Raw genomic sequence first — 72,089 nt, forward strand, 5'->3', positions numbered from 1 at the left:
ATGCCTACTTAGTGTCCGACCCAATATACAAGGATTCATTACTCACAAGATAGCTTCAACGTCGGGTATCGTTACAATATAGAAGAAAGCCATCAAGGACAAGATAAGACAGTTTCTTCTAGTTTTTGAACGGCCTAATTACTATACTAAGTGTTAGCCGTCACATTTTATTCAAGTCTTTGAAACACAAGCCACCCCATTGGGGAAATAAGGAAAGACTAAGGTCCAAACATTCCTTATTAAGTAGCCACTTCAAGAAATTAAGGACAAATGTCCTGTAGTATAAGGCTTTGGCCCAATAAATGTATTAATACCTTCAGATAAGCCTCCCTTAATAGGGCAATGTACAGATCTTTTTATGGTCCGAGTGTACATTGAATGGCTCCTTAATCTGAACAAGTACAGAAAACTCTAGAAGGGGCTGAGCTGTTCATACAGCACCCTTCCAAGTCTGAGTAAGACTTACCATATAAAAGAGCAAAATGGCACAAATGCCGAGCTCCAATGCAATGCAAGGAGAAAGCCAAGATGTAAGATACATACGACAACTTTGCCAAGTATGACCTTGAAGTTATTGAGAATTAGCTCTCTCAAAGGTTAGTCCTAACAACTAAAAAATCGTTGGATGCCTAGAAAAGATAAAGGAAAAACCATCCCACCTGGCATAGAGACGAGACTAAGAATCTCGGCAAATGCTATATCTAATTCGGCACAGACACGAGGCAAAGCCCCTTGGCAAGTGTTAAATGTTTCTCGGCATTTCCTAGTCTAAGTTAATTGAAAGCTTCTAGAATCTATGCCGAATGAATGCAAAAGAGGCATCTAAGCCTAATTGGCCATTAAAGGAAAAAAAAAATATATCTAAGCCTAGGTCCAAAATAATCCTTAAAAAGGATAGACCAAATAGGGCAAACCTCATGAATAAGAGGAATTGAAAAAGCTTAATAGCTAATCAAACCTTGTAAGAAAGGTACTTTAAGTAACCCATTAGTCGCAAGACAATCAAAGTGGGGCTTAAAAGCATAATGATCGACATTTGTCTAGTTCAAGGGCAATCATTATTATGATTGATTAACTTAGAAAATATCATACCGGCCAAGGTATAAAAATTTTCCAAGTTAATCAAACCTTTTTTAATTGAACTAGACAAAATGTCGAATTCAAAGAAGTTATAAATTCATTTTCGAGAGGTATAATCCCTCTTGGGAAGAGAAATCACCCCTCTCGAGGGGCTATGTTTCGGGGTATTTTTACCCCTTTTTATAAACAAATGAGAGGCTAACAAATGGCCCAATAGTAAGCCGACACGTGGCATCATGCTCAGCTAAATAAAGGCCATTAAGAGCATGACACGTGGCCTTAAGAGAGACATCAGAAAAAGAGGGGCTCAAAGCCCATTAAGGAAACATGCCTAGCATGAAGGAAACCCTAATACACGTGTCAACCACGTATAGGGCAGCCAATCTTCCTAGGTTATGAAACCCTAGGAGCATGATCTCCCACTTCCCTATAAATACCCCATCATTTCATGATGGAAGGGGGACACACACAATTTAAAAAGGCACAATGCCCAAAATATGCTCTCACTTCTCTCTACTTTCTCTCTCTAAAATCCCGTTTTCCGGTCACTAACTTGATCGTCGGAGGCGGAACTCCGGTAAACCGGAGTTCCGTTGTTTTGCAGGTGTTCGGCCGTACGAGTGTTGCATCCCGGATCTGTCTCCCGCGGGAATCCATACCCCCCTTTCGGGTTATCACAAAAATCCCCGAAACATTAGTAATTGCACTTATCGAAGATATAATTCCTTCAATACCCACCATCTCCGGAAGCCCCCTTACCCCATCCCCACCATCTCTGGCAGACTACCCCCACCTCAGCATCCACCCTACCTCTAAACCACCCATTGCACCACCTTTGAACCCCCAACATTCCCTCCCGCTCTCGAAAAATCCCTTCTCCCCACCCGCCGGCAACCTAACCCCCTTCCCCTTGCCAGAGAACCGTATTAAGCCCTCCCTAAGCCTCCTTCACCCCCTTCCCCCCATAATCACTACCTTAAAGTTCCAAAATTAAAACCCTAAAGCCCTAAAATTGAAACCCTAGGGCGGTGATTAGGGGGAAAGGGATAAAGGCAGATTGGGGATGGCCGAGCAAGGTTTTTTGGCAAGGGGTAAAGGGTTAGGTCCGTCGCGGGTGGGGAGGGGGGTATCGTGAAAGGTAGGTGATTTTAGGGTCGACAGATGGTGGTTTTAGGGTGGGGACCGAAAAAGGGGTGTTGTCATGGTGGGGAGTTGGAGGAGGTAGGTTCAACAGTGGGTGGAGGGTGGTCGTAGGTGGTGCAATGGTGGTGTGGAGGTGGTTCTAGGGTTTAATTAATTATTTAAGGTTTAAAAGCAACTAATTATAGCTAATAGATTAAATCCACTACTTTATTTCCATAGCTAATAGATTAAATCACCTAATTAGGGGCTGATTAGGGAAAAGGGTAGCAATCACTAGAATTAATCAGTTTTAAGGGTAGTAATTAACAACTTTTTTTTTAGGGGTAGTAACTGTAATTCACAAAGACCCCTTTTTGAGGTAATAATTAACAAATTTTCCACATATTATTATTGTTTTTTCTAGCTTATTTGAAGAAGAATGGATGCGATAAAGTGTAAACGATACTACTTATATTATTACGACAATTAGGGTTTATTTATTTTATTTTATTTTATTTTTAATGTTAACTCAAATTTCTCAAAAACTTTTTTAAAAACAAAAAAAAAAATCACAAAAGCTATCTAGATTCGGGAATTAAGTGATTTATAATATTTTAATCTGATAATTTAGAGGCATAGAACCTCGCATGAACAAGAATATAACATTTGATCAAGGATTTATAAATTAATAACAAGAGAAAAGACAAGATTTTGAAAGTGAGGATCACTCGATTGTGGGAAGTATTAACCCAAAAGAGGAACATTGGTCAAGATAGGTCAAGCTAATAGTGTCAAAAGTCCAAATGTGACATTAAAATAATAGGGGCAGTAGTATTTAAATTAAAAGTAATAAAAGTTAAAAATAAATTTCTTCAAAAAAAAGAAGTTAATAATAATAATAATAATAATAATAATAATAATAATAATGGGTACCATAGAAATTTACGAATCATAAGTATAACAATAATTACACTCTTCAAAAAAGGGAAATCCGGGGCAACGCCCGTGGTATATACTAGTATACAAATAAAGTAAGCATTTTTCAAGAGCATTTGCCGCGCCACATAAGCAAATGTATATTTTTTGACCAATTAAAAATTAGATTTCTATTTTATTTTTGAATTAAAAAATTCACCTGCCACCTAAATAAAAGTGACGAATGAGATTTAAGAATAATTTTGCCACGTAAATAAAAACAATGAATAGTGATTTATTAGGATTTAATTTATTTAAAAAACTAAAAATTACTTCATCATTTAAAAAAAAAATTATCTTTAGATATAAGATTTATATATTTACCATTATAAGATAAATTTAAACAGGAGTAAACTACACACTCACTCCCTAAACTCAGCTAAATGTTGCACTTTACGCCCTAAACTTACAAAACTTGCTAGTTACTCACTCATCCGGTCATCGGAGGTAAAAAATCTGATGGTAACCGATTATCCCAGGTAAATTCCCTAAACTTTTGATTTTTTTTTTAATAAAAGTATCTAATCCCAAGATTCCTAACTGAAAATACATCACTGGAGAGAGAAAAAACCAACACCATTGTGGGTCTCTCATAAAAAAGTTTCTTCCTTCTTTCCTCTCAATCCAATAAACCGGTAGCTCTTCTTCGAATTACTCCCTCTTTTCTTCATTTCTCTGCCCTATTTTCTCACCTTCAATCCAACAAACCAGGTTTTTGGATTTCTTTGAGAAATTTTGTTGTAAATTTCATTAAATAAAGCTGTAATTTTTTTCTCCGGCGAACTTTGCCGGAGCTCGCCGCCGCCTCCCATTCCTCCTTTCCATCGAATCCCTTTTCTCTCTCTTCTCTTTTTTTATTTCATCATATCCATTGAAGCTCTTGAGGTTTTTATGGCCAAATTTGACCATGAAATTAAAACACTAGATCTAGAGTTTTCATGGTCAAATTTGGCCAAATAAAATCCTAATGGATGATGCGAAGGTATTAATTTGTCATGTTTATCTTTTTTGTTCATATTTTAAGGTTGTTGTTTGTTTTTTGTGGCGGATATGGGATGGGTATGGTTCACGGTGGTGTTTTTGGTGTAGATTGTTAGGTTTTTTTTTTTTTTTTTTTTTTTTTTTTTTTTTTTTTTTTTTGTGGAGGTAGTTTGGGGGTTTACGAGTTTTGGGTTTGGTGGAGGTTGTTTACGAGGTTGCGGGTTTTGGGTTTGGGAGAGGCTGTTGGTCAGTTTTGGGTTTGGTGGATGCTGATTGCAAGGTTGCTATTAGTCGGTTTTTGGGTGGTTGCGGGGCTGGTGGTTGCTGCATATTAGGGTGGGTGGGTGGGTTTTGGCGGTGGTGTTGATGCCTAATTATGACATTAATTATTAGCTCTCTTAATATTTTAGGGAGATCCGAATTTTATTTTATGTCAGAAAGTTTAAAGAGTTCTGATTTTTATGTCATAAAGTTTAGGGATTTCATGTAACTTACCTGTTATTGTAGGTTAAAACTGGTTATAGTGAGTGATTTGCAACTTTTAAAAGTTTAGTGAGTGATCTGCAACTTTTACCTAAGTTTAGGGAGTTGTTGTGTGCTTTACTCATTTTAACAGTGTTCATGATAAGAAATAAAATTATTACTTAATTATAATGAAATTAAAATTTGTGATATTTACCATTATAAATTAACGCATCATACGACAACATCAAAATTTCGTATCAACATAAAACCAAATCAAGCGAATTTTTTTTGTATCATTAATTTTGTGTCAGTATTATTAGGTCATCAATGGCTGGATAATTCTTAGCTTAATTTTTAAAATTCATGTTTAAATGTATAACTGTGATTATTGCTTACATTGTGTTTATTTGGGATACTTAATGATTATATGTTTTATATTTTGTTTACTGAATTTTGTTTTTACATGCAGATCTAATTTAATAAGAGGATTAAATTTGAGCAAAAGTGTTGGAAAATCAAAGTACGAGTTTCTCGCTTGATGATCCTATTGGATTAGGAGGTAAAGTTTACATTTATGAAATTTTTTTATAAACCTTTTTAGTTTTTATTAATTAATTTTATAGAAAAAACAAAATTTTTGTTATTAGATAGCTCAATCAAGTCATTAAATTAACTTAATTTTTATTTTTAATGACGGGCTAGGTGGTTACGTTCATGTCTCAATTAAATCCAACTTTGTTCAACAATTTCGCTCAAAAATAAATGAAGGAAAAGTTTACTCCATTAGATACTTTTCAATCGTTACAAATAAGAAGCAACATCACACGCATTGTCAGCGACAACAAAATAATTTTCGAGTGATTGGAAACGATGAAAAAAATCTCAATGCATAGATTTGATTTTGTACAATTACAATTTTTAGATCAATTTAACAACGAATATTCACTTCCTGGTAAATACGTTGATTTATTCTATAAGACTATAAAGATTAATTTTATATAAATTTTATTGTTGCTAACATATTCTATTTATCCACTTTTATTAAATGGAAGAATTATGGATGTGAACAAAGTTGGCGTATCTATCAAAATAGAAGATAACTAGTATACATGTTTTGTTGCATATGTTTATGTATAGTTTTTAACGTTCTTATAGGGGTACAAATTACATAAAATTAATACAAAATTATCCTTAACAAACAATAGCAAATTTATAAAAAATATTATGAGTATGATCTAATTACATTTTTTTTTGTTTGATTTTATGTATAAAAAACCGTGGGATATAAAAATTATTCATAAAAAAAATTTAAAACTTATAACGCAATTAAAAATACTTTACCTTGTAAAATTTATGTCTACAAGTTTGAATAGACAAATAATTTGTTAGTGATCAAGAGATTACAAGGAATATTATCTTTTCACATTAAAGATTTTATCCTAATATGTAATTAATGAGATATTATATTTACAATTTTTTTTTTTGAAAGATACCATATTATTTTTATTTAACTAACAACAACGAATAAAATAGAAAACAATAAGTCACATTATAAATTACATCAAAAAAAATTATACTTTTGGGCAATAACATTTTTATTAAATTATTGTGTATTTTTTTTACTGAATTATTAAATAATAAAATAAATCAACTATTTTATTTTTTAAAAAAAATAAACTTAAGTCTATAGGAAAATATCTTTTCTTGAGATTTAGGTATGAAAAACCGTGTATTGCACAGGCTTTCATCTAGTATATAATAATTGAATAATATAACTATTATTGTTTCATTTAACTACTTACACATTTAAATGAGTAATATCAATAAGTTTATTTATATTTGATTGAAAATTAATTTTTGATAATTTAAAATCACTTCTAAAAAAATTAGATTCGCCATTGGACAGGAAAACAAAAGATTTTTTTATGGTTATGTATGATGCTAATTTTAAAAAGATTTGTTTAGGATATCAACAATAAATTAAAGCAATTAGGATTTTAAATGAAATAAAACGTTCTAGAAAAGATATCAAAGACGCACTAAATACCTTGAATGTTATGATTGTAAAGCGTGCGCGATTTGATAATTTGTTGCAAGACTTGTGCTTTGCAATTAAAAGAAATCTAGAATTTCCTATGTCTGACAAGGTTAACTCGTGCACAAAACTATGTATGAGCACACTGCTGCACGTGCATCACCACCCAAAATTGCCAAAATGTTTTAAAAAATAAATGAAAGAGACCGGTTATATCTAATAACTAGTCTTTTAAGTTATCTCTTTTTTTTTTAATTTTTTTTTATATATATATATATATATATTTGTATATTTGTTTAGGTACACAATTTTTAAATTTTTCCCCAAAACCTTCTCAATTAAGTTAAAAAAATCATAAAGTTAATGTAATAGTTTTATAGTACCATTTGTTTGTAATAGGTTATTTGTAGTACTTTTGGTTTGTAAGATGAAATTTTTAATTTATATTTGGTTGTAGTATGGATTTGTGTGTCCTATTTTTGGATTGAAATTAATTTGGTTGCAATATAAGTTTTGATCAGACTAATAGATCTGTTAATTGATGGTGTCCCACTATCTCAAAAATCTTAAATTCGCCACTAGGTAAACCTACGTGTACATAGCTATGGGTGTATGTGCAAGGTTTTTACTTTGGTTTTTATTCATGATATTATTTGGGCTAATGTCAAATGTTATGCCGTGATATTCCCTAGACTAATGTCAAAAGTTATGTCAAAAAAATTAAAGATCTTGAGATTGAAGGACTGATTTGCAAAAAATTATATGTAGAGATATAGTGCAAAAGATGTTGATAAATACAAGGCTTTAAATTAAAAAAAAAAAATCGAAGGTAATCTAGAGAGGATCTCTAAGAGGGGAAGAAAAAGGAGAACGATTTGAAGGGAGAAGGAAAGACAATTTGGAGTTTGTTGGGAATTATGCTAAAAACTAGTTTTTGGCCCAGACAATGCTCCGGATTATAAATTTGTAAGTTTGATCAATATTAAATTTAGAAGTTAATGTTCAACAATATTTATTAGTGAATGAAAATATAGTGTATGGAATATTTCAATTCACCCAACTTTGAGCCCCATTGTGATCATGCACTTAAGTATGGTGGCGTCCAAAGGGAAGGAAACTAGAGCAAAAGAATCGCCAACAAGTTTTAGGAACTTGTAAACCGTTTATGAGGTAAAGGTTACACCCCCTTCACGATCACAGAGATCGCTAACTCCATAGTGGTCCTAAATCATGACTGGATATTCGAGGATGAAGGTACAAATTCAACCTAAAAGAGATTGAACCTGCCCTAAATAGGCATCTACTTTATTCTTCTCATATTCATGTACGCTTTCCGATCAACATACAATCAATATATTAATCCTAAACCTGTTTAATCTATGTTTGTTGATTATTAATGCACAAATAAATCTATTATTGGTGATCACTTGAATTAAAATCATATTAGCCTAATTCAAATTATTAATTATCTTATTAAGCGTGATTTCAAGTACAAATTCCCTTTAACCTGCAAGAAAGGTGTGATCAAGCAATAACAATAATATATATCAAGCAACATAATAATTGTATTGACACAACAATCATCATCATAACAATCTCAAATCAAAGCATAATATTAGCAAGATCCTATGTATGATACTAACATGATTAATAACAAATCCTAACATGTCACTAAACAATAAAAATCAAAGCTTTAATCCTAACATGATACTAGAAAGCCATAAAAGCATCCTAACATGATACTAGAAATTAAAATAATAATCTAAACACGATTTCTATATCAAAAGAATAATTAAGTAATTAAACTACTTACTTTGATGTCTCGTACCTTTTTCTATCAAAACAATACACACGTTAGTAACTTCAATGAACATATTAAATCAAACAATTAAAATAATAATTGAAATAGAGATTTGGGACCAAACCCTCAAAATTATCAAACTTTCACGTCGAGGTCTAAGACAACTTCGAGCTTGGTTATGTGTGTCTAAGTCTCGTGATGGACGTATGGTGTATTTTGAAAAGGCTAGGATTAGAAATCAAGAGAGAGAAAGAAAGAATAAGCTTTTAGCTTAGAGAGAGAAAGAGAGATTTGATGATTGAAAACGGGGGAAATCGATCCTATTTATAGAGAAAAATCGACCGTAAGCAATAAGAAAAGAGTCAAAATTTGACTCGGAATAAAACCAGCTCCATCGCGACGCGACAGGCCTATCGTGGCGCGATGGACCTTATCGCGGCGCAATAGAAGCTGCATGATAAAATTACGTACGGAGTTCTTCTTCTAATTGAATTAGGTTACTTAGAGTCCATACTTATCTTTTATTAAACCGGATTCAATCCTTTTAAAACACTTGTTTTATTCCAAATAGAATTCTTTATCTTTTCAATAATTACTAGTCCTAATCCCTTTAGAACTCAAAATAACCTTCTAGATAATTCTAGAATACTAAGATAAATCCTAACGACTTTAGGAATACAACTATAATTAATGGACCCTCCACATGATCATTGGGCCGCCCAAAAAACTCATTTAGGACCCTGTTTAGTATTTTGATCATAACTTCCTCGTTATAACTCGGAATTGGGCTTATAATATCGTTGGAAAGCTCTTTTCAAGCCCCATCCAACTACACAATTATTTGACCTATATTATGGACCAAACTAAATAGGATTGGATGTTTTTCATAAATAGGATACGAAATGAACGATTTTTGAAATAAGAAATGAACATTTTATTAAAACATTTTAGAAAACAGAAGTTCATGAGACTTCAACATTTCACCTCGTTCGATATTCAATGACGTGAAAAGTACTCATCACTGGGTTTGGTTTTTGGGGAGACACAATCAGGTGTCTACGTATAGTAATAATTATTTAATAAATATATAATAATTATTCAAATTTTGCATCGAATATAGAAGATGTACCAAATTAATTCAAAACTAAAGTAGAAAAGTGGTAGGTTTTATTCATTATACTTTACATAATTAAATAATATTAATTAATTTCTTATAAATTAGATGGTAGATTATTGTGTAATTTACTAAGGAGTTACATGATACTATTATAGAAGATAAATAAATAGGGATGTTACACATATGAAGAGTTTTTTATGTGGAATAAAATAAGGGAAAATTGGAAACTAATAATCCCACCTTTGTCTTTTCTGCTCAAAACAATTCCACCTTTTAAATTTCTAGAATAATCCCACCATTGACCCTCAATCATGTGAGTATTTGTTACAATCATCTCAATGTGTAATTTCCTAAATATCAACGTCTATAATTTATACTTATTGTAAAATAAAAATATGATTCGTTAAAATTCTGTATTGATAAATGTATATGAACCGATCAAATTAAAACATTTGAAAAAGTAGAGAGAGTATTATTATTATTATTATTATTATTATTATTATTATTATTATTATTATATATATAAACTTTTGAAAGTGAGGAAAAGTAGTGGGACATGATGACTATGATAAGGTGATTTAATAATGGTGGTTTCTAGAGTAACTACTATAGCCCACTACCGGTATGGGCTCATAGTTGTCCATACCAAAATATTTAAAATTATTTTTTTTTTCCTTTCTTCTTCATCTTCTTCCTCCCTAAAATCCTTTCCCCACCTCCATGGAAAGCTCCCATTGCCGGCCAAACCTCCGCCTACCACACCTCCACCTCCGACAGCAAGGAACCCACCCCACCAGCCACCACTTTGGTCGAAATCAGAAACACGCAACCACCTTCGTTAGAAATCACCGGAAACCACCCAAAAAACATAACCCAAAAATAGAAGAGTGAGCAATGCTATGGAATACTTCTGGCTGATTTTCATGGTCTTCAAACATGGACAAGTTCCTTGTTGGAGACACAAACTTATGGCTCTAGCCATTAAAAACGGTGAATTCTATGCTAGAAATTGTCTGAGATCGGTCGAAATTCACGACATTAATTGTTTGTCGGTGCTCAGTTATTATTGATTTGTATACTGTTATTATTGGTTTGTATACTATTATTCTTGATTTGTATACTGTTATTATAGTGTTGAATATTGTAATTAAGAGGAGATAGACTACTTTTTTACAACATGGTAAGTAATACGCGAATTTTTACATTTTTGCCCCCGGTATGCGCCCAATAAACCCATACCTGGTAGTGGTTTATCACTACTCGTGGTTTCTAATAGTGTGTATCAACTATTTTGAAATGATCAAAAGACAAGCAATGCTTTAATTATTCTGAAGCAGAAGTAACATTTGCTGATCAGAATAAATCAGATTATGCCTTATCTTTTTATTTGTGTTTATTAATCGTTAAATATAATTCATAAACTATAAAAATTTCATATTTGAAAAGTGTATAGTTGTGTACACTATTAACACGAATTTCATAACATCTCATTTAATTAACTTGTATACTACAAATTAAAGTACAAGTGTGAATAAAGATTTGAAATATTTGATTTGATATATAGTTCAGATCAAATAATCGAATTAGATCAGATGATTAAATATAGGCTGAACACCTGAACCTCCAAAAATTATATGTTAATTAATTGTAACACTTTAAAAAACAAAGTAAGAAAAAATACACGTCTATGGAATTAGTGATCAAGTCATGATAGGTCGGTTCAGGTTGTATCATATTATTAAGTCATTGGGATAAGGAATTAATAATCAAGTCGAGATACATCGGTTCAGGTTGTATCATATTATTAAGTCATTGGAATAAGAAATTAGTAATCAAGTCGAGATAGATCGGTTCAGGTTATATCATATTATTAAGTCATTGGGATAATCAATTGTGGCGACTCACTCCCTCCCTTCCCCAGACAAACCTAAGCAATTTGTATCAACTTTGTAATTTCTGATCTCCCCGATGTGCGATATAGTCGGTGCAATATATTAATTTATTTGCTTAAGCCAAACAAAGAAATTGTGTGTAAATACACGAACCAATCTCAAATAAAGCAAACATAAGATTGTGTTTATATTATTATAATAATAGACAAGATTACATGAACAAACCCTTTTCTTTAAAAAAGAAAGAGCTTTTACACATATTCATGGATAATTCCACAATTATAAAAAAAAAAAATAAAAAAAAATAAAAAAAAAAAAAAAGGAAATTTCCTACTAACAATGTTAAGAAACGGATAGCTAAAACGAGGTAACTCGTAAGTAATTTCTCCGTTTCTGTGTAAACAATGTAATTACGGCTTCTACTAGCTCCATTCATTTATTCTCTCTCATACTTCATACAATCTGCAAAACATTGAGATTATATTAGAATTAATACCATAGTTACGCTTTTAATTTTATGCTTGTCAATGTAAAAATTCATTCACTTGTTAATATATAGTCCGTAAAAAATACAATATTATTTGATATCTAAATTGCAAATTGAGAATAATATAACAAGATCTCAGTTAACTAACTAATTTTTTTCATAAATCACAAACAATCATCAAAATGAGAAATCCAAAGTTCAACCATTACATTGAAATGGGGGTAGTATCAAATGAGATCCGATAGCTCATGGAGTAGTGTCGACTTATAACAAAGTGCTTTAAATTATAAATGTCAACTAATCCGAATCTCTACTCCATATGTATTTAATTAGATCTATTGGGTGTGATAATGAGACGTGTTAATTATGAAATACCTTTAAAAAAATAGTTGAAATAATTCCATAGTTATTTTTTTTCCACAAACAAATCCATTACAGATTAAAAGTCAACTAATACGGACATAAAAATTACTTTAAAGTTCGATCTTCAGATTATAACACCTTGTTAAAAAAAAAACTACCTCAAACGAACGGATGATGATGGCGATGATCTAATCGCTGTCGCTGTCGCTGCCGCTGCTGCTGCTACCATCATGATCATGACCATGTTCCTTCTTCTTCTTATCCTTCTTTTTCTTCTTCTTCTCACCATGACCATCATCTTTCTTATGATCCTTACCATCATGTTTATCATGATCTTTATGATGATCACCATCATGTTTCTTATGATCATCACCATGACCAAGGATCTTAGACATCATTCCTCCTTCTTTATGTTCACCATCATTGCTATGATGACCATCATCTTTCTTATGATGCTCATCTTTCTTGTCACCTCCCATATGGAGTTTCTCTCCTATCTTTTCAATGAAACCTGCCATTTTTTCTTTGTGATTTGGATGATATTTGATGATGTATGTATTATATGGTTTATGAATGAATTATTACATCTTGGGGTGGTAAGTATTTATAGGCTCATAAAACGAATTCTCTTTCTTTTTTTAGTCGAAATAATCTCATAATAATAATATCTCTTTTCATTTATTATATTAAGAAATTTTTATAATCTTTTTATTCTTATGCAACTTGTAAACTTTGGATAGGATGATATAAAAATCATTTTAGTACGAGATGTACAAGTAGATAATGTTAGATAGATTATCCGCGTTGATTTCGTAATTTACTTCACATGGGATTCGTGTATGCCGCGTACTCTACGTTTTACCCTTAGGCAAATTACTCTCATTAGCATTATTTACCGAGTTAAGGCTCCTTTCACTTCATCTTATTTTTGATAAATTGAAATTATTTTTTACTAAAATAAAATTATATTTACTGAACTTAAATTATTTTTACTGAACTGAAATTAATTTTACTGAATTGAAATTATAATTCTTCTTTAAGAAAACTGAGTTTTACTGAACTGAACTTATTTTCACTAAATTAAAATTATTTTTACTGAACTGAAATTAATTTTACTGAACTTAACTTATTTTTGCTGAACTGAAATTATTTTTACTTAATATTATTTTTTTAAGGTGAAGTGAATAGGGCCTAAGCGTAGTCTAATGATAAGATTGTCACCTTCCAACCTTGAGGTTGGGGATTCAATCACCACTAGAGACATTTTGAAGGTGGGAATCCCTAGCCTTCCCCCTCACTCTCGAAGTGTCTGACCCACAAATACCAGACCAAAAAAAAAAAAAACCGTGAGGGTTGAGGTTCGGTCAGGGTCTTTCTCCTTACCTTAAAAAAAAAAAAAAAATTACTCTCATTAGCATCATTGGCACCAATTTTATGTTGTTTTTCAATTATTGACACCAAGTTGCTATAAAATTAACGTAAATGACATTGAATAACCAATTTTACCTTAAATTTCTTTCAATCATTCTTTTGTGTGCAAACAATTTTTACTAGGCGTGTTCAGCAAAATATAACCGTGAAGGTAGCTGTTAGCTATGGAAATAAATATAGATTAAAGTAGTGGATGGCTAACTGTTATACATAAAAGTCAACATTATTTTCTTAAAAATATAGATTAAATTCTAACAGCTACCTTAAAAGCTGTTTCTAAGTTCAAAAGTTAAAATTTCTAACTTTTTATAAAAGCTAAATCCACCACTAAAAGCTATTCTAACCACTACATTACCAATCATTAATATTTTTTGTTAAGTAGTAATTTAACTTGGTAAACCACTAAAAGTTACCTAAAAGGTGGACGACCGATGTGGAAACCCAAATATTTAAAGCATTTATGTCAATATTATTCTTTTTCTATTAACACGAAGTTGTATCACTCGTTGAATTGACATCACGCTGCTGAAAAAAAAATAAAAATAAAATAAAATAATTCGTCAACAACATTAAATTACTTTCTCCGATAACTATTATTTTCAAAATATACTATAAATTAATGCTAACATTGTGTACAACAAATTATTTTTCATATATAAAACTTTTTTTCAACAAATTGGCCAAAATACTCTTTACTTTTTTTTTTTTTTTTTTTTTTTGACAAAAGCTTAAACAAGAAACTAAAGGACAAAGTTAAAAAAGGATAAACTAGAGTTCGCAGTCGTAGCCAGAACGTGAGCCCTGTACACTACAACCCGATCAACCTTGAGAACGGCACACTACTCAAAACTGCTACTTAATTGGCGAATACGAGCAATATTCCAACGGATAGAGATATCCGAGTCTTGATCACCCCGGAGGCAATGAACAACTGTAGTAGAGTTTGTATAAATTATAACCGCACGAAGCGACCTTGTGACTGCCCATTGTAGCCCTTTCAAACAGGCATTCAACTCCGCATGTAGAGCAGACTGAGCTAGCCCAGAAGAAGCCCCTCCTAGCCAGCCCTGCTCCCCAAACTCCCCAACCTCTGGACACCAGCCCATCCCAGATCTGTGAGTATGTTTATTCCACGAGCCATCCACCAAGTTTACCGTCTAACGCAGCAACAATCCAGAATCTGAGTCCTGCAAAACAGCACGTAAAAACCCCGGAGGGTACTCACTTACCAATTCAGGAGGGTGTAAAGCGCGAAGACCCCCTAACTTCTTAGTAGGAAAAATATCCTGTTGGCGAAGACCTTCTGATATAATCGCTGGTGTCGACAAAGGATCAGCTCTCGCTGTATTGAAAACCCTATGATTACGCGAAATCCACAACCCCCAAAGAGTTACGATGAAAAAGGTCGTTTTGTGACCATCAAACCCATCCTGACTTAGAAACAGCCGGATATAGTACAGAATCCAATCATTAAAGGATTGGCCTGCATTAGCTTCTGAGTGGATACGTAAAATCCCACCCCTCCATGCATCGCGTGCAGAACTGTAAAACCTAAACAAGTGTTGCAAGTCTTCCACCTGAGTCCCACAGAGATCACAGTGTATACTTACAGCCAGTCCACGTCTTCCCAAATTGGTCTTTGTAGCGATTCCATTCCGAAGTAGCTTCCACATAAATAGTTTCCACTTGGGCATTACATTGAGGGACTAGAAAATCTTGTACAAACCTGAAATGTCTTCTGAGGAATCTGAGAGACTAGTTAGTTTGAGGAAAGCGTACCCTGTCTTAACGGTAAAACGACCCGACTTATGGTAACGCTAATACAAATAATCCTCCGAGTCGCCACCAGGTAACTCCATACTTGCAATGATTGAAGCATCAGAGTGAACAAAAGCTGAATTAAGTTGGCCAAGGTTCCACTCAGACCCAGAAGGGAAAATGAAGTGACTTGCCTTCCAGTCCTTAGCTTGGCGCAAAGTAATCGTAGAATTATATTCTGGCACTCTGCCAACCATCCATCTATTCTTCCCTGATACTATAGACTTTTCATTCCCCACCTTCCACCCACAACCTTTGGTGAGAGTATTCCCCGCCCTTATTAGGCCTCTCAAGCCCCAAGAGAAATTCTTGTTGCGATACCAAACCTCCACCCTTTTTTCCAATGGGATGTGAAACCGAGCCGCACACACCTTGGAGAGCAAGAGTTGTGGGTTGTGAAATAATCGCCAAGCCTGTTTCACAAGCAAAGCTGAGTTAAACGCAGCTAGACTTCGAATCCCTAAACCACCCATACCCTTAGGCATGCAAACCTTGTCTCTAATGCCCAGTGCATACCATTATTCTCCCTATTTGACCAAAAGAAGGCAGCAAGAAGAGAGTCCACCTTATTAGCAATACGACTCGGCAGCTCAAAGCAGCTGAGAACATGAGAGTCAATTGCAATGAGAACAGAGTTGATTAAAATCAATTTCTGTGGCTAAGAAAGACCAATCGCATTCCAACTCGTCAGTCTTTTACCAATGTTATCGACGATGAACTGAAAGGAGGCAGATTTGCGGCGCCCCAAGTCAATAGGGACTCCAAGGTGTGACGCAACCTGGTCAACCTTGGCCATGCCCAGAATTTCCTTGAACGATGTTTGCAAGGAAATCGGGGTATTAGGGCTGATTTTAAAGTGAGATTTGGCAAGATTAATTTGTTGGCCCGAAATGTTGCTGAACCTGTGAATAACGGTCGCAATGGCATGGGTACTGTGAACATTGGCCTTATAGAACAACAAGGCGCCGTCTGCAAAGAAAAGATGAGAAAGAGAAGGGCCTCTAAGCCCTAGCTTTATACCATCGAAGTACCTCATGTCACACCCCTGTTGTAACATCCTTGACAGAACATCCATACAAAACAGGAAGAGGTAAGGGGATAATGGGTCTCCCTGACGTAACCCACAAGTAGGTCTAAACTGTTAACTCGTCTCCCCATCCAGTAAAACATTGTACGACACCGTTGAAATGCACTGACCGATCATCTATAACCAAGTTGTAGGAAAACCGTACCACTGCAGAACCCGATTCAGAAACCCCCGATTAACCCTGTCATACGCCTTACTCATGTCAATCTTGACCGCTGCCAAGTAGTCATACCCTGTAGTCCTCTTGTTTATTTTATCCAAAACCTCATGGCTCAGAATAATATTGTCTGTCATTTGTCTCCCTGAAATAAAAGCGTGCTGGTACAAAGAGATTAGGTCCGGTAAAGCTCTCTTCATACGATTAACCATACATTTTGAAATGCACTTGTAAGCCGTATTACACAGACTAATAGGGCGAAGGTGGGCAGTTGTTTCAGGGACATCGATCTTCGGGATCATTACCAGGATGGAATGATTCCATTCCTTTAGCAGATAACCAGTGGCAAAGAAGCTCTGGATATCTAGGACCACCTCACTTCCCACCTTATCCCAGTGCTTTTTGAACAAGGAAGCTGTGAAACCATCAGGGCCAGGGCTTTTATCTCCATTGAGGCTAAACATGGTCATTCCGACCTCCTCTACTGTAACAGGTTTAGATAAAAGCGCCAGTTGGTGACTATACAAGGATGGAATATCAAGTTCCTGTAATAGCATGTTCGTCGCAGCATCTATATCTGAATCCTGCACAGGGCATAACACCATTTTTATCGAATCCACAACCAAGTCCCTAACCTGATCTTTGTCCTCTAGCCAAACCCCCGCATCATTTTGAAGAGTGTGAATCAAATTCTTATTCTTTCGCATTTTCACCCTTGAGTATAAAAGGGAGGTAGGGAGATCTCCCGACGCAACCCAATTTTCTTTCATTCGTTGTTGCCAAAATGCAACACTCAAGGATGCAACAGTCATAGTCGTGTCCACATTTGAGACGTAAGAATGAGCGGTTGGTAGGTCCTCTGCAGACCTGCCTTGTGTAGCCAACTCTGCTGTCAACAATTTCCAGTTAACCCCCCCAGAGCTTGGTGTTTTGTAAACACCAGTGACGCATTTGGTTCCTAGTTGTGACCTGTTTTCTAGAAACAGAAAACATCGGAGAACCCACAACAGGTGTATTCCACGTCTGTGAGACAATGGAACCAATTTCTGCAAAATCCAGGCACCAATTATCTACCTGATATGGTCTATTGCTTTGTTTCCGAACTACTTCATTTGTAAAAATAATGGCCGCATGATCAGAGGCTACCAATGGTTGGTTAATAATCCTGCTTTCCAGAAAATGAAAAAACCAATCATTCGACATGTAACCCCTATCCAGGCGTTCCAAAACCAGGCCATTGCCAAGACGTTTATTCGTCTAAGAAAACCTAGGACCGGAGAAAGGGACATCTAAAAGTTGATTGCCCAACTTCTAGTTTGTGAAAACCTCACTACCTCTAATGTGCATGGTCCCTCCCATCTTATCCTCAAGTAGTTCAAGCTGATTAAAGTCTCCTAAAAGGAGGGTATTCGGGAAATGTTGAATTTGTGGAAGCATAGTACTCCAAAACACAAATCTATCCTCAAATACAGGCGGGCCATACACAAAAAAGATATTCCATATCATTCCAGTCCGCTCCTTTACAGCACAATGGACAAAATTAGGAGTCTTAGAAACACATGAAATAGGCAAACCAGACCAACCTAAAACCACTAGGCCCCCACTAGAACCAACCGAGTCAACACCAGTAACAAAAGTAGGATTTCTAGAACTAAACAACCTAGCTAATGTACTAACCGAGCACTTAGTCTTAGAGATAAACAAAAACATAGGCTTATGTACATTAAAAAGCCACAAAAGGTAAGGGAGATTAGGAGAGTCCTGAGCATTTAGCCCCCTAGAGTTCCAAGCAATTGTCTTCATGGAGATTTAGAGGAATCTATCCCCGAATTGGCGTGACTAGTATCCTGATCAAAAGTATTTCCATCAAACATCTCAATAGAATCTGTAGAATCAGAGTCTTCAAAGGTGGTAACCTTATGCCTCTTGCAACAATCTATCAGTACCTTTGGAGCATGACGTTTCCCTTGTAGAATGGTCCTTGCACCCCTTGTGAGACTTTGAAGAGGAAGCAAGCCCCGGTTCTACTCCCATATCATCAGCCTAGTAACATCGGTGATGCACTTAGAAGATAAAACCTTGTTGCCATTCTTCCCCGACCAAAGATTGAAACCCCCTTTCAACTCTAACCTCTCCAAACATAACCTGCGTCTTTTTTGGAGCCAGTTTGAAGTACAGTATCGAAGGGCTGGAGGCATATCTAGCGACTGAGATCGGTCCAAGCTGCTAGCAAACGGTCGCGCCCTTTTGCGGGGCCAACCACTGGTGGCATCAACCTGCATCGGAGTAGGCAAAACAACTGGAGTGTTGTGCGGCACCTGATAATTCTCGGTTGGGGTAACAACCTGTGTGTTATGTGAGGAATGCTGTAAGTCCACATTTGGAGCCGTGATGTGAAGAGGTTCAGAAACTGGAAAACCTCGGCTTCGATTCCTCAACGACGTAAGAAAAGAACGAATCTTCCCACCAGAGCGGGTAACATCAAGTTGCTGCTCAATCCGACCCGGGAACACGGCATCAATGGGATAATAAGTACCGTCCCTACAAACTTGCGGAACTCCCTCCTGGAACGGAGTACGAACCCCATTAATATACACATAGGCAATATTCAAGGCATGTGCATCCTGATGGCATTGAAATTCATCAAATAACAAGGGAGGGGAGGCCTGCGAGGGAGAGACAGGTGAGGAACGTTGGTGTGCAGCCTAGTTGATGGCTTACCAATTTCAAAGGTGGATCAGGATGACATTATAGTTGCATTCGGTTGTTGAGCAGCAGTTGGAGACAACAAGGCCTCATCTAAAGACATTCGAAAAAGACCCCCAGGAGAAACCGAATCACTGTCACTCGAGGCAGCCGTAAACTGAGTATACGAGTCATCATAAAGCCCATACCTTGTAGCCTGGGAAACTCTGTCTTGTAGCGCATGAGTAGGCATAAAGGGAGCCCTAACCTTATCTTCCACCATTGGTTGCTTACCTTTCGGATCTAGCGTACCATTGCCCCTCTGAATAAGGTTGTTAGAATTACCTTCCTGTTCAAAATTTTCAGGCACTGGTACGAACTCTTCCTCCGAATTTTCATCACTCGAGATATCAACAATCCCCTGATTCCCCTACTGCACCCGAATCCCCTATTCTGGAACAATTCCTTCGTTGGGGTCAACAAAGAAGACAGTCTCTGCGTTGTGATAGCAAAATCCAGGAACGTTCGGGTCGAAATCATGGAAATTATCAGCATTATCATCATTATTATAAGTCGAATCACCATCCGGATCATCATCCCTCCATAACCTTGAACCCCTTGGGCAGCACCATCATCAAGGAGCAGCAGATTTACCTTGGTGTTGCGGTGGACATACCAGTCAGGCAATCCTTCAATAAGGTTAGTAAATAAGGGTTGACCAGGAGGGCCGAAAATAACATCATAACCTTGTTGCATAAAACACTCAACGCAAATTCAATCTACGAGTAGCTTCATATTCAGTCAACACACACGTGGTAGTATAATGACCAAGAGAACCACAATTTTTGCAACATTTAAACACACCTTCGTATTGAAAATAAACCCAAATTGCCTGACCTGGAATATCTGTAGGAAGGAAGCATCCTGGAAATGAAGATTTCGAAAGATCAACGATGACTAAAGCTCTGTAATTTGGATTGAAAGGCTCCTCTTCACCATAATCTTCAACCTTGACAATGTAGCCCACACAGCGAAGAGCTTCCACAACCCATTCAGGGTCTAGATGATCAAGCGGTAAACCTGTAACCTTAATCCAAATCTTGGCAAAGTCGAAGTTAAGATCAGCAAGGAGAAGTCCACGTAGACCTTTTCGGAAGGTAATCAACCTCCCATCTATGACAGTGGTATCCAATTCCAGCAGGGCATCGACATCCCTTGGGTTAGAGCATACAAAAGCATAAAAGTTCCCAATTCTTTTGACCCGAATAGGAGCTCTCTTAATCCATCGTGTGTCAACGATGTGTTGAACAGTTGAATGAGCTGGAGGCTCAGGACCTTGGAATCTTCCTATGATCGAGCTATCCCATTTGGTAGGAGGACGTAATCTGTGACTTGAAGGACGGCTACCAAGAACTCCACGCTTGGTTGGTCCATGGTAATTGCGATGATTTTCCATATTAAACAAAGAAAATGAGAAAAACGTTTTGAGAAACGAGGGGTAGAAAAGCTTAAAGAAAGTAGAAAATTCCAACTGGAAAGATGAGAAAAACGTTTTGAATAAAAAAAGAAATGGTGGGCCAAATCCTTAAAGAACAAGGAAAAATTGATGAGTAAGTAACAAATTTGCATGCAAGGCTTGAGAAGTTTACAGGTGTAACTTGAAGCATTTACTGAAGACACTTCAACATGTGAGCAATCGGCAAGCGGTTGATAAGGATTGGAGACAATTAATGGAAAGGAAAAAAAGGGGATTGGAGGGGTTGAAAAGAAGAACTGAAGAAGAACAAAGAGAAAAGGGGTTCAAACCCTAGGACTCACGAAACGTGAGGGTGTTTTTGAGCTGGTTGCTTAGAACAAAGAGAAAGAGCTTAATTCATACTGTTGTAAAGATTTTTTGAAATCATATATCTTTCAAAAATCATATATCTTTCAAAAATCATATATCTTTACTTAAAACTATATAACATCAGTTACATACTCAAAATATAATAAATAAAAAACTAATCTAATGTTATTAAAATCATATTTCTTTCAAAAATCATCAAAATTTTCCACCCAAAATTACCAACGGATAAGAGATAACCGAATCTGACCATGCACACCCTATTGAATATGGTACAGTAATACTCCGCACTACAGTAGCAATGTCGACGTGACCATAGTTGAAGGGAGTGTATAGGAAGGAAGAAGTGAGGTCGATAGGAACGTAATAATGTAAAAATATCAATGTTAAAAGTTGTCGATCCTCTTTGCCTTTCCTAGTGGTGCACGACCAATTTACAACCATCCAAGAAGTATCATTCTTTCCTTTTATTAATGTTTAAATTAGACACCACTTGTCTTGCGATTCTCTGGCAAATTATTTGATTCCACGTCTATAGATACCATAGGTCGGTAGATCAATAAAGAACAAAATATAAACTGTTTGCCATAAACTAGTGGTATTCAAGTCCTTCAAAATCCTATGTAACACTTCATTATCAAAATGATATTTCCTCCAAAGATGATTTTGGCATACTGTTTGAAGCGACGAACTAGTGTTTGGCTTAGTGTTTGGCTCGATAATGTCTTTGGTCGACACTTTGAATATTTGTTTTACTATAATATTCATAATAATTTTATATAATCCATCCGTTTTAGAAAGTTTTTGCTCATTTGATACTTTTTGCCCATTTATACTGGAAAATTTGTAAAGAATAAGTCAACCTTTGCGTGATTAGCTCAAAATAAGTGAACCTTTCAATTAACTCAAAATAAGTCGATCTTTAATAAGTATTTTCTTTTAATAGGCCAAGTGACTTACAACCTACAAAACAAGTTAGTTTTTCAATTAAAAATGCTTCATTAAATTTAATTAAGTGTTAAACAGCTAAACTATAATTATATTTCTGTAATTATATTAAATAAACAAATTATAAATATTAAATAAAAAACAAATTAGGAAAATTAAAAAAAAAAAGCCCAGCCACTCCCTTCCCCCCAACCACTGTCAGCGGCCGTTGCTGCCGACCACCACCATCCCCCGGTGCCGATGACCATACCATCCCCCGGCGTCGCGCGACCTCCACCATCCCCCGGAGCCGGCGACCCCACTCCCCTTCCTTTCCCCCACCCAATCCTGCTTTAGTTTAACAGTTTTCATTCCCGCTTCCCCTACCCCGACACCACCAATTTCCCTCTTTCCCCCTATCGGAAACTGCCCCGTCCCCCACATGAATCAACCCCCCGCACCCTTACCCAGCAAGAAACGTCACTCCAAAACCTTAAACCCGACCCCCGAACTCACCCTAAACGAGTTTGGTTGTCGTTTAGGGTGGTTTCGAGGGTTAGGTTTAGGAACGGAAATGGGGAAGGGAGGGGATGGAGTCACCGCCGACGGGGGAGGAAGGTTCGGTCACTGGAAAGGTGAGGGGTGGGATTTTTAATTTTTTTTTAATTTTATTTAATTGTAAATTGAATTTTTTTAAATAATTAATCAAAAAATTAATCTTAATTATTTTTTTAAAAGAATGACCAATGACATAATGACACATGTTACACTTTACCTTAACTATCGGTTACCTTCTAATCTAACCGGCTTTGACTCATTTTGAGAAGATATCTAATAAAAGTCGACTTATTTTGAGTTAATTGAAAGGTTGGCTTATTTTGAGCTAACCACGCAAGGGTTGACTTATTTTTGACAAATCTTCCTTTTATAATTTTAAAATGGATACACAAAAAATATGTAGTATATCAAATGAACAAATTAAAAAAACAAACTTAGTTCGATTTGCGGTGTGGTTTAATTATAGTCTAAACCGACATTAATCATATTAATTCAGTTTGAGATTTTTCAAATTGTACCGCACCATATTACTATTCGATCCAAGTCAAACCAGCCGTTTTTAATTTGGTATAAAACAAAAAAATGATACTCCCTCCAAGGATAGTTTTGGCATATATATTGTTTCAAGGGATGAACTAGTGTTTGGCCCGGATAATGTTTTGGGTCAATACTTTGAATATTTGTTTTACTATAATGTAATTAGTAATCTTATATACTCCATCTGTTCTTGAAAGTTTGACCCACTTTGCATTTGCACAATCTTTAATAAACATCTTTAACCATAAATATCTTTGGCTATGTATAAGTAAAAATTATTAAACGTTGTTATTTGGAAAATTTATAATAAGGTGAATCTAACAAGATTTCACATGCTAATTTATTTCTATTGTATAAATCATAAAATATGATCAAAGATATTTTTTAATTTTGCCCACATGCATAGTAAGTCAGTCGAACTTTAAGAAACATAGTTAATATTTTGGGAAGTTGCACATAATTTTTAGCATACATTTTTGGTAAAAGTTGCACATAAGTTTTAACGGAGGTATATTAGAGATTCACCCATGAATGATATTACTGAAATCCTTCCACATTTTTCGTTTAAAAGAAAAAATGGTACCAATTGGTAAATCTTCTAATCCTGATGGAATATAAAAATAAATAAATAAATAAATTTATACACCCGAGTGCAAGGTGTGCACCTAAGGGCATTTTTTGCTCATTTAATACTTTTTGTTCATTTTATAATCTTGAAGTGAATAATAAACAATATACCAAATGAACAAATTAAAAAACAACCCTATTTCGATTTGTGGTGTGGTTTATAGCCTAAATCGAAACCAAATCATATTGATACGGTTTGAGATTTTTCAAACGGCACCACACTATATATATTACTATTCAGTCCAAACCAAACCACACCGTTTTTAATTCGGCATACAAAAAAAAATTGCAATTGTCATCATGTGCAGCATGAACATTTAGTAAAAAAAACCAAATTGCAATTGTCATTATGTGCAGCAACGTCTATATTTTTGAATATTTAGTAAAAAAAAAATTTCTACACTTTACAAAAAATGAACATTAGTAAAAAAAAATATATGAACACTTCACAAAAACCAAACGTAAATATGCAATTTTATATGTTCATATTTGATAAAGAAATGTTCATTTTATATGTAGTAAATGTTTAGTTTATATTACAAAACTATTGTATTATGAGTCAGACGTTTCTTTTAAAAAATTGATGTTTATTATATAGTGTTGTATGTAATATACTACATGTTCAAAATTTGCGATTATTTAGATATTTTTTTTTATAAAGGTTCTGTTCAGTTCATCTTATTTTCACTTATTTCAGGTGTAATAAGTTCAGATAAGTTCCGTTAAGTTCTGATAAGTTCAGTTTAGGTTTAATATGTTCTGATAAGGATTATCCAAGTACAAATTACAACTAAAATAAGTTTTAATAAAGTCTAATAAGTTTAGATAAGTTCAGGTAAGTTTAAATAAGTCCAGATAAGTTCATATCAATAAAAATCAGGTGGATAGAACACACTCTAAATGTTCAAAAGTATAAGCGTGAGGCATTACGATGGTTCAGATTTTTTTTACTAAATGTTCAAAATTTGCAATGTTCAGATTTTTTACTAATATTCAAAATTTGTGATTGTTCAGTTTTTTTTTACTTAATGTTCAAAAGTATAGGTGTAGTGCATTGCGATTGTTCAGATTTTTTTACTAAATGTTCAAAATTGGCGATGTTCAGTTTTTTTTTACTAAATGTTCAAAATTTGTAATTGTTCAGATTTTTTAACCAAATGTTCAAAAGTATATGCATGGTGCATCTTAAAATTTGCGACTAAATTGCATTTTTTAGTCCTAGTGTTTTGGGCTTTGATTTGTAATTTTTTTGGGCTTGATTTTCAAAACCTATAAAATTGAAGAAGAATAGATTAGGGGGTTTTTTTTGGTCTTATATATGTAGGGCAGAAAATCAAAATTGAGCTATAATTTAGATATATATAAGTCAAAATTTTGGTTTGGTAAACCGGAATTTTCAAATGTCCCTAATCGAACAAAACCATATTAAAAAAAAAAAAAAAAACAAACCGCATCAATAATGCAGTTTGTTTTGTGGTTCGATTTTGATTTTGAACTGTATTAGTTTCACCCCTACCCTTTGATGTAGAGTTGGCATGCAATCTCTGATACGACACGACAACACGACCGAAATCGGCACGACATGAACACGAAGTTACTGAGAGAAAAAATAAAGTCAACACGGCATGACACGACACATAACCAACTCGAACACGGTCCGTTTGGATAAAGTGGTCAAATTATGCAATTATCCCAAATTCATAGTTTTTGATAGATTTTGTAAAAAATACAAAATTGACACGAAATCGAACACATACGACACGACTTTTTGCCAGCTCTACTTGGATGCACCTACCTTTATGTGCGGGATGCACCCAAATTTATATAAAAGATGTTCGATAAAATATATCTAAACTAATGACCAATTATAAGTTACATACATTAGTACATCAGTACATGTGTAGTCTATAAGGATTTCACCTTATGACCTCAAATTTTCAAAATCAACTTTTGGTTCTTATATGGGTTGGGGAATTCCCTTATCACCCCTTAAAAGTCGTCTGACCGGAGTAGCAAAACTAGTTTACCAATGATAATGTTTAGGCTAATCTTAGTTGGGATGATCTAGGAATTTGCTTAGGGATTAAGGGGTAATAACAATCAAACCTTTAATATCAAATGCAATAACCAAGAACAAGAATAAAGCAATAAACAAACGATAAAATGTGAAAGGAAGAGTTTAAAGATACAATACTGAATAAGGATAGACTCCCTAATCAGAAAGGACACATTTCCGAGAGAATTAACGAAGTACATTGCTTGTATTAATGTGCGTATATCTGTATTACAATGTCTAATTCTGCTATTTATACCTAGGAACAACTAGGGTTACAAAGATATCAGAATATATTCAAATGGAAAGATCTTCTTGACTTTATTATTCTTTCCTTGCTCAGCAAGTGTATTTTTTGGCATGTAATCGCTTAATTGATCTCTTTGATTTTCTTACTATACTTGTATCAATCAGGCCGTTTGCTTGATTCTTGATGTATCTTGAATACTTGGCTATGCCCTACGTTTATTGGGTTGCTTAGTGAACCCATTACAACAATATCTTTCTCCTTATCAATTACAAGTAGAATTTTATAATCATTCATTCATAAGAAATTTCATCAATTTAATCACAAATTTCTTTATTCATGCTTTTTATATTTCTCTACACTTAATCAAGCATATGTATACATATTCCCTTAACCCAATTTAAAATCAGAACAATACACAACAAGAAGAGCTAAGATTACCCTTTACTCTTCCATATTCAACTTAATTAAACAACAACTTCAATTATAATAACCCATATTTTTAAATTAAGAGGCCACAAAAGCTCCAATTGCTACCATTGTAACAACAGCAACTCCAACTCCCAACGCCACCCTTCTTCCTTGTAAGTGCAACCTTTGCATGATACTTCCATGCTCAAACATATGATGATCACCCTTTACATGATCATCACTCGTACGTGTCTCGGCTATTGTATCATTTTCAGCACTTGTATTGTTATCCTTTGTTTTATGGTCGTCGGAATTCGTGGTGACCTCGGGTTGTTTCAACTTTTGATCCTCTGTAACCTCCTCTGCTTGAGGAGGAGCCGGCGATGTTGATGTAGGGTGTGGTTGTTGGACGACTTGAGGAGTTGTAGGCGTAACTTTCTTTGGTATCATAACATGAAGACGTCCTTCGGTGAACTTAGCTCGAATCCCGTTTACATCACAACTCTCTGGTATTTTTGTGTCGTTAATGAATCGGCACCTCTTTGTTCCATCTGCGTTTGTTGGCCTCTCGCCGCTTACTCTAAGGACTCCATCTTTGTTAACTTGTACCTTTAGTTGATTTTTCTTAAAGTCTACAAGGAAAAAAAAAACCAATAGTTATTTCATTCAATGTATGAAATGATGGAGTGTGTACACTCACACCATAAATCCATAAATAGTTGACGTTCAAAAACACACTCTGTCTCAAATTACTTGCTCCATTTGACTTTTCTCGAACAAATTGCTCTTACAGTAATATTTTACTACTACGTGCATGGTATCTCGTTAATATTACTTGAATGTATATCAATCAAAAAGCATGAAAAATTGAGTAGTGGAGCAATTGAACTACTTTGATGAGACGACTTTGACACAAATGAAGTACTTAATAATTTTTCATTTTGAGTTGAATAGTACTCCCTCTACCACTAAAATTTTTTCTTGTTTTGACATTTTTGTGAGACACAAATGAAGTACGTGCCAATAACAAAATTGTGATAATTACCTCTATCATTAATTGCTTCTTAAATTCCCTTTATCAAAACAAAAACATAAAAAAAGAAAAGAAAATAAGATAATTATTCAACTATACCAGGGAGGTTGATGATCAAAGTTTCAAGACCTTCCTCTGTGTGCAAATCACACGAAGGAACGAAATCGACGTAAGAAGGTGCTGCTGAGTTCTTGGTTTTGATTGCCATTCTTTTTCCTTGAAGTAAGCTTAATTATGCACAATGCTATGCAATAGAACAAATGGTTGAGAGAAGGATTATTGTTTGATTGTATGATTATGCAAGGAAAACCATCTTCTATTTATAGTCGTTAATATGAAGGGCATCTTTAGTATTTTTGGGTTGAGATTTCCTGTATTCTTTCTTGAGTTTCAAGTTGCTTTATGGCTTTGCATATATCTATGTTGGCTGGCCTATTCTTGTTGTGTTGCCTAACTATTATACCCTATTAATTCTAAAATATAACAAATTATGTTAGTTTATTGTCTCGTTTTTTATAGGTAATCATATTTAATTTGGTTTATTTAGTTTTAAGATATTGACAAGAATAATGATGTTAATCGCACTAAATTATTACTCCCTCTATCTATTTTTTTCCCCCCATTTTATATATCTTGGTCTTCAAATTAAAGTCACGCCTTAAAACGAATACATTTCAAATTCTATGTGTAAAAAAATACTTCCTCCGTTCTTTTATTATTGCACCATAAGAGTTTGACACAATTTTTTTGGTAGTGGAAAAAAGGATGAGAGATAAAGGTAGAAATACCAAATTGCCCATGTGATTGTATACACAAAATAAAAAGTAAGGGTTGAAAAATAAAGGTATATTAGGTATTTATAGTGTGAACACAAAAATTTCTTTTCCTAAAATGGATATTGTGCAATAAATGTGAAACTTCCTTAAAAGACAAGTGGTGCAATATTAAAAAAACGGAAGAAGTATAAAAACTTCCTACTAATAAAATTTATATTGAGATAAATGCGACTGAGGAATAACCCTTTTATCTCCACCCCAGTGATTTAGGGTTCGATTCCTAACCCAGCCCTTCCCCCTTTCCCCCTAACCTATGATAGAGTGGTGGGGGCTCATCTGTATCTTACCGTATAAAAATATAAAAAATTTAACTATATTCTCTTATAGAATAATGATAATTAATGATTAAAGTATAAATAACGGGGCAAAATTTTTGGCGGTAATAGTAAACATGAATATACAAGCGATAATTACTAAACGAACGCAGTTGCATGCATGAGAAACATGTGTCTTTGTTTAGAAGCCCACACGTACATATCGTTTCTCATGCCACGTCCTTGCCTTCATTCCTTCATTCTCTCACCGCATTCATTCACTCCAACTTAATGGAAATTTCATACACTTTATATCCTCAAAAAAAAAAAAAAAACAAATCTAAAGTACCATATTCTATTTTTAGTAACTAAGTATTTAAATTTTGTAACACTACTCTTTCATCTTGTTCAATTCACAATTAAAATTGTGTTGTGATTTATTCGTGCATCATGAATTTGAAGCATCTTTCGTCCACTGCTAATTCTGTCATCCATCGATGTTCTTTGTACATTTTCTTTCTCCCTATCTATAATTTCATCTTCCATTACACATTGGATGCGTACTTGTGTGCTTTATTTATGATCCGAATATATTAGTTTGTATTTGCGCTAATGCACGGGATATATGATTATATATATGGAATTGAATCTTATTTGCGCTAATGCACGGGTGTATGATTGTTTTTGTTATTTGTATTATTGTTGTTTAGCTGAATTAATTTCGTTATGTGGTTGTTCATTTTGGTTCAGGTTATTGAAAATAATTATATACACCCGGGTGCAAGAGTTTTTTTTTTTTTTTTTTTGCTCATTGATGATTAATCGAGCAATAATCCTTCTTTAATCATCAAAATAAGCAAAAAAAATTTACCCTTAGGTGCACCGTGGGTGTATGTAACAACCTTTGATAGTTTCGTAATTCTCCATCGTTGTTAGTTTTTTTTTTTATTTATTGATTTGCAAGAGATATGTTAATGGTTATTTTCATGTCATATATAAATCAATGTTATGTAGTGTGCTGTGTGCACTACTCTCTTCAAACCGAGCTTTTTTTTTGCCCCTATTGTTATTTTTGGGTCTAACTTATAGAAAATTTTGACACATATATAAGAAATAATATAGTTAAGGGAATCTTGTTAGACTCGCTCGTCTCCAAATTAAGAATTGTGAATTGAAAAGTTTATGGTTTGTGTCAAGTCTCATTTGCTTTTTGTTCATGTGGAAGGTGAATAAAAGCATAATAAGATAACGGGTTTGGTTAATTAAAAGTGACTAAAGAAATATGGAGTGGACAAAGATGAAATGAAAATTTTATTTCAGATTTGGGTGAAATGAAACTTCTATTGGGAATAGGAGTGTGTTTTACCATGTATTCATACTAAGTGAGCAAATGGCGGCGTACGGAATGGTTTGAATGATGTTTTGAGTGAAATCGTGATATATTTTTGATAACGAGGGGTTTGGACTATGTGACTAGTGTCTCCGGTTAGAGAGAATAATTAACAAATGTCAAATCGGGTGTAAACAATCAGTGTGTACTTGGTTAGCTCAATATGAGTACATGACATCTTACTTCTGCTATCTGGGAAAGTTAAATATGGTGCACTCTAAAATTTAGGACTACTATTAATTGTCTGTTGTAATATCTCTAAACATGGTAGAGTTTGGAGTACTATAAATTCAAGAGGAATTGACATGTTAATGTATAAGAAGCCAAGAAGGTACGCTATACGAATGTAACATGGTAACTCGGGTAAAAGTGTAGTTTCCGTAGGAAGAATATAGAAAATTAGATAAACCACTCCTTCAATCTAAGTTACTCGAATTTGTTAATCATCCAATTTTGTTCATAGCTTGGTTTCAATTTGAAATACTTGAGGAAGTGTTGAAGATATGATTCTCTTTTTTACTGTGTAGGAAATTACACACCTCTGTGGATGCATTGCTGGAAGAATACAAGGGAGTATGGAAGCCAGAGATGGGCGAATATTCACGAAAATTAGTGGAGTTTTGCTGCTCAAAGGCTGTAAGACAGGGGTCAGCTTGTGGCGAAGATGACTATATTAGTGGTAGTTCCTTTAGCCGCTTCACATTTGACATGATGTTAGCATGGCAGATGCCAAGCTCCGCTGATGAAGAATCTTACAGGGTACATTTTTATGCATCTTTATATGTACTCTCTCCATTCGTACTTGTAGTATATATACCGTCTGTGGAGAATGTAGACCGGATAAAAACATGTTATTCATTTCCTGTAAAAATAACATAAGAGACCTGCCTGGCAGCCTCTTAAGTTTACCCTTGTCAAAAATGCCAGTAAGGTAAGGTAGATGCCAAGCAATTTGTATCTGATATTTTCGGAGATTGATTTGATCCTCAAGTCTCAGTTTTGCTGTGCTTTAAGTGCCTTTATACTGTCCAAGTTCAGCAATACAACATCGACGGTATGACATTCAGTAGGATAGTCTGAAGACATGTCCCAACGAGAGTATAATAGTGCAGCCTTAATGGAATAGTTTATTTCATGGAATTGTGTTGCTTGCAATTCCCTGTTGATTCGAGTACAGGTTCAATAGTAGTAATGATATGGCTGTATGGAACCATCAGAATTTTGATATACATTTTTAAAGCATCTCTCATTGTGAATATTTAGTTCCCTGCGTTTGTATTGATTTACAGGAATCTTTAGGTAAAGAGAAAGAAGAGAAGAAATCCCTCGTAGCGACTCAACCACACGAAGATGTGTCATTGTTCTATTCTGACATCATGCCACTGCTCGTAAGATCTTCACATTTATTACAATTCCGTCACATTTCCATCATCTGTAGAAACAATTGCGGGAACCAGAAATATTGTAAATATTTAGCATTTGTTTTCAGTCCATTGACAGCAATTTTGAATTATGACATTGCATTGGTAGGTTGATCATGGACAAGGTGTTAAGGAATATGCTTTTGTATGGTTTGCAACAATGCTCCCTTTGCCTGGAGATGTAATCAATGGTAGATTCATCTTCGAAACTCTTACGGCATCTACAGCAAACATTCTCCATTATCCAGCCTACGATAGATTTCTCACAGAAATTGCCAAGTGAGATGACTTTTTTATTCACAACATGTATTAGTTTGCTTTGCAATTTATTGGATTTTACCTCCATATAGACGAAATGGCATCATAACTATTCCAAATCTAAAGAAGTGCTTTATAAAATTAGTATTGATCTATTATATGTAGCCACCTATAATATCTTCCCTCCTCTCCCTAAATATGTTAACAATCTAAATTTCCACTTAAGCTATCACGGCTTCATGAGTCTTGGACTTTCAAATGCAGGTTTAATTATTCTGATTTCACCTGGCATGAAGATTATTTTTTTGGTCAGAAAATAAAAGAATTGTAATGCATCATTCTTTTTCCCGTGGCTGTCTGAATGAGATAACTCATAAATTTGTTCATGTAGTAAGGGATTAGGTTACTTTCACCAAGGATACAGAAATAGGCATTTTTTTTAGTTTGGATTTTATTGGAGTTATTTCAGGTGCATGAGGCATTTGCAAAAGCAAGAAACACCAAAGGGAGTCAAACTCGCTGATGATGAATATATATTGCATGTTGAGGGAACTGCTAGTAGTCAACGGGTAATCCGTCATATTGGAGGAGCAAGCTGGCCAGGTTGGTTAAGCCATTGTATTTGAGCTTTTTTTTTTATATAGTTTCTTAGAATCATTCTACATTGAACTCTGGAAAATTTTCACTTCTGCTGCTGTTCTATCTAGGTAGACTGACACTCACCAACTATGCTCTCTACTTTGAGGCCATGGGCTCTATAAATCATGAAGATTCAATAAAAATGGATCTCTCAAGGAATATCGAGCAGAGTGTGAAACCTGCTGCTACAGGTCCATGGGGCGCTCCACTTTTTGATAAAGCCATGCTTTATGAATCCTCAGAACTGTAAGACTTTGAGCAGCTAGTTAGAAGTAACCTTATTATGCTTTTTGTTTCATTTTTGGATCTGAAATTATTGTTTGATTTGTGAATTAAAATGAATGAAATTTTGTACATTAAACGGCATCAAATTACTTAAGGGTGGAGATGAGAATCAATCCCAGATCCTGGGATCGGGAGGGAGCTCTAACCACTTGAGCTATCCCTCACTCTCATTAAGGATTTCTGAATGAACTAATCTGAATCGTTTTCTGCTTACAGTCATCAACTTCTATAATACAGTACAGGATTTACACAGCTAAAGTTTCCTGGAATTAAGATTTATGATACCACTCTTGAGTAATTCAAACGAAAGTATTAAAATGCCTTGTCATCCCTATCAAATCAAGAGTGGTAGTCCCTTGTTATGCAGGAACCTGAATTAGATTCCACATCTTGTTGGTATAGGGGGACATTAGAATATTTTTTATAGTGAATTTTCAGAAAGCACTAGTGTACTGAAAAGCACTAGTTTCTCTACCATCATAGCCGAACTTTCGAAATTGATGATTTGCGTATTTTCTTGTAGGACTGAAGGTATACTGCTAGAATTCCCAGAATTAACCAGTTCTACAAGACGAGATCATTGGTTGGTCTTAACGAAGGAAATTATTCTTTTACATCAGTTCTTATCCAAAAAGGAGTCGCTACTGTCAGCAAACCAAGTATGGGAAATGCATGCAAGGACAATTTTAGGCTTTACAAGGCTTCATGCTGCAAGAGAAATGCTTAGAATGGCACCTCCATTACCACAAAGATTTTTGATCTTTACTCTATTTGATGAGCTTCCTAAAGGAGATTTTATTATAGAAGAACTTGCAGAAACTTTAAAGCTGATTGAAACTGAAGAACCCTGCAGTGCAAGTTCAATCCTGAAGAATCTGAACATGCCGCACAAGTCTGCACCTGAAATGGAGTCGAAGGAATCAGATGTGGTTGAAAAAGTCACTTTAAAAAGTGCTCAAGAAGATAGTTTTGCAACTTTGGATGAAGCTGTTACAGAGGTCAAGGAACAAGCGAAGGAAATCGAGTCGGCAAAAGCTACCACTGAATGCTTAAAAGAAGAAGGGGTTGTTGATAGTGCTCTTGTACTTTTGGTAAGTTTGTACCCAAACTATATTAGGACTAATGGACTATAACGGAAATTTTTCTCGCTTGTTTAAATGGAGTATTGTAATTCCTTGGCATTTTGTTTTTCTAAATGCCATATATCCTTCCTTTTCTGATTTCACTATCTAGTAATAGAGTACTTGTCAGAGTGCCCTGAATTCTTACTTTAAATCGCTACTACCGACTTCATGGCACTTATGTAGATTACACTAGTTCCTTTCCGTAGTGACTAGTCTAAGCTGCACCACTGTGTCTAAAGGTGTTGTCTTCAAGCCCTATACCATTTTAAAGAAGATTTAGTTTAGTTCCATAGTTGATGCTGGTCAGGATGAGATGACTGGTTCTGTTTCAGAATGGCATCCATTGTCTATAGAGAAAAGAAAGAAATCTTATGCCCATTGATAGGTGGTAATAAATTGCTGTAATGCTTATGACTTACGAGTTTGTACGAATTTACCAGCAAAATCACATAAAACTCGCACTGCCTACCATGCCGTCCATGCTAAAGTTAGGGTGTATCCTACTGAAGTCATATCATCCTATTTATTAGTTTGTAATTGGGATCACAGATAAAGCAGAGTGATTTTAACCATCATAATCTTCGTGCACAAGGTTTATTGTTTTTAATTGGTATCATTTGTAGGAGCTCTTGAAACCACTGAAAAGCAGTTGGATTTGGCTTCAAGAAGTATTGGCATGGGAGAGGCCGGGTGCTACCATCAATTTGATCACTGCTATTCTCTTCATAGCCTACAGGTAGTTTTTCGGTATAATGATCAATTTGTAATTGCATTTTTAGTGCAGCAGGTTTGTTTTATCAGCAGTTTGATTGTAGGGAGTGGATTGGAAAGGCATTGGCTACCATCTTATTTTGGGCAGCCTATGAAATGCTACGAGCAAGGCAGCGGAGGATTGGAGACAAGTATAATAAGGTGGTGGTGTGTACTGCTTCGGACCAGACAACAATGGAGAGCATTATATCCGCGCAGCAAGGACTGAGAACTGCCCATGACTTGGTGCAGCAGGTCAACATTGCAATTCTTAAGATCTACTCTCTATTGATTTCTAGGGCTCCCAAGGTACTTGATTCACTTGTTCTTGCCTCACTTTTACATAAGTGTTATGTTACCTTTATGTTTGTTAGGAAATAAATTGAGCTAAATTTTAATATTTCCTGGTTTTCTCTTTTGATTATTATTAACACTTTATTCTTCTTTTCACATAATTTTGGTGTCCTATAGCTAGTATAACTGCATGATATGGGGTTGTCTTTCGGCGGTGACAAGAGGGCTTTATCATATTACTATATGTAGATAAGTAAGGCAAAATCACAAATTATTTGCCAGGACCGTTTTCACTGCTTAAATATTATAATCAATTTAAAGACCAAAGAATCATCCTTAGTTAAAAATTGTTACTCTTCTATTTTCTATATGCTATTCATACTTCTCTAGATGTGAAACATGAAGACTCATGCTGGCCAACAGGACATGCTCACCTTAAATAGACACTGATTGAGGTTTTTTTGTAGCAAGCAAATACGGTAATGATGATGATGGTTGGAACAGCAGTCATTGTAGCTCTTATTCCCTTCAAGTATATGTTTATGGGTTCCACCTTGTATCTATTTGCAACAAACTCAAAAGTTTACAAGAATCTCATGAAAAACGACTCGGGAAATAGGCGATTGAAGGAATGGTGGGACTCCATTCCTGTTATTCCTGTGGAAACTGTGGACGAACTGCCAGAGAACAGATGATTGGCTTGTGAACTGCAGTCAATGTTTTATGTAATTATATGACCTTAATGGGTTTTACAGCACACTTGGTAGTTAATAAATACTTGGGTAACAGTGTTTTGCATGGAGCTTATCAGCTGCACCCAGCAATACACTCTTTGGGTGATGGGATTGATTTTGAATAAGGTATATACTTTCTTTTATAAGCTTTGTTTCGTTTACTTTCTTTTGTTTTAGGGGTAAGAGGTGTACAGAACAACATAGCAAATGACTTCTGAGAGTTCTGAATGTATAAAGTTTCTTGATTCTACATATATGCATAATTATGTGTTTTTTTTTAAGTTATTAATAACAGTGGCGGATCTAGTTGGTTCAGCTGAATTCATACTAGATCAGAATAATTCTGATAAGTTTTATTTTTAAAAAAAAAAAATACACATCACTACGCACATAGTTAAAGAACCTTTTCTTGCAGTCCAGTAGTAGTTGCTTTGTATTTTTTAGCTGGTCCTGGGTTCAAAATCCCCAGGACATTGGTGCCTAAAATATTACAGAGTTACACACCCAGGAAAATAGGATAAGAAAGCTTATAGACAGATGAAGACCCTAAACGATAAAAGTGGAAGAGGGTTAGCTTGCCCTTAAGTTTCTGAATTTCTTCTATCACACTTGCTCATTTATTTTCATCCTGTGATTTTTCATATTTACTCTTTTTTACACTAAGTTGCAATTTGAATAGGATAGACTTTCTCAATTATGCTGATGTAAAATGTGATCCTCAACACATGTTGATGGAACAGTAATTTTCATAAAGTTGGTAATCAGACTTGCAAAAATATGAAGATTAAGATTGGCCTCAAAAACCAAAGTGCCAATTTGGGAAGATCAACTTATCACAAAAGGAATGTAATCTTATGTAGCCTATGTTGTGAGCTACGCAAATATGTACTCTAAGAGTCAGCACCAATTAAAGTTAAGAGGTTTGTCAACAAGATTTGTGACCAATACTCATTAAAAATAGATTTGCATAAGCCGCACCCAATATTTCGTCAGTCGAGAAATATTATCGTCATCTTCTTGCAACGGTGAAGAACAAGTTTTCACCCGATTAGAAGTTGGTGGTGGTTACGGCGAAGGGGAGGAGCGAGGTCATCCATGATGGAAGAGAGAGAGTTTAATTGCTTGAGATTCTCGGATTTTTCGAAAAATGCCCAAATAATCGAATTGGGGCTTTCTTATGTGACATATAATTGTTGAAATTGATTGCCCCATATGATTGTATGTTGAATTGTGAGCATTTTGATAACATATGCATGTATTTTGGTTGAGAAATAAGCAAGTTATATTATACCTATAACCTTGAGTACGAGATCTTAAATGGAGGTTCTGCCATTGTTATACATATCATCAAACAAATTATACATATTCTCAAACATCCTGGTTGGATAATATCCTCTATTGGCTATATGATATCCTTTATTGACTAGATGATATCCTCTATTGGCTATGTGATATCATCCAGTCATGATATAATGTAGCCAATAGAGGATATCATCCACCTAATAGAAATATCATTTAGCCAATAGAGGAATAAAAGATATTATATAGCTAATAAACAATATCATCTAGTTAGTAGAGGATATCATCAGCCAATAGAGATATAGTCATGTTGAATCTTGTTAGAGTCGTCACGATATATATTTACTCCATCCGTTTCATAATTAGAAGCCTAATTCTCTTTATTATGTGAGTAATAAACGTTAGATTTAGGCTTCTAATTATGAAAAGGAAGGAGTATAAATATCAACTTTTTATAATTTTTACTTATCGATAATTAAATATATTAATGGTTGAATTTGTACATTGACAAACGTAAATAAAGAAACGTGTCAACTGAAAAGAAACGGAAGAAGTACATGTCAACTTAAAAGAAACGGAAGAAGTACATGTGCACAACAGTATATTGTAGAGTGCAGCAGCCCTAGGGATTCCATGGCTCAGCTACAATTTCAAACTTGTTTCCACAATAACAGAAGTTAAGGAAAAAAAAAAAAAAAAATTCTTAATATTTTGACAAGAACAGGGGAAAATTTATGTATTAAAACTTGGAAGTATAAAAAACAACAGCATCGAGAGCACCATCAGGTACCTCTTCAATCCAGACCCTCATTACATCATTACAAGTACTAAGTTCAGCAAGTCTATGTGCCACACTATTTACCCAACCTTCCTACATGAGAAAACTCGCTTGAAGTACAAAGTTGGGCCAAGTGAAGAATGTCCCTCACTATAAAGCCAAAACTGGTATTCTCGCTCTTTATGTCTGGCAAATGATGATAAAGTTTTAGATTATCAGTCTCCAAGATCACTTTGTTCAAGCCAGCATCAAGCGCAATAGATAAGGTGTGCCTAGCAGCCAAGGCTTCCAGAACATCCACAGCAAAGCTCCCCTTAAGCTTGCAGCAGGTGGGCAAGGTGGCAGCCAACACATCTCCAACATGGTCACATATTACTCCCGCAAGACCTGCTGAACTATCCATAAAGCAGGCAGCGTCAGAATTTGCTTTAAAAATTCCCGTAGCATGAGGCATCCAGGTATTAAGAAATGGCTGTCTGCTGCAAATAACATAGGGGGCCTTCTCATTTGCTTTTGCAAACTCCCCAACAACATTTACAGCTTTTCAGATCACATCATCAATCTGAATTCTCTTTTGCTCAAAAAACCAGGCATTTCTTCTCAACCAAATACCCCAAAGCAAACTCCAGAACATATGCCACCAATCTACTTATTTTAGCAAAATGAATGGTATAAACCCAGTTTCTAAAAGACAGGTTTTCACCTTTCATTGAGTCCAAGCGAAGGGGCGAGAAGTGCCAAATTTCCATGGCTGAATTGCACAAGGACAGTCTGTGCATCAAGGTTTCAGCAGATTCACCGCACACTGAACATATGTCGTCAATACAAACCTCTTTTCTTCAAATTGCTATGAACACGAATACCACCATTGAGAGCTCTCCAACCAAAATGTATAATTTTTGGTGGAAGATTTGCAGCCCATAAGTTCTTCCAAACCCAATTATTGGATGACACAGATGAAGAAGCACGAGAGTCTCTCTTTGCTTTTAATTCCACACAGTAAGTGTTTTTGACAGAAAAACTCCCATTATTTACAAGGTGCCAGGTTTAGCTATCCTCCCCACTATAAAGAGCAATAGGGATTTTAGCAATTTCAATCACTTCCCAGCTTGAGAAGTTATCACTCAAAATTTCAGCATTCCAGGAGCCCTCACACATCAATTCAGAAACAATTTTAGGAGCCTCATCCAAAGTCTGCAGTCGTGGCAGAGCTTTGAAATCAGGCATATATGGGATCCATGAGTCCCTCCATATGTCAATTGAGGATCATTTCCCAACCATCTTTCGTGCCCCCTTTCTAACTACATCCCTTGCAGACAAGATAGACCTCCACGTGAAGCTAGCACTAGGTTAATTTCGCATCCATGATGTCAACATTCGTAAAATATTTGGGAAACATTCGGAAAATAACAGAAGTTACAGAACTTACTAAAACAAACATGAGACACAGAGCGTATCATCATGGAGCTTACTAGTGTTATCAATATACAAAATTGCACAACATAAAAAAAAGTAGCAAACATGAGACACTGATAATATAAACTGACAGAATAAGTTTACATCAGGAATTTTATAAAAACTACAGTTTTCATTTGAGAAATATGCAAATTTTATGAATCAATTTCGAACTATATTGTCAACAGACGTCAATACAGTTAAACTTAATCAACATGTTTTCGCCAAGAATGCTACATATTAATTGATGGTAGAAAACTTCCTCAATTGTAGACTTGCCAAAGTAACCAAACAGCTGAATATTGAGCAGATTTTGCCAAAAATTGTGTAGAAATATAAACATTAAAAACTCACTTAGGTCATCGACACAAGACAATAGATTTGTTGATAAAAACAAGTGATTTTAACAGTTTTGGTAATTAGATTAGGTCAGGTTAAAAAAGTGACAAATCAGCCTCGAAAACCGCAAAAAAAAATAGAGTATCAGTTCACAGCAAAAGGAGTCTGATGTAGCCTATGATTTGCAAATCAGCTAAGCATAGATCTGGCTCAGTGTTCAACTATCTACACCATTTATAGTTCGAAGTTTGGATGACTAGTCACTCTTTATCAGAACAAACAAGATTGGTAAACAAACAAAACTAATTCCTTTTCATTATACTGATGTATAGAAAATCATTAGTATGCTAAACGTCCTCAAATCAACCATTAGCTAATTCATAATACAAGTGAACAGAATTCTCAAGAAAATGCAGGGCTCCATGGCTCAGCTACAATTCCAATGTCGTTTCCACAATAACAGAATTTAATAAAAACAACCATAACACAAAGAGAGAATCCACAAACCAAAAATGATAAAACTACCTATTTACAATCAAAATCAATAAAATCTCAAAATAATAATCAAAACAGAAATTGATCAGTGCTTAGAGAGTAATAATAATGTTAGTGGACCATCTCAACCAAAAGCTTAAGCTTATGGTTGAGGCCCAGGAATATGTTTTATACTCTATCACGCCCCCTCACACGAGAGCCCGTTTGGGCTAGAAGTGTGGATGCAGCATGGGTCTCCCTCATACCCAGCGCTTAATATTCCACTTGAAAGTGGGGGGTGGATGAGATTCGAACCCGTGACCTTTGTGTCACGTTGGCTCTTGATACCATGTTAGTGGACCATCTCAACCAAAAGCTTAAGCTTATGGTTGAGACCCAGGAATATGTTTTATACTCTATCAAATAATAATTTCGGTTATTGCATCAACAAACCAAAATTGATGATGCCAATTCAATTAATAAGTTAATAGCAATGCAACCCAAGCAAAAGAGTAAATTGATCAACTACAACAAAACATTCTTTACTTATCAACCAATCCGTAACATAATCAACCAAAGAATCGATAACAATTTGATGATATCCACTTACTACATAACAAAAGAGATACTATACTTTCATACATTGTTGTATTCCAATACCAAATTTCGATAACATCATTTACAACCAAATTAATTAATGTAATACTCCGTATTTAAGTAACAAGTAGAGTTAATCAAAACATGACAAGCATAGAAAAGAGACAATAAATCAAGAAACAAGGATAAGCAATTAACCCACGATTTTCCGAAGCGCCCAACTCATCGACAGTCAAAAGGCGAGAGCAAACCCTAGTAGCCCAGATCACGAAAATCGCCGCAACAACAAACCCGGGTGTAGTTCCAGTAGGAGGAAGAAAAAGCGAAGCCGCAGAGTAAATAACAAAAGGCATCAAACAATACCCAACAACGCTAAAACATCGATAAAGATCCAGATTCCCATTTCTTCCAGCAAGAAAATTCAAGATGGTGTAAAGAAAAATGGAAGAAATCGCAATCCAACCAAGAATGACACCAAATTGAACTTTCCCAGCAAGTAATTGGAACAACCCGAATGCGATGTAGTAAAGAAAAGGGCCGGAAAGGTCGGGATCCAAGTGGAGGGATGAGTTGACTCGAAAAGGGTTGAGTAATGAGCGAGTTTTGTGCCAGATTAAGGAAGGGTTGATTTCGAGTTCTTCGAGAAGAGGGGGTTCATCTGAGAAGAGGGGGGAGGAGGAGGAGGAGGAGGAAGGGAGGTGGGGTGGTGGGAAGGCGGACGAGGAAGAGGAAGCGGTGGCGGTGGCGGTGGCGGAGAAGATGTCGAAGGACATGAAAGGGAGGGAGGAGGAAGGGCGTTGGGGTTGGAATGGTGCGGTGGGGATTTGGCGTTGGTGGAGCTTGTTGTTGGTGGTGGTGGTCGCCGGAGATTGGCTGGAGGACGGGAAGGAGACGGGTGGGATGCTGAATTCTTTCGGCATTTTTTTGGTGTTGGGAGAGAGAGATGCGTAGCAGGAGGGTCCTTTACCTTTAGGTAGCAAATGGTGGTTTTTGTTGATGACTGTACTCAGACAAGGTACTCGATCGTTTCTTTTCGTTTTTGACGTTCAGAATTATGCACGTCTATATAGAAATTGTCTAATGTTCTAAACTTTTAATGTACGGTATAAATGAGCCGAGTCGAGCACTATCTTACACGTTTAAGTTAAATATTAACTTAGATAATCGCATATACTTAGCTGCATGCTTGTGCATGTAGAGGTAGATGCAACAACCCAAAACGCATGTTTCACTGAATGAAACGCAGCAAAACGCAGCCTTGTTCTTTTGAATTCGATCAATGTTCTTCGCGCCAACACATTTCCTTCTTCCCAATTTTTTATCTTCTCTTTTCGATCAACAATTTTTGGTTTCCTTCTTCCCAATTCTCCCTCTTCTCTTTTCTTTCCTAATTCTCATCAAAATTTTCGATCAAAGATTTCATTATGATTTTCTTTTCCTCTGTTTTTTCTCCTTCCTTCTTTAATTTCTCTCTCCTCTGTTTTTTTTTTAAAAAAAAATTATTTTTCTCTTTTGTTTCAATTTTTTGATTCAATTTTTGAATTGAATTTATTATGTGGTGAATTGTGCTTAATTTTGATTGATTAAGTTTATCTGATTTTTTGAATTCATACGAATTGAATTTTTTTAGCTTCGATCGATCAACTTCATCTGTGTATGAATTTCATCTGATTTTCTGCATTTTTTTTTTTATCAATGAACATAATCATGCAGAATATTAAACATATGCATAGGTTCCCTTAAATGTGAACATTAGCTTTTCAAAAAGTGAACATAGGCATAAAAAATATGAACATATGCATTTCAGAAAGAAAACATAACAATTCAAAATATGAACGTAAGCATTGGTTTCCTTAAAGTGAATATAAGCATTTAAAAGGTGAACATATGCGTAAAAAATATGAACATATGCATTTAACAAAGAGAACATATGCATAAACAGACTTAATAAGAATATTTCATGAACAACAAATATTTACTATGAATATTTACATTATGAACATATAAAATATTATTATGAATATAAGGAATTTAATTATGAACATAAAAAATTGAAGAAATAAAAAATAATATGATTATGAAACATATGCATTATAAGTATTAAAAATATGAACATATGCATTTAAGAAAATGGACGTACGCATTCAAAATATGAACATATGCATTGGTTCATTTTTGAATGCGTATGAACATAATTAAGCATTTCAGACGGTGAACATATAGTTAAAAATGAACATATGGATTTAGAAAGTGCATATATGCATTTCAGAAAGTTTACAAAAGGATTCAAAATATGAACATAAGCATTTAAGAAAGTGGACATATGCATAAAAAATATGAACATATGCATTTCAGAAAGTGAACATAAGTATTCAAAATATGAACATAAGAATTCAAAATATGAACATATGCATTTCAGAATGTGAACATAAGGTATCCGTTTGATTTCACTAATTTTTTTGACAATTCCAATAAAAGATTTTGAACAGTAGAGTATCGAACAATATTCAAACAAAATTAAGTGATAAACATATAAATTCAAACAAAATTAAGTGAAATTTACATAAAATTGCCTTTTTTGGGGGAGAATCCATTTGATTTTTCATCTCATCTCAAATATTCATGGTTGTTTTTCGAAGAGAAAGAGTAAATTGTGTTTGATTGTTAGAGAGAGAAAATCATAGAGAGGAGTAATAAATTTCAGAAATTTAAATTTAAGAGTGACGTTTTTTAAAAAAAAATTATATTTAAAAATAATAGTTGTTGAAAGTGATGGTTGAGTGGGCTGTATTTTAAAAATATGTTCAGTTTTTAGGTGGGCTCATTTTGATTTGGGGGCTTTTTTAATGGGACGCGTTTGAAATTAGGCTTGTGGGCTGATGTTGCATCTAAAATAGGTGCACAAGGGTGCATCTTAGACCTATTGTTAGATAATAAGATGAGTGCGAGCATGATCTCGGGCTTTAAAGTGAGCTTAAAAACCTATTCAACCTCGACTCATTTAGTATTATATGTCGCTATATGTTCACGAAATGTTCACGAGCGTTTCATGAACGAGCTTCTCTAATAAACAAACTTTGTAATTTTGACATTTGAAAATCTCAAAATTAGCATAATAATTAAATCTTAGTTATAAACCTATGAAATAAATCTTAATTATTAAAAAAAAATTAAAAAAAAAAGAAAAAAAAAACTTCAGAATCAAACTAACAATTATGAATAAATCAATAATTCATGAGTACAAATAAACGAATAGTTCGCAAACATAAATAAACGAGTTATTCATGAACATATCTAAACGAGTATATTTATGTTCATGTTCAGCTTCAAAATTTTGTTAAATATAAATTACTTTTACTTTTAATCTGTTAACTTTATTTCAGTTCATTAAATATAACTTCAGTTCAGCAAAGATAGTTTTTACCCAACAGACATAATTACCATTCAGCAAAAATAAGGTAAGAGAAAACAGGAGTCTTAATGCTTGATAGTTGATATATACCATATAAACCACAGATTGGCAATATTACCCAATCCATATACTTGCTATAATCATTTATAATGTTCTGGTGCATAACAATTACAAAATTTTCAGGATATCCTGCTTTGAGACCTCGATTAATATATGTTCCTAAATTTCAAAGTATGTAGCTTTGGAGTTAAATCTAAAGGTTATATAGAACATCAAATTCATCATCTTTCATACTGCACTCTTAAGAAATCTAGATTACATGCACTTGAGTTTACACCAAATAGAGACCAATAAGAACTAGAGATTCTCAGAAAGGCACAGCTGGGCTGTCTTTAATCTACCAACATTAAGTTCTATTTTTCTAGGTCAATTTACAGCGAATATTACTTGCACTAACAGAATCCTAACACTTTGTCACAGCCTAAAGGTTATATCACGCATTTGTAGACTACAGATGTCAATTGGGAGCACTAGTTGCATAGGCCATGCAGTTGAATGTTTCCATTGTAGCTACCTCAGCATTGTTGCTTACCAGGAATTCATTATCCCCGAGCTTTCTCCAAGTCGGGAAGATCTACAATGTACATGAAAAGAGGTTCATCAGAATAAATTGCACATATACTGTACCGTCTTAATGATAGTTTTTTCACAGAAGATTGGTATATACAAACACAAGCGAGATCATTCAAAAATAACAAATGCAATCAAAAGTAAGATTGCTTAAATGAAACAAGGTCTTAGAACTCACAAAGTAATCCATCATCATCACTGCTTTCTCCATCATTATCCTGCAAAAAGACAGATTACGGCCACGTGAGTAAATAGTACATATCAATAATCCTCATCTCAAGATTAGAAATTCATTGTATAGGAATAACAGGAATGTTATATTACCGCAGCAGTATCATTATTGTAGGCCAATTCAGCTGCAAGCGAAACAGAAAAGTTTTTAGCAATAAAATGATTCCCTACAAGAAACACTTAAAAAGGTACACTCATAAACAGGGTCATTAATCACAATTTCATATACAAGAATGCCAACTCTTAACCAAGATGTCATAGACCCGTTATCGACCTCCACCGAGCGACCATTGAGGGTGTACACAAGGAAGAAAAGTGGAAGAGGGGACAAGAATCAACCACAGCAGTTGGCAGAGGACACACTTCAGCACATGAAGACAAGGGTCATTACGGAAACACTAAGGGAGTGGCAACATGGGTCTGATTTCTGATTTGCTAAAGTGCAGAAGAAGATAAGCTCCAATCAATAATAGGTCATCTTTTGTTGTATGGCTTGATTATATAAAGAGCAGTAGAATAGTTGCGAGGATTATGCGGTGATTTGGGAGTGATATTTTGTATTGAGAGTAGTAGCCTAATGCTACCCTTTTGAGAGTGAGAGCCTCAAGTTATCAGCTTATCCCCGTAAACCTTCAGCTTCGATTAATCAATCATCAAGCTTTACAGTTGCTTATTACAAATTCCAGTCAATTACACGAGAATTATATAACTTCATACAACCAAAACAATCGGGAAATCAGAAAACCTTGAAAAGATTCACAATGCCTGATGTGACCCTCAACTGTCACATTGATAGGTAGTTTGATTTTCATAATGAAGACCACAATTATCGCAGATTGAAGTGCACTGGAAAAATTGTAATGAAAGACCTTGAACTAAAACAAGAGTGACCTTTGCCATAAGCACCATTTCATGAATTTGAGATAACTCAAGCCGAATAGTTTAGAAAAGACTTTCCAGAGAAATGATTTATCTTGAATTCCAAATGCGAGTAACTAGAATAGACTTGTTCATCACCGCCAGTATGATAGCAATTGTAATACCCTGTATTTTTATACATATTTTATTTTAAGTAAGTATTTTGTGAGGTATTTAAATAATTTGAAATGAATTATTTATGGCATTTTAATTATTTATTTTAAATAAGTTTGGAAGTATTTTATGAGCTAATTCAAGTTTATCACTATGAGAAACAATTTCTTGTTTATCAAATGGCAATTTTGTAAATAAATTGCATAGATATTGGCCACAAAACTTACTAACTTAACACCGTGAGATAGGTTTCAATAGAGCAAAGAGAAAGCTTGGAAACAACTTCAATGGCTACTACTTCACCACTTCACGAGCAGATTCAATGGAGATGGGAAAACTCAACTACCCTTTAGGGTTCACCATGCCCAGTATTTCTCCTTTTTATCTTAGGGTTTTCGTTTGATTTCGGTGCCGAAAATGGTGGCCGACAAAAATGGTGGGTGACGAAAATGGTGAATGGCGAAAGTGAGTGATGGGAGATGAAGATGCTATGATTGAAGCAGGAAGTAGATGAAGAAGATGAAGGTGTAATGGGTCGATGATGAAAGGAGGAAGAAGGTGGTTGGTGATGAAAGGAGGAAGAAAATCTTGACAATGGATGAAGATGATGACAGGATGAAAAGGTTAACGGTGTTACTCATAAATTACAAAACTAACCTTCACTATATGCTAGGAATTTACAAATTTGACACCGAGCTAGATTTAAAAAGGGTTTAACATTAAATATTATGTGGTCACTAATTATTCAAGAATTAAATTGGTATGTTTGATTGTTTGAATAATTATTATGATTGAATGATTATGGTTTGAGAGTCATCACCAAGTCTAAAAATATATAAATAACGTAAAGTGAAAGAGATTACACACCAAAACTCTTAAAACGTATATATCTTGAGTATGAACATATGGGGGGAGTTATGCGACTTTATATTAGACCATAACTTCTACTGAGAGTACAGGATGCTGTATTTTCCTTTTAATATTATGGGCAGGAATTCCGCCACTTACGAGTGGTTTTTTTATATTAACACGGTTAGCTCCCGTGTTAGTACCCCTTTATTGGGGCAGGTTAGGGGGAAAACCCGTTCGATACGTAATCAATACTAAATAAATTATTTAGCTACTTAGTTGAGAAGTTTTGTTGTATGTTGCGTGCTTGTAAACAGGTGCAACGAGGTAAGTTGTGTGATGATAGGTGAAAGCATGTTAGTGTGTTTAACTACGCTTATGTACTCAGCTTTGCTGACTGTGTGTTTGTTGGCCTTGTCTTTACCTTGGCCCTATGATGACCCATTTCTAATGGAGAGTAGTGGAAACAAGTAAAGAGAAGCTTTTCAGGTGATGAACCATATTCATGATGGGCATGAATGAAGAGCGAATCATGCTAGTTTCCATAAGTTTATGTTATGTTATTGCTTTCATTATTTTATTATATAATGTTTGTGAGTAACACAAAGGTTTTGAATTGGTTCGGTTTTATTAAGGGCCTACAATGGTTCCAAGTTGTAGGTTGACTTTGTTTTACTTTGATTTGACTTTACTTTCGTTGGTTGACTTCTTAAGTTGAGTCATTTTGAATGTTTTTTAAAAAGTAGTCTTCCGTTGTGTGTCTTTGATAGTTGCCTTAACCGTTTTCACTGTAGCGGTAATGTCTTAGATTTTCCTATTTTGAGTTTTAAACAGAGCAAAACAGGTATTTTAAAAGAAAGGAATTTTTAGGGTGTTACAGCAATAGACTCGTTAAAATCAATAAAGGCTATCATGGACCAAAATTTAAATATGAACTCAAGCACGGATTCGATGTGAAAGTTTTATCATGCAATGTTTTTTAAAAGGAATATACATATAGTCGCTACATTGATAATTTGCTGCAGATAATTGAGACTAGTTAATCAACCAGCGAAAAGTTTGCAGCATTAATAGTTTCCCATGAATCCTAACACTTATTGGCATGTCATACATTAGTTCGTATAAATTGGTAATGAGAAATTGAGAATGCAAAAATTGAAGTTGCTGATAAAGAGCTAGTCAAACCAAACACTCTTTTTTTGTTCTACGGTGCTTTCTTGGTGGAACTAAATGTTATCTTTCTTTGAGGTTCATAAGGTTTCAAAGGTGTTCCTGCAGCTCGAAAAAGGAGGTTGAATGTGAGTAGCTGAAAGGTGGAATCTAGATACATAGAATCATGTACAGGGAAAGAAAGAAATTGGAAGATTATTAAGGAAAGCCTAATCAGGACAAGTGTTTAAATTCTATTTTGTGAGAATGTCAATTATATTTGCATTAGCATCAAATGTCCTTTGTCCTTGATTTTATAGATAAGATCATGGATGGTTGTATAACCTGAGAATTTTAACATCTGTCTATGTGTATCTTGGTATAGGATACCGGTGTCTTCAAGGCAAGATAGACCTAAGCCTTCTTTTTGTATAGAGCTGATATCCTCTTGGTGTCTTCTAGCAAAAATCTCCAACACCAATTCCGCCAAAGAAAAAAAGACTAAAACAAACAACTACAACAGGGTTTGGTACAGAGTGATTGGAGAGACTCACAAGATTAGACTAAATAATGACGTAAATAGTAGATTTGATCAGTAAAGTCACTATTTGATGGTGCTTAATTTATAATTCACAAGATTAAACTTAATCATATTTAATACGCTGGCATATTAAAAAGAAGGAATTTACATAGCAGGTACATATACACCACAATTTTTTTGTACAATTATCGACCCATTCGAAAGAGTTACAGAGGAATACAAACCGTAGAATTTCTATTTTAAAAAAAAAAAAATGATGCGCTCCCATTGGTTGACGACACAGGACCTAAAGAAAAACAATTGGCGTTCTTAATTTATTGTGTGTTATTTGGTAGTGGAGTATATTTTTTATTATTGTTAGTAGGAAGGGAGTCATTGCTTTTTGAGGGATTAAAATGTAATATAAGGGAAAGAATTAGTAAAAAGGAAAAATGGGTCTTTAATCCCAAGGAGTAATGGATTCTTCATGACACATCCAAATAAAAACAAAAAACTTACAGTCTGACTCTTCGTCATCTTCATCACGCCATTTATTCCAATCAACTTTCAGATATGGAGTTTTTTCTTCTGATTTTAGAAGTCTTTTCCACCAGCCCCTCTGCTCTTTCTGTATTGAGCACAATATATTCCTCCATCCTGTTTTAGCTTTACACCCCTGCAAGGAAAAGGTAAAGGACTAAGAATATGAGCACTAAATTTCCTAAGAGCCTCCTAACCGAACTTCCAAGAAGCACAACATAAGATGCTACACATCCTAACCCCCAAAACAATTGATCAGAATGCTTGGCCGAGTTGTCATAATGTGACATGTTATTTAGATGATCATCGGAAAATGATCATTAGAACACTTGTAGCTGTTTCAATCAAAAAATGTTTCTACCATTAAATGCTCCAAACTCTTGACAGTTACAAGATTTTGGAAAAATTCTACAGAACTACTTATTAACCAATAATGAACGAAACTATGAAGTATTACACTATGTACTCATTCATAGATTTGGTCATAATAAACAAAGGTCCATGTCGATACAGCTCGAGCATATATGTGGGACTGCTAAAATGTAGCACAGGGGGCTGTTTAGGATGGCTCAAACTAACACCAACACTATTTCTCAATGACACCAAAGAAGCCCCAACCATGAAAAAAGTAAGGAGAAGTGCACAATCTATAATTGCGATTATAAAAAAAGTTGTTACCTATTAATCTATGATACCAAACATGATGATATATATGGATACATTGAATTGTAAATAGATAAACAATTAGCAAGGATAACACTTGGATCTTGACTAGTCTCTCTGTTTTCCAATCATGATGCAAAAGGAAAAATCTTACTTGTATTTCTCATTTCCCATTTCCACCAAAATGGCCTCTTGGCCAGCTCTAACGTGGTCGATGGCTCGACGCTAGTGTAAGTTCCTAATTCATCCACATCCTATGGAGCAAAGAAAAATGATCTTGCATTTTGCACTGTCATTTCATTTACATTACCCCACCAAAATCGTAATTCTAAATCCTAACATGCTTTATACATTTTCTGGTAAAAGTTTACTACTCCATAGAGCATCTGTGATAAATTCATTGTTTTTATTTTCATCATCCCTAGGTGATAAAGAATTTTTTTTTTCTTTTTTGTGTAAACAATATTTTAAGAACTACTATCAAAACCCCAAACCTCAAAAAAGGGATATCTCAAACGTTTCTTCAATTGATATCAGACACGTGTAAATTCCATTCATGTATGTATTCCATCTATGTTGATGCTACTCAATAGCATAGGTCAACTTTTTCACACATAATTACAACTTACAAGTATATCTCCAGAATTGCTTCCATAAATGTTGAGTTTCTCTGGATAATAAAAGTGGGGGAACACAGCACCATATATTTACATATACTCTCACCGCCTCACCGGTGTTTAAGTTCGAAAGCTACCTTAGTGAGAGCATATATGTATAGAGAATGAATTTTAAAAATGAAAATGATTGTACGTAAGAGCTTGTAAGATAATAAATAAAAAAAAAAAAAAGCTAAAAAAAAAGTGAAACTCCAAACGTTGTTCTATATTTTTTTACAAGCACATACTATATACTTTTACAAATGTGTTCTATATTTTTACAACTCCATGATTTATAGCATCAATTTACTTCGATTTTCTTGGCAAAGAGATTCAAGGGTTTTCATTTTTTGAATTAATATTTTGTCAATTTTTAAGCAAATTGGATGTTTCTTTGGTAGTTTTGGAGAAATTTATGAAGTTGTTAGCATGAATTTTGGAGAGAGGAGAGCATCTTCTTCAAGATTTAGACAATGGAGGAGAGTGAAAATGAACAAAGCTTCAAACTTCAAGGGAGATGAAGAGTTGCATAGTTGAAGAGAGAAGGAGTCTTCTTTAGGAGAAGGTATAAATTATAATGTAACTTTCTATTTAAGGCAAATATGATCCCTTTTCTTCTTGTCAAAAATAAAATATGATCTATTCTCATATAATATAAAAAGATGTTCTTACAAGAGCCTCTATATGTAAAATATAAGTCCGAACTTCAATAAATTTTCCTGAACTTGAGAAAAATTTGCCGCCCAAACTTCATACATAGATATACTATTTAACATATTTTCCAGATTGAAAAAGAAAGAAAGTAAAAGGGAAATCTTTTGCATTTTCATAAATTAAGATATAGAAAAATGAAAAGAAAGAAAGAACAATAACAACAACGCATAAGCAGAGATATTCATTATCCCACAAGCAATTCAAGGGCATCCAATTCATTTTATTAAGTAGATCTTAAAAGAGTTTGGGATCTCAATATCAAGCTAATATAATTATTGGAGTTTCAGATAATTAACCCAATGCTTCAAAAAAGAACCCCCCCCCCCTCTCCCCCCAAAACCCCCACCCATACCTTAGATCCGAATGGAGATTGGAGGTTCCCAACAAAGAATGCGAATGACATGCATCTAACTTCACAGAACATAAGATACATAGGAAGCTTACAGAACATCACAACTACACTTATAAAATATTAATTTGCTATATAAAGCAGCAGTAGCTTCCTTACAGTTGTCAAAGCGAATAGAACAGCAGAAGCTAAAATAAAGGGAACAAACCTCAGGTGCTACGGCTCCATACAGATCCAGAGTAAATTCATACTTCTCTTCTTGTGGCCCAGTGGCTGAGAACTTAAATAGTCCCTCAGGCTCACACTTCACTACGATATCTTTGGCTTCAGGCAATGAAACTGTCAAATAGACCTTATCAGAGCGTTGAGCCCAGAGAATCTCTGGGGTGCGACTGAAAATAGAGAGAAACAATTTTGTTTTCTTATTAATGCATGTTTTGACAAGAAATAAAACATAATGCATAAAAACCAATAACAGATTGCATTAGATTCAAGTCATTCAGTTTCAAAAAAAAAAAAAAGATTCAAGTCATTCAAATGAGGATATCAGTTCAGGTACACAAAGCAACTTGTATCCTCAATAAACATACAAATCGTGTCACTTACCATTGCAGCCATTAGCGTACATTTTTCTTAACCAAACAAAGCATGATAAACAAGAAAATCCAAAGGGGGTTCAGTAACAGGTAACATCCTACATATAACAAGCACTTTATTTTTAAGTTTCGACTTTCGTAGTTCATGTTCCTTCCTCTTGAAACAACAAAGAAATTGCGGAGTGTACAAGCTGCTTACGAGGAAAATGCAACACAGACAAGTTGTCTCACCACCAGAACAAACCCTCAACGAAACAAAAATTACACAAAAGTTCGAAAATCAATTGCTCAAACGTCAAACCTCGACCCTCCCCCCCCCCCCCCCCCCCTCCTCTTCTTCTTCAAAGGTTGGTTTATTTGATCAAAGTACATTGCATACTCTAAACTATTTTAAAATCAATCCATTACTATTATTTAGTGTAGCTAGACTCCGACTAACCAGGATTCGAACCGGGCTCCCAAGGCTCGAACCCGAGACATTTAGTTACTATCCAGTTTCTTTCAAGAGGCGTCCTCGTATGATATTGAAAGGTCAGATAAACGCAGAAAGCACTTTCTAAATTCCACCATAAACATAACAAATTCATACAAAATTGACATCTCAAAATATAGCAAGCAAATAAGAGAAAAACCATGAAAAACCCAGGAATTTTCACAGTTTATGATGAAATTGCTGCAAAAAAAACATGATCCAAGAACCCAATTCATATTAGGAAAAACAGACAACAGATGTATGCATTAAACACGATATTAATTGAAATCTTTATACCCATTAAAAATATAGAGAGAGAGTAGCGATTACCGAACCTCATTGTAAAGTAGACTGGCAGTTGAGAGCTTCTGAATGAGAAGTGAGAAGTGAAGTACGGAGTAATTTCAGTGATGTGATACTCAGGGTTTCAACAAGTTTTGTACGGTAATGCAGTTTCAATTCTTGCTTTCCTTTTTTGGCGTTTTAAAATTACATTTCTACTTTTTCTTTTGGAAAATTTTTAAATTACCACCCAAAAATATACCTAATTTTCCGGTGGAATTTAGTCATGTGGGCCCCAGTCAACGGCTAAAAACGGCTAGTTTTTGCCTTCTAACAGTTTTCCCTCCCCGATTTTTCTTATAAATCACTTCCCCTAACTGAATTTGCCATCCCATATTCAATTTCTCCACAAATTCCACAAATTGGAGCTCAATTGTAACAGCAGAAGCATCCCTAACAACGACAGAAAATCAATTCGCTTCAGGTAACCTTTTTTATCTGTAAAAATTAGGGTTCTTGTGCCAATTTAATTGGGGGAATTTGTGTGGTTAATTAATTAAGGCTCTGAAGGCAATTTAATTGATTAATGTAGGTTACTAGGTTATCTAGTAGTATTTAATTGGGGTTCCTGTTAAATTGTGTGGTTGATTTTGAAATAATTTTGCTGAAATTGTAGTTACAAATTGTTGGGAATGTTAGGGTTGATTGGGACATGTTTTAAGCTTGTGTTGTTTATTTGTTGTTGGAATTGTTGTGGCAGAAATGGAGGAGAATAAGGTGATTCTCAGATTTAAGTATTTGAGTGTTGTTATTGACATTGAATATGAGATTGGTAAAAGTAACTTGCAAGATACAGCAATAGCATTTGAAGATCAATTTCGTGATATGGATGATCCAGTAGAGGGATCAATTGACCTCTTGTACCCCATATTCCAGTACATTTATAAAGGGAAGTTTAGGACCTTAGAGGATGATGGTGATGTGTTCAAGATGATTAGGAGGTTACCTAATCAGGACACATACAACATACATGTTGGGAGCACAGATGATCCTGGTTTCTTGGCTGACTGTATCATTGAGTACAGGATGAAACAAAATGGGACTTGGCCACCCCCTGGTTATCCTCATTTTGGTGGCCAACCACCACAATGAATAGGTGTGCTTAAGTAAGATGTGTATAATTTGTGGTTTGATGGATGTTGTTGCATAAACTAACATCTTTTATGGTAATTGCAGGTTAGAAGATGTCTTGGAATAACTCATCTCCCACAAACAAGAAAAAATGCAATTGTGGATTGCCTTTTGCAAAGTTAACATCTTGGACTAGGGAGAACCCTGGGAGGAAATTCATGGCTTACAAATTCTATGACCCTAACACTGAAACTAGGGGGTGCAAGTGTTTTGAATGGGTTGACACTGAAGATGGAACTGATTGGCAAAGAGATATGATCAATCAACTTTTGCTTGATAAGAAGTTGATGAAAGCTGAAGTGAATTCTCTAAAAAGGGATGTTGAAGACTTAACTGGGCAAAGAAGGTATCTGCTGAATGAGGTGGACACTTTGAAAGCAAAATGCAGGGCTCTCGGTAGGGATAGGAAGATGATGATCACCAACTCTGCTAATTTAGACAGCAAGCTCCTGGTTTATTTTGTTGTTTTGTGTTATGCTCTGTTGGTTCTTCTTGGTTTTGTTGTAATGAATATAATGTAATAAGTGGGAGGGGGTGTTAAGGCTTGGACTATTGTACTCTTTCTTGATGAATGAAAAAAGTCAAGTTGTTGCAACATAATTTGTGTACTGTTTTTGCTGTCTAAAGCTGTGATTGAGTGGGGTGCTTTAAAAAACTTGAAGTTGAGTGAGTTAAGGAGCACTTTAAAACGAACATCAGCAACATATTAAAACTTAACTTAGACAAACACAACAACAACAACAACATGATCAAATTAGGCATAAAAACACAAGCTTACTTAAAAGTGCACTGATTAAGTGTTATTGTCAAATTGACATGCATGGGACAACAAAAATATTTGTTCACTTTGACAGCTCAAAATACAAGCAATCTAGACCAAAATATAGGTTCACCAACACTATTAAGTTGCTCAAAAATATTACAGACCACATCATATGTTCAGTTGGACTAAAATAATTCAGCTAATCCCTAAGTCTAATAGGCTTCAACTTGGATCTTGTCTGTATGGTAGAGGTAGGAGGAACTGCTGTAGTTGAAGCTTTAGTCTACTGCTGAGATTGAGTCTGCTGCTGAGTCTGAGTGTTGTGCTGACTCTGACTGTTCTGATGACTCTGACTCTACTGCTGTCTCTGACCCTGCAGCTGAGTCTGCTGTTGTTGTTCTCTCCTCAGCTCCTCCTCTTATTGGCAATGCTATTAGGTCCTGTTGTTCCACCCAATGCAGCACTCTGTAAAACAAAATTAAGACTCAGTAGGGTGTTGAGTTACACATAACAAATGACTAAGATAAATTTGCATTTTTACCTTTTTCAAAGCTCTTTCATTTTTTTTTTTCTTTCTTTGGTCATTCACCCAGTTAGTGTTCAAAGGTGGCCTTCCACCTTATTTCTTAGGGGAAGACACAGCTACTGGTGTAACAGTGGGATTTTTACAAGTCTTAGCAAAGTGCCCTAGTGTAGGGAATATTTCAAGCCATTAACCCAAACTTGAACCCCACTGTGATCATACACTTAAGCATGGTGGCGTCCAAAGGGAAGGAAGCTAGAGCAAAAGAGTCGCCAACAAGTTTTAGGAACTTGTAAACCGTTCACAAGGTGAATATTACACCCCTTAACGATCCAGGAGATCGTCAACTCCAAAAGGTCTTGAACCAAATAGGGTTCGAGGATGAAGGTACAAATCCAACCTAAAAGAGATTGAACCTGCCCTAAATAGGCCTCTACTTTATTCTTCTCGTATTCATGTGTGCTTTTTGACTAACATGCAAACATTAGATTAACCCTAAACCTGTTTATCTATGTTGGTTGAATATTAATGCACAAATAAAACTATTATTGGCGATCACTTGAATTATAATCAAATTAGCCCTAAACAAGATTATTAATTATCTTATTAAGCGTGATTACAAGTACAAATTCCCTTTAAACATGCATAAAAGGCGTGATCAAGCAATAACAATAAATAAGCATCAAGCAACATAATAATCATCATAATAATTATAATCATAATAATAATAATATTCTCAATCTCAAAGCATAATAATATTAGCAAGATCCTAGGCATGATACTAACAAGATTAATAACAAACCCTAGCATGTCACTAAGCAATAAAGATCAAAGCTTTAGCTCTAACATGATACTAACATGATATTAGAAAAGAGTAAAAGGCACCCTAAACATGATACTAGAAAGCAATAAAAACATCCTAACATGATACTAGGAATTAAACAAATTTAAACATGCTTTCTACAATAAGACTACATACTTTGATGCCTCGTATCTCTTTCTAATAACAAAATACACGCGTTAGTAACTTCAAGAAAAATAATAAAACAACAATCAAATCAAATAATTGAAATAAAGACTAGGGACCAAACCCTCAGAAATTATAACATTTTACGTCTAGGGCGAAGGCAACTTCGAACTTGGCTAGGTGTTTCTAGATCTTGTGAATGCGGAATTTTGTTTATAAAAAACTAGAGAGATGAGAGCATAGGGAAATAGATGATTGTGGAGAATAATTAATTGATTGTGAATTGTAGATTGTTGATTGTAGATCATTAAAAACGGAGGTTCAGGACCCTATTTATAAGAAAACAGTCCGGAAATAGGTAGAATTTGATAAGGAATAAAACTCCACTCTGTCGCTGCAAAACCAACCTTGTCGCTTGGCGACAAGCCTTGTCGCATGGCGACAGGCTTGTCGTTTGGCGACAGCCTGGATTCCTACGCGCTTTCAAACACGGAGTCCACTTATGAATCAAAATTGGTTTGTAAAGTTCGTATGGAAATTGAAATCGTATTTTTCATAAAATAATATTTTATTCCAAATAAAACTTATCAAAATATCTAATTATTAATTCTAATTCTATTAGGATTAAAGAACCTTCTAGAGAACTCTAGAAGACTATAATTAATTCTAATAACTTTAGGAATAATAATTAATATTGGGCCCTCCCCTAGATCATTGGGCCGCATGTAAAGATCAAACCGGGCCCAGTTTAGTATTTTGGCCATAACTTCCTCATTATTCATCGGAATTGGGCTTATAATATATCGTTGGAAAGCTCTTTGCAAGTCCCATCCAACTACACTATTATTGGACCCTTGTCGTGGACCAAACTAAACTGGATTGGCTGTTTTCATAAAATAGAGTTGTTTTTCGAAAACAGAAAGAAAGAACTTTAAAATAAAAACCAACCGCAACACCCGACCTTTCACACTTTCACCTTATTCGATAATCATTCGACGCAAAAGGTATTCATCACTGGGTTTGGTTTTGGGGAGACACATTTGGGTGTCTACACCTAGTTGCCTGCAGTTCTTTCAAGTGCTCCTCCTTTTCACACTCTACTGCTCCTGGTTCTGGTTCTGTCTTGGCACTTCTCCCTTCTCCAACATCCTCTTCTTAGACTTAGGTCTCCCTGGTTGTACTTTGATGGCTAGTGGTAGTGGTTGCCTCAACTTCACTTTGTCCCAGTAGTGTGGACCAGGCATTATTGCAACTTCATACCTATATGCCAACATGTATGTAGACATAAGGTAGGCACTGTCCACATAGTCTTTAGGGTCTTCCCTTTTGTCCATTATGCATGCATATGCATGGACACAAGGGATACCAGTGAGTTCCCAATGGTAGCAGCTGCATGTATGGTTACTCAGGTCAACTGTTACTAGGTCTGAGTTCAGCTCAACCTCATAATTATCACCCCTATACAATTGTACAATGCAGTACTTTGCAGCTGATTCAATTATTTGGAATGTCTTCTTCACATATGGAGTCACCTTTCCTTCCATTCTCTGAAAGCTTTGCCACTTATCAAGATTTCTTTTCATCAAATACCTCCTAAGCCATTCCATCTGAGTCAAGATTGGTTTATCCCTAGCTTCTTTAATAATAGCATTAAAAGTCTCACAAATGTTGTTGAGCAACATGTTTGACTTAGGGAAAGAAATGAAAGAATTCTTAGACCAGTGTTCAGGTGGGATATCAGCAAGATAATCATAAGCTTCCTCTGACAAGAACTTTATTGACTCCATTTCTACTTCAAAGTTAAACTACATAGGTTTTATTTGACAAACACAAAAAGAGGCACATCAGAACATTGACATGCAGAAACAAAGAGTGGCATATCTTAACAACTTAATATTCCAGTTGAAAACATAAAAAAGAACAAAATTTTAGAAAACAACCATACCAGTGTTGTTGCCCTTGCTGCTAACCAGAACAGCTCCTTGAATGTAGCTCCACTGAATTGCAACTTAAAGTTTGCCCATATATGTCTGACACAATACCTAGTGTCTGCATATGGCACAACTTGTTGCAAAGCTTCAAGCAGCCCCTGTTCAGATACCAAACATAGTCAGTCAACTAAAGCACAATTTGAAATAAGTTGTTCAAAATAGATGACACAAGAGTGTAAATTGTTACCTTTTGCCTATCTGACATAAAGGTATACCCCAATCCTTGATTTTCATCTTTAAGGGATTTCATGAGACTTTCAAGGAACCAAACCCAAGTCTCTGTGTTCTCTATTTCAGTTGTGGCCCATGCAATAGGGTAGATGTTGTTGTTGCCATCCTTACCAACTACAACTAATATCTGACCAGGGTATGGACCTTTCAGGTGACATCCATCAACCCCAATGAGTGGTCTACAACCTGACAGAAATCCCTTTGCCGCTGGTGCAAGGCATATGAACATTCTCAAGAATAATGAGGGCTTAGGCCTATCAATTCCATCAACTACAACATTGCATTCAGTGTCTGGGTTGTATTTCATCAAAGTCTTCCCATAGTCCCACACTCTTGCATATTGTTCTGCTGCAGATCCATATATCATAAGCTTAGCCCTTGCTCTTGCCATCCAAGCTTTACTGTATGTAATTTCAATACCAAGATCACCCAAAACCCACCTTCTAAAGCTTTTCAGTTTCCACCCTGGGTCATTCCTCCAGTCTTCAATATACTTGTCAGCTAAAATTCAGTTGTGAGGTTTAGGTTGCTTCTAACCCTTAAACAGGTGTGCTTCAAATTCAGACCCTTGATCTGCCAAAAATCTTGATTCACAGACCTCCTTGCAACCACCCTAAACTTACATCTCCTCCCCCCAACACAAGTGCACTTAGGCAGCCTACACTTTTTAGAATCCCATTTGCACTGGCACCTTCTTCTACACTGCAGTGTTAATTTGCTGATGTCATTGTGCAAATACCAGAACTCATACCTATTTTCAATGGCATGAACCCTTATAACTTTCCTGAGCACCTTATTGTTGAGGAACTTCTGTCCTTTCACCAACTCAATGGGTTTTTTGAAGTTTGTTGAGACATGAAACCATGGGTAATTGTTTGTCTCATCATCAGAACCTCTAGGGCTTTCCAACTCCTCAGAATCAGATGTGAACTCTCTCTGTAGAGTTACTTCCTTGGTCAGCAGCTCACTCTCAAGCATACACTGGTGCTCATGTTCACTCTCCTCCTGCACACCCTTTATGTAATCCCCCGTATTTTTAAATATTTTATAAATGAAAATTTATTTTATTTATAATATTTATTTGTTATTTTTCATAATTTAATTTCAAAAGTTTCAAATTATTAATCTGGGTCGAAAATTATTTGAACAAATTATTTTATGCACCTTTATTCTACAATTTATGTCCAATCATACAAGCCTAACCCATTTGTTTACTTAATCGACCCATTATTTTTATGAGGCCCAATCTTTCTTTTTACCCTACAATAATTCTCTCCTATAAATATCCCATGAATCTCCAAAAATTTCCCACACAAAAGGTTAGTCTTATTTTCATCCTCCTTTGTTTCATTATTTTGCTTAATGTTAATTTAATTGTTTTAGGTTTTGATTTTAGTATAAAAATTATATTTTTAGTATCAAATTATATTTTAATGGTATAAAGATTATAAATTTCAGATTATATTTATGTTATAAATTTCATATTTTAGGAATTATAAACCTAGGGTTTCAATTTATTGAAAATCATGATTTTAGGGTTTTTATGAACAATTGATTTAGGGCTTTTATAGTAATGATGTTTTGAAATTTTGGTGATTATAACTACTGATTAGTTTAACTTAATTCCAGATTATTTTGAACACATAGATTCGTGTTTTAATTTTTAGATTTTCGTTCGTTAATATTAATCCCATTTTAATCCCGATCAGGTTCTAAACTCATCCGATTTTGACCAAAAAGTAGTGTTTTCCATGTGGAAACCACGTTTTAAGAAAGATTCATTACCTATGGTAGGGAGCACCACCCTCTCGAGGCCAAATTCAGCCTCTAAATATGATTTTCGGGCAGTTTTTGATTTTAACGAAGTTTTTACATACTTAAAATATTATCCTTGAGTTTGATTAATAAAATTAATTATGTTTAAAGTTAATTAAGCATAAACATATGTTTTTATTGAAGTTTCAAGTGTTGGAAATAGTTTCTAAGTACTACTTTTGATGTTTTATAAAGAGGGTTTAATCACCCATTAAAAAGAGAGGTTTAGGTGTTTTTATATAATTTTCAGATTTTTATTAGACTTTGAACTTGCTGTAATTTCATGTATAAGAGTGTATTTTAAGGTTTTTATGAAGAAAAATTTAAAGAACTATATATAAGCCTTTAATTTTAACAAAAGGGGAAGTTTTAAAGTGTTGTTTGATTTGGATTTTGAAGGTTTTAAAGTAAGTTAGTATTGCTGTAAATTTAATTGATTGGGTATTGATTGAGATGTTATTATTTGGCTTAGGAGAGGAGTTTATTGAAGGTGATTTCTAGTTAGTAAAGTGGCATACCAATTCGTTTGCTCAAGGTACGTACAAGTTACAAAACCTTGCTTTTAGGTGCATGTTTAAGGACGAATCAAGAACTTAGTATCATGTCTAGGGATGACTGGGTTAAATTGTTTGGTTATACATTGTGAATTTCCTTTGACGTGCACTATTCCTTATTGTAATTATTGGGATTTTGTAAGCCTTAGCACTTGACAGATTGTCGAGTGTGGCGGTAATACCTCCGATTTAGGTGTATGCTTCCGCAATTTTATTTAAAGGTTGTCTATTTTTCCTTTTATTCTTGTTTATTATTAATTAGTAAATCGGGGGTGTTACAAATTGGTATCAGAGCCTAACTACTTGTGGGATTTACGTAGGGATCTTCATATCCCAACGTGGTTTTTGTTTAGGAATGAACTTGTTAATAAAGAACTAGGATTAAAATTGACATAGGTTAAGCCGTTTCTTTATGTGCTCGTGCTTGTTTATGTGTTTCTTTTTTATGTGACTAGCTTTGAGTTCGAGGGCGAACTCCTTTTTAAGGGGGATAGTATGTAATACCCCTACTATTTTATTACTCTATCTATATATTTTATACTTCCTAATTATAAGTTTCGGGACGAAACTTGTTTTAAGGAGGATAGATTGTAATACTCGAATATTTTATGATTTTATATATAGTTTATTTTTTTATTCAATAACTAGTCTAATCTCATATAATTTTTATTTTAGAGTTTGGAAAGTTTTAAAACCCTATTTTAATTTAAATAGGACTCTTTTTATCAACAACTATATATTATTAAACCCAAGTTGGTTTTAGTAGGACTCTTTTTATGAACCTATAAATACTCTTAAACCCTAAAAGTTTTGTAAAAATTCTTTCGATAATTCGATTGTTCTTTTCCTTAATATTTATCTTTATTTCCACCATTACTCGTTCCAATTTATAATAAGCAAACAGTGAGATCATCACCTCTTGATTCTTCTTATTTGATGTGCAACTAACCCTTTATTATTACTCAACATCATTCCTTCTACTTCGATTCTAAGATAGACACGTACCTTACACTAAAATCCAAATTGATCATTAGCCTACCAATTAATATTTACTCATCCTTCCAAGTTTTATACTGACAATTTGAAGTAGCCTTCTTGATATATTTGTCAAACAAATTCGTGAGGGAGGTATCGTACATACTTTAGGATTTAGATACTTCGTCTGTGGTTGTTTATGATCGAAAAGGTAATCACACCAATCTTTGGAGATGTTTGTATTATATTTCATATTATTATGTGTGATATGATTTATTATTTGTACTCTGTATTATTATTATGTGTAAATTTTATAATTGTAATTCGTGTGATCAAGTTTGTATATGTACATGATTGATTATTGATATTATATGACTTGATTGGATATGAGTATCGTATTACTTTTATTGTTTACGATTGATAATTTCTAGGGTTTTAATGTTGTTGCTATAGGGAGTATTGTTTTATTGAGGTTTTAGGGTTATTAATGCAGAGTATTATTTTGGGTTGAAAATTAATTAATTTTGGGTACTAGTATTAGCCATATAAGAGTTGAGATATTTTATGCATTGGGAACTTGTGCTAATATTGAGATATTATTTATTATCATGTGAAAGAATATTTGATCAAGTATGAGATCAAAAGGTTGAGAAATTATTATTTTGTTCTTGGTTTGAGGCTCGGCGTTATAGACCTAGTCCTTGGCATGTTGGTAATGAGATAATGATCATGAGTTAAGAATGAGGTACAATCTTTATATTATTTATATTTTTCTATGGTCCCCTACGGTGGGAATTGGCCCGTATGTGGTCTGGTTCAAGGTGTTTTCTAATTATTGGGAGTATTCAAGTTTTTATACTTGTTGGTTTGTTATTCGAATTACCCATGTCCAAGGCTAGGTATAGAACAATGAGCATGGCACACTTATGGGTTATATGAGATGATTGAGTAAAGGTTCGAATTATTATTCGAGGTTGAGTTGATAAAGGTTATTTTTAGAGTACAATGTGTAATGCAGTTTCGAACTACATTGTTTAATTGAGCTAGTAATATTAATTATTCACTTATACTCTACTGATATGTGGTGAATTGGTGATTACTCAGCATTTTGCTGACGTGTGTGTGTTATTTTGTTGTGCTACTTGTGTCTGCGGCCATGTCTTTTTCTTATGGTGGCCCTGCGACGATCTATTTTGGAATTTGTCCTTAATGGTGAGCAGACAAGATTGTTTTAGCAGGTTGATCAAGTGATCGTAGCTAAAGGAGCTCAAGTGTTTCGATTAGTTTGTTATAACGAGTTTGTAAAGTTGTACAAATAGCTCACCTAGATTATTGGGTTGTAATTATTGGGATTTTGTAAGCCTTAGCACTTGACAGATTATCGAGTGTGGCGGTAATACCTCCGATTTAGGTGTATGCTTCCGCAATTTTATTTAAAGGTTGTCTATTTTTCCTTTTATTCTTGTTTATTATTAATTAGTAAATCGGGGGTGTTACACTTTAAACTTGCATTCACTTCATCAAGTATGTTCTTAACATATATATCAGCATCCTCATATTCCCCCTCCTCTTCCCCTGCTTCCCATTCTATGTCAGTTTCACTGTAGTCAGAACTGGAGGAACCAGATCCAGATTCTGATTCCAACTCATCCTTACTCCTTGACTTTTTCTTCCTTTTCCCCTTTGCTTTCCCTTTTCCCTTCCCTTTTCCCTTCACCCTACTACTCCCAGATGTACCTTCCTCTTCACCTTGCTTCTTCTTCCCTTTCACACTATTTGAGAATAGTTTCTTTTTTGTGGTGTTCTTAGTGTGCTCTACAACCCTATCACCCCCTTTTTTGTTGTTTTCTATCTCACCAGGGTCTTTAGTTGCCAAGTGCTTCTTTAACCTAGGGCTTCTTCTCAAATAAGTGGGCTTAACACCTTTGACTTGATTGTTTTGGGTGGGTTGAACAGTTATGGGTTCAATGCTAGTACAGTAAACAACAACAAAGTTATCCTTAGTCTTTGTCTCCAATAAGCCTTTGACATCACCATCATTCAAATTTCCTTTTTGCCACTTGTCCAACTCTTTCCCTTTATCTTATACCATATGTTCCACAAGCTTGGCACATGCAAATCAAAACTTCACAAAACCCCAAACGCAAGATTCCCTAAGCAAGTTGACAGACATCTCACTTACTTTGCACTTGTACCTCCAATAATCCCACCCACCCTCATAACCACACAAAGTTTTCCCCTTTATTTTCCTGTTCACAGACACACCTCCTAATCTAACCTTAACATCTACAATTTCATCATCAACAGCATCAATCTGTCCATTTGATAAAGCAATATTCAATCACCAAAACAACACTAAAACCTACAGAATAAACAATTTCCACATAGCAGCATTAAACAAATCAAGCAAAGGACTCTGTCCTACCCAGATCCGTAAATAAACAATTCAACAAACCAACAATAATTAAAGAATAATTGCCCTCAATTAAACAATTCAATCAACTAAACAAAGAACCCTAATTTTTCAACATAATTGTAGTTATACTGTAACACCCTAGAAATTCCTTTCTTTTAAAATACCTGTTTTGCCCTGTTTAAAACTTTAAATAGGAATATCTAAGACATTACCGGCACCGTGAAAACGGCCCAGGCAACTATCAAAGATACACAGCAAAAGACTAATTTCAAAACCATTCAAAACAAGTTAACTTAAAAAGACAATCAACGAAAGTAAGTCAAACCAAAGTCAAACGAAGTAAAATAAAATCAACCTACAACTTGGAACCATTACAGGCCCTTATTAGAACCAAACCGAACTCAAAACCTTTTCGTTAGTCATGCATAATGTTAATATCATAAATAATTAAAGCAATAAACACATCATATACTTATAGAAACTAGCATGATTCGCTCTTCACTCATGCCCATTTATGAATATGTTTCATCACCTGAAAAGCTTATCTCCACCTATTTCCACTACTCTCCATTAAAAATGGGTCATCATAGGGCCAAGATAAAGACAAGGCCAACAAACACACAAAACACACAATCAGCAAAGCTGAGTACATAAGCGTAATTAACACACCAGCATACAATTCCCTATTAATACACAACTTACCTCATTGCACCTGTTTTTCAAGCATACAACAATCAATAAAAGTACTCACTAGACACTACATAATTTATTTAATGCTGACTACTCATCGAACAGGTTTCCCACTAACCTCCCCCAATAAGAGTTTTGGTGTGTAATCTCTTTCACTTTACGTTATTAAGGCCACAATCTTTCTTCTTCTCGCACCCGATAGGGCGCCATCTCGCCCGATCGGGCGGATCTTCCGTAGCTTGTACTGGGGGTTCTTTATCATTGATTGCAAGGGGCACCTTCTTAGGCTCAAATTGCCTTGGTTCCCCACTCGGAGCCACTACTACTCGATCAGGTGGGACTCTCATTAAGGGCTCAATTATCACAACCTGTTCACCTTGCTCCTCGTGCTCATCATCAAAACCAAGCCCTTCACAATATAGAGCTCGTTCTATTGCATCCACTTCTTCCTTCCATGTCTTAGTTTTACCTGTAGAAGATGCAACACAAGATACCGCCACCAAGAGATCTTTAACAAGAGCTTGGGGCTCATTAGAACAATTATTTTCAACCACATCAATGCTTAAACACTTCTCCTCAATCATGGGGCTTTTAGGGGTATTATTTAAATTAAAAACAATATTGTCATCCCCTACTGATAGTGTCAATTTTCCACCTTGTACATCTATAATTGCTCGTGCAGTATTAAGGAATGGTCTACCCAAAATGATTGGAGTTTGCAAATCCTCAGCCATATCAAGAACAACAAAGTTAACAGGTATAAAAAATTTACCTACTCTAACGGGAACATCCTCTAAAATACCTAGGGGTATTTAAAAGAACGGTCGGCCATTTGTAAAGTAATATTAGTAGATTTTAATCTACCCATATTTAGCTTTGAGCACACAGACAATGGCATGACACTAACACTAGCACCCAGATCACATAATGCATTATCAATCTTCAGATTGCCAATATGACAAGGAATAGAAAAACTATCGGGGTATTTTAGTTTGGGTGGAGATTTATTTTGTAGTACGGCACTACATTCTGCAGTAAAAGCGACAGTCTCTACCTCACTAATAGACCTTTTCCTAGTCAATATTTCCTTCATGAATTTTGCATATGCAGGAATTTGTGTAATTAATTATGTGAAAGGAACTGTTACCTGCAAATCTTTCACCATCTCCAGGAACTTACTAAACTGTTTATCCACTTTAGTTTTCAAATGTCGATTGGGGAATGGTAGTTTGATAGTTGGCTTTTGAACATCATTACTCTTATCTTGAATTGCAACCTTCCCTGGAGATTTACCCTACAATGTAACATCAGAAATATTAGTACAACCTTTTAGCCCTGCAGGGATATTAGCAACATTGTTAGGTTTAATGGAATCAATATTAGCATTATTCATTAAAACAGGTTCATCATCTCTGGGCATAGGGGGCCCTTCATAGTGTGAACCAATCCTTAGAGTAATTGCGAAAGCTTGATCCGTAGGCCTAGTTGGCTGTGCTGGCAGGGCTCCCTGTTGACGGGCTTGTAGAGTAGAAGAAATCTGCGCAATTTGATTATCTACTATTTTATTATGTGCTATGATCGAATCAATTTGAGCATCTCTACTCTCCATGTGCTTTTGCATACTAGCCAGCATCGCTCTAATTTCTGCCAAAGCAGGGTCAGAAGATGAGGAGGGTTGTTGTGGTTGGTTCTTCTGGCCAGCATTGGGGTGGTAATATTTCTGCTGTGGTTGTTGTGGCACTTGTGATTGTTGTGGAGGTGGTGGATTTTGAACATTGGTGCTCCGGTAAGAAAGATATGGATGATTCCGGAACCCAGGATTGTAGGTGTTGGAGTATGGGTCATTCTGTCTATAAGCTTGAAAGACATTGACTTGCTCCACGGAACTCCTGCAATCTTGCTCCCAATGACCTACAATTCCACAATTTTCACAGAAAGCCTCATTAGCATTATTATTAATTGCAGAAACATTAGCTATATTTGCAGTACTAAGATTATCTAATTTTTGACAAATAGAGGTTAATTGAGCTTGTAAAAAGGATACAGAGTCAGCACTATGTTTCCCTTTGTTAGCAAAGCCTCTAGGATTTCCATATTGGGAATTGTGGATTTCCATATCTTCGATAACTTGACCTGCATCATCAACATTAAGGTTCATAAACCTCCCACTAGCTGCAGAATCCAATATTGTTCTAGATAAATTTCCAATCCCATTAAAAAAGGCTTGGATTAACTACCACTGTGCCAAATTATGGTGGGGACACTCCCTCTGCAGATCTTTAAATCTTTCCCAAGCCTCATACAAAGTTTCATCTGGCTCTTGGGCAAAGTTTTGAATTGCGCTTCTTAGCAAAGCTGTCCTCTCTGTAGGGTAATATTTATTATAAAAATTTAAAACAAGAGTCTCCCAGTTAGTAATGCCAAGTGCAGTTCTATTTAATCCATTATACCATAATTTGGCTTTTCCACATAAAGAAAAAGGAAAGAGAATCTCCCTGATTTGATCCTGTGTGACCCCAGCTTGCTTGATGGTATTACAATATTGACAGTAGTCTGCAATATGAAGATTTGGGTCTTCACCCTTAGCTCCACTGAATTGCTTACTTTCTATCATCGTGATAAATTAGGGTTTAATCTCGAATTGCACCCCATCAAGAGCCGGAGTGGGGGTAAGATGTGGAAAATCTGTAAGCATCAGCTGCGAATAATCACTGAGCTTCTTAGGTGTCGTCATCTCTGATTCTGAATCTGAAGGTACTTCTGAATCACTTAAATCAGATGGAGGGCCACTAGGAATATTACCACCAGAACTTGCCAGTATTTGCCTGTATAAATTCTTTTGTCTATGAAAAGAGCGCTCGATCTCAGGATCAAAAGGAATGTAACCTGATCTGGAACACCTGGGCATAAACAAAGAACTAGACGACAAATATGAGAATTGTCCCAAAGAACTTACGTTCTCTAGGACGAAAGAAAATAATCTAGACTATAAAAACAATCAGAAATAAAAATAAAACCGTTTCCCCGGCAACGACGCCAAATTTTGACAGGCTAAAGTCGTATCACCTAATCAAAAGTAATTCCTAAAACCACTAACTAATAATAGATAGGGAAGCAGGGTCGAATCCACAGGGAAACCAGTCTTTCTATTCCTAATTAATTATTATAATCTAAATTATTAAGTAACCAAAAGTTGTTATTTAAAGGAACTATACTACGAAGAATATGAGTAGGGAGAAATCAAATGATAAAAGACCTAGGGCATAGGTTCACCAATAAATAATATTCCAAGGTAAAACATAACAATCAATCATCAATACATCAATTAATCAGACCATAAAGGGCTTTCGCTACGTATTACAATAACAGAGTTAATTTACCGGTATTAAATCTCATCTCTCGAATCTCGACCTAACCATTTATAAATTAGTCTGCCTATTGAAACTAAGCCCAAACATCAACTCTCATCTCTCGAATCTCGAATCTCGAATCAATATTGCTAAACTCATACGAATTAAATCTGGCCAAATCTAACCGTATAGCATTAAATCAATCAATAGGAAATTAATCAAGCATTGACAATTAACAATAATAAATTACCCCTTCATATTATTTATGGATCCCCATAACCCTAGAAAGAAAACTACTCACACATAACTAAATATAAACTAAACAAAGCAATTAAACAAGTCATGATGAAAGAGAGAGAATAAATAACTGAGATTAAAGGAGAAGAAATCGTTACCAAAGTTGAAGGAAACAAGAGATGGAACTAAACAAAGAGTTGTAGAGAGAGAAAATAATACTAGAGTTTAAGAGGAGAGAGAGAGAGAAAAGTTAGAGAGAGAAAAGTTAGAGAGAGAAAGACAGATAGAGTAAGGAAAAGGGAGAAAAGAATACTAAACTCGCTTAACAAAAGCGTATATAACTAAGCTCCAAAATCCTAAGTTAAAACAACTTAAACGACGCTTAAAATTCTCCTCAGAACACGCGCCCGATCGGGCGAGGCGCCGCCCGATCGGGCCCGCCTTTTTTCCTTCGTGAGCTTCACTTCTCGCGCCCGATCGGGAGCGGCACCGCCTGATCGGGCGCGCCTTCGGGCGGAGACCCTTGCACCGGGCGGTGACACTTCGGGCTACTTGGACTCATTGTTTAGGCTTGTAACTCGGCCCAAACCAAATATCCTCCTTGGGGCTTTAATCACTCGGTCCAATGCCTCATCTTCTCATAAGTCGAGCCCTTAATCACCGGTTTGATGACTCTAACCGATCTTGGGCTACGAAAGATGGTCGTGCTTCTCCAATGCTCGTAGTCGCTTCATAAAATCCCGGAAAAATGCTCCAAGAGTGCAATTCCCTATAAAACTCAACCAAAACTACGAAAACACTAGAAAACACATATTAGTAATAAAAGTGGCTCTAAAGAGCCAAAATCACTACTAATTAAGACCAAGGGACGAATACTATATAAAATAGACATATCAGCCACCACTGCCGGCTGCCGCCAGTCGCCAGCTGGTGCTGCTGGTGGCTAGCGTCAGCGACCCACTGGTGGTGGTGTTGGCCGACGGTAAGGGGGAGCCGAAAAAGGGGAAGGGGAAAAAAGAATGAAAAAGAAAGAAAAATAAAGAGAAAGGAGAGAGAAGTTTACCTTGGGTTTTCTCCACTCTGGGCAAAGTTTGATTTGCCTCATATGTGGGATATTTATACCCCTTCCCTCAGACCCTTCTCCCTAAACTTTCCTCTTTTAATTTTCTTAATCTCATCCCTAATAAAACTTTACTAAAATAAAACTTTCCTTAAATTAAACCCCAACTTAATAAAATTAATTAATTAAATAAACTTTCCTTTTATAAATATTTCCAAACTTATTAAAATAAATAATTAAAATACTTTAAATAAAACATTTCAATTTAATTAAATACTTCTCAAAATATTTATTTTAAATAAAATATGTATAAAAATACGAGGTATTACATATACCGTCAACAACCAACAGCTAGCAAAATTATACACAAGGAACAAAATTGCTTACCTCTTTCAACCCCATTGCAGTAAGCTATTGACTTCTGACTGACCTAAGCAGCTGGTCCCCAACAAACAGCCCCAAGATGGTGACTTTTCTTCAGCGTAGTACAACCAACTAACCTCGAATAAATGCTTTCCAGAATAATTAGGGTTTTAAAATAGGAAAATTGGGTAAATAATGTGATGAGGTGTTGAGAATTATGAAGAAAAGGGGAATTTGCAGAGAATTAAAGGAGAAAAATGAATGAAGAATGGAGATGGTTGAGAAAATCGAATGAGAAAGAGAAAGAAGTCGAGGAAAAAAAATGGAGGGAAGTAACTACTGTGGGGCCCACATGACTAAATTCCACCGGAATTTCAAATTGGGTGGTAATCTAAGTATTTAATTAAATTATTGGGTGATAATTTAAAATAAAAAAAGTTTCGGGTGGTTAGATAGAAATTAGGTATATTTTTGGGTGGTAATTTAAAATTTTCCTTTCCTTTTTAATAAGTGAATTTTTACCAAATATCCCCAAATTATTCCTAAATAGTTGTGATGTGACATTACTTTAATTATTTTTCTGTTTTGCAATTAATGGTTGCACAGAAACCATAATTTTCTCACTCATATTTTCTCACTCATAACATTCTGAATCCATATGCAGCACTATAATTGAATATGATTGATCCTTTTATTTTTCATAAACATAATGTTATTGGTCCTTTTTCTTTCTAAAGGATTGATGACATGTAATTCATTTAATATCATTCTATCTTTGTTTTATTCAAAGACAGCAATAAAATGTCTTGTAATTCCTATTGTACTTTCTAATCATGGGTTTTAAGGTTTCTCCAAGTTCCTTAATTCCTGTGTAAATTTAGAAATAGGAATGTAATTAAGGGACGGAGGGAGTACAAATATAAAGTACACCAAAAAAATTCAAAACAATTTCTTCCTTGATTTGTAATTATAATAAAAAAAAATTGGGTGTTCCACCAAATTCACATTTTGGAGTAATATAGATTCGAGGATCAGTTGGGATCGAACACGGGTCCTTCCTACCAAATGTAGTCCTAATCACCACTACACCAATAAAGAATTGGTGATATGACCTATTGTTTACTTGATTAATTGATATATAGGACACGTGTTAATGTTTGATTGGGTTGAAAATTTTAATTGGTTTTTTTATTTAATATTTTTTTAAATAATAATATTAATTATTATTGTTATACTCCGTAATTGTTATTATTAAAAAAATAACCCCCCCCACCAGCCACCCTTTCCCATCCTTATCAGGCTGCCAGCACCCATTCCCTAACGCTCGATCCTTCGGCAACCACCTATCGACGCCACAATCCCCTCCTCGCACCGGAAACGCTGACCCCGGCATCCCGCCCCTTCTCATTACCCACCCCATCTCCCACAACCCCCACGAAATCGCTAAAAACTCCCAAATCCCACCCCCAAACCCCAATAAATCGCCCTCCCTGGCCCCCATCCCTAAAACCCTAGCTACTAGGGTTTTGAGGGTAGAGGGAAGGGCAGTTAAGGTTTTAAGGGTGAGGGGGGAGTTTTTAGCGGGTTTCGTGGGGAGGGAGGGGGTTTTGGAAAAGGTGTTTTAGGGGGAGGGGTGACGATCGACAACAAGGGTAGGAGGAAGGGCGGCGGGCTAGCAACGGGGGAGGGTGAGGGCTGGGCACCAGCTTAGAAGTGGGGTAGGGGAGGGAGGGCGGGCTGCTTCGGGAAAAGTGGTTGGCTGGTGACTAGTGAAAGAGGTCGGAGGGAAGTGGTCTTAAAAAAATTAATTAATTATTTTGTTAAGTGTTATTAATAATTTAATTAAGAGTTACTAAGAAATTAACCATACTTAAAATTTGATTAGGAGTTAATTAGATCATTAAACGATTTGTTAATAAAAATATGTTAAACGGTCTTAGGTTGTAGGTAAATTATCTTGTTTAAAACTAATACCCCTCAAAGGTTTCTGTGTGTGTGTGTGTGTTTTTTTTTTTTTTTTAAAATCTTCATATGTTTTTTGAACTTATTAAATTGCAACAAGTGGCAAATAATTTGTTTTCAGCAACTTTTTTGTGTGGTTAGCCACGTCGTGTGGCAAGCTAACACATGAGTAACCCGTAACCAGGTAATTCATGACCGACCGAGTAATCCATGACCAACTGAGTAACCCCTTAACCCCATGGCTAAC

At 35.2% G+C, this 72,089-nt stretch overlaps 7 protein-coding genes across 7 annotated transcripts; 1 reads left to right on the forward strand and 6 right to left on the reverse strand.

The window, feature by feature from the left end:
- Window positions 1-11,626: 11,626 nt before the first annotated feature.
- LOC145568853 (uncharacterized) lies at window positions 11,627-12,898 on the reverse strand. The gene is made up of 2 exons (XM_081628243.1): window positions 12,477-12,898; window positions 11,627-11,930 (listed from the first exon to the last, which is right to left on the reverse strand). The coding sequence occupies exon 1, from the start codon at window positions 12,834-12,836 to the stop codon at window positions 12,507-12,509; it is 330 nt and encodes a 109-aa protein (XP_081484369.1). The 5' UTR covers window positions 12,837-12,898; the 3' UTR covers window positions 11,627-11,930; window positions 12,477-12,506.
- A 1,690-nt stretch (window positions 12,899-14,588) lies between these two features.
- LOC145566582 (uncharacterized) lies at window positions 14,589-15,443 on the reverse strand. The gene is made up of 2 exons (XM_081625955.1): window positions 14,979-15,443; window positions 14,589-14,906 (listed from the first exon to the last, which is right to left on the reverse strand). Exons 1-2 carry the CDS (start codon window positions 15,441-15,443, stop codon window positions 14,589-14,591), a joined length of 783 nt encoding a protein of 260 aa, XP_081482081.1.
- A 123-nt stretch (window positions 15,444-15,566) lies between these two features.
- On the reverse strand, window positions 15,567-18,614 carry LOC145566583 (uncharacterized). Its single transcript, XM_081625956.1, has 4 exons — window positions 18,138-18,614; window positions 16,800-17,857; window positions 16,043-16,166; window positions 15,567-15,980 (listed from the first exon to the last, which is right to left on the reverse strand). Exons 1-4 carry the CDS (start codon window positions 18,612-18,614, stop codon window positions 15,567-15,569), a joined length of 2,073 nt encoding a protein of 690 aa, XP_081482082.1.
- An 8,066-nt stretch (window positions 18,615-26,680) lies between these two features.
- Window positions 26,681-28,001, reverse strand: LOC145568854 (uncharacterized). Its single transcript, XM_081628244.1, has 2 exons — window positions 27,832-28,001; window positions 26,681-27,331 (listed from the first exon to the last, which is right to left on the reverse strand). The coding sequence occupies exons 1-2, from the start codon at window positions 27,938-27,940 to the stop codon at window positions 26,796-26,798; spliced, it is 645 nt and encodes a 214-aa protein (XP_081484370.1). The 5' UTR covers window positions 27,941-28,001; the 3' UTR covers window positions 26,681-26,795.
- A 1,177-nt stretch (window positions 28,002-29,178) lies between these two features.
- On the forward strand, window positions 29,179-35,678 carry LOC145566584 (uncharacterized). The gene is made up of 10 exons (XM_081625957.1): window positions 29,179-29,328; window positions 30,740-30,971; window positions 31,502-31,600; window positions 31,743-31,912; window positions 32,361-32,494; window positions 32,599-32,776; window positions 33,339-33,906; window positions 34,563-34,675; window positions 34,755-34,998; window positions 35,451-35,678. The coding sequence occupies exons 1-10, from the start codon at window positions 29,273-29,275 to the stop codon at window positions 35,676-35,678; spliced, it is 2,022 nt and encodes a 673-aa protein (XP_081482083.1). The 5' UTR covers window positions 29,179-29,272.
- Window positions 35,679-40,490: 4,812 nt separating this feature from the next.
- Window positions 40,491-41,723, reverse strand: LOC145568855 (uncharacterized). Its single transcript, XM_081628245.1, has one exon. The coding sequence runs from the start codon at window positions 41,577-41,579 to the stop codon at window positions 40,797-40,799; it is 783 nt and encodes a 260-aa protein (XP_081484371.1). The 5' UTR covers window positions 41,580-41,723; the 3' UTR covers window positions 40,491-40,796.
- Window positions 41,724-44,331: 2,608 nt separating this feature from the next.
- LOC145568856 (co-chaperone protein p23-2-like) lies at window positions 44,332-52,937 on the reverse strand. The gene is made up of 6 exons (XM_081628246.1): window positions 52,808-52,937; window positions 51,613-51,796; window positions 49,002-49,158; window positions 45,026-45,057; window positions 44,880-44,919; window positions 44,332-44,705 (listed from the first exon to the last, which is right to left on the reverse strand). The coding sequence occupies exons 1-6, from the start codon at window positions 52,810-52,812 to the stop codon at window positions 44,674-44,676; spliced, it is 450 nt and encodes a 149-aa protein (XP_081484372.1). The 5' UTR covers window positions 52,813-52,937; the 3' UTR covers window positions 44,332-44,673.
- Between the last annotated feature and the right edge of the window lie 19,152 nt (window positions 52,938-72,089).

Source organism: Chenopodium album, chromosome 11, assembly GCF_948465745.1.
Source record: "Chenopodium album chromosome 11, dcCheAlbu1.1, whole genome shotgun sequence".
Lineage (NCBI taxonomy): Eukaryota > Viridiplantae > Streptophyta > Magnoliopsida > Caryophyllales > Amaranthaceae > Chenopodium > Chenopodium album.

Coding starts and splice junctions, on each gene's coding strand:
- LOC145568853 (XM_081628243.1), bottom strand. CDS start 12,836: ATGGCAGGTTTCATTGAAAAGATAGGAGAGAAACTCCATATGGGAGGT.
- LOC145566582 (XM_081625955.1), bottom strand. CDS start 15,443: ATGCCCAAGTGGAAACTATTTATGTGGAAGCTACTTCGGAATGGAATC. Junction 14,907..14,978: donor CTTTACACCCTCCTGAATTG/GTAAGTGAGTAC, acceptor TTGCTGCGTTAG/ACGGTAAACTTGGTGGATGG.
- LOC145566583 (XM_081625956.1), bottom strand. CDS start 18,614: ATGAAGACAATTGCTTGGAACTCTAGGGGGCTAAATGCTCAGGACTCT. Junction 17,858..18,137: donor TGCACATTAGAGGTAGTGAG/GTTTTCACAAAC, acceptor TGGATTTTGCAG/AAATTGGTTCCATTGTCTCA. Junction 16,167..16,799: donor CTGAATCGGGTTCTGCAGTG/GTACGGTTTTCC, acceptor TCATGTTCTCAG/CTGCTTTGAGCTGCCGAGTC.
- LOC145568854 (XM_081628244.1), bottom strand. CDS start 27,940: ATGGCAATCAAAACCAAGAACTCAGCAGCACCTTCTTACGTCGATTTC. Junction 27,332..27,831: donor TTTGATCATCAACCTCCCTG/GTATAGTTGAAT, acceptor TTTTCCTTGTAG/ACTTTAAGAAAAATCAACTA.
- LOC145566584 (XM_081625957.1), top strand. CDS start 29,273: ATGAATTTGAAGCATCTTTCGTCCACTGCTAATTCTGTCATCCATCGA. Junction 32,777..33,338: donor CTTTATGAATCCTCAGAACT/GTAAGACTTTGA, acceptor ATTTTCTTGTAG/GACTGAAGGTATACTGCTAG. Junction 34,999..35,450: donor TGATTTCTAGGGCTCCCAAG/GTACTTGATTCA, acceptor GTTTTTTTGTAG/CAAGCAAATACGGTAATGAT.
- LOC145568855 (XM_081628245.1), bottom strand. CDS start 41,579: ATGCCGAAAGAATTCAGCATCCCACCCGTCTCCTTCCCGTCCTCCAGC.
- LOC145568856 (XM_081628246.1), bottom strand. Junction 49,159..51,612: donor ATGGAGCCGTAGCACCTGAG/GTTTGTTCCCTT, acceptor TTTTCCTTGCAG/GGGTGTAAAGCTAAAACAGG. Junction 44,920..45,025: donor ACAATAATGATACTGCTGCG/GTAATATAACAT, acceptor GTCTTTTTGCAG/GATAATGATGGAGAAAGCAG.